Raw genomic sequence first — 72,089 nt, 5'->3', positions numbered from 1 at the left:
TTATTCGGTTGTTATTTTGGGTTATTTTGAAAGCATCAGTGGATTGTATCCTGAATTTCTAAATTTTTTTTTTTATTTTTGTGATTGCAGCATAGAAAGTTGACATTTTTTGATTAATGCCGGTGTTATGGTACCGGCTGAAAGGTTATTTGGGTTACTGGAATAGTAGTGTTGTGTTGGTTTAATTTCCGTTTTGTTTTTTTTTTTTTGTTTTTTTTGTTTGGTGTGTTCTTCATTTTTGAACTAAAATGTCGACTGCATAATTTGAGAGAAAATGCATGTGATACCTACATTTGATAAGTTTTTTTTTTATGATAGAGTGTTTTGATTTGGAAAATTTGTTCCATTGAAATTTGAATTGCGGAATGTTTAAGGGAAAAAGTTGATAGAGAATAAAAATATTAGTCAATTTGTATTGAAGGTATTCTGTATTTTTTGTGTACCAAATGTATTGGATATCTACATTTTAATATGAATACCAATACAGGGTATCCCGTAATAAAATAAGAAAAATGTTTGCAATAAAATCCATAACAAAAGCAGAAATAATAGTTGTAACTGCATTTTCAATAAAAAAAAAATAAATTTATTTTTATTTCTTTTCTGCGTTTTGAAATATGAATTTTTGAAAAAAAAACACTTACTTTTTTAGAGATATTTTAGGTGTTTTTTTTTTTTTATTTTTAGAGCTTTCAAAAAATTTCTAAATTAAAGAACATAATGCATTAGTCATGGTCAAAAAATTATAGTTTTTAAATAATTTTTGACTGAATAATGGGAAAAACAAGTTTTTTCGCCCCAAATTTTTTTGCGGTTTTTTTATTTTTATATTTTTTCGTTAACAGATAAATGAATAAAATTTACAAAATTTCAATCAATTTCATGTTCACAATTTTGAGATAAGAGTACAATAAAGTTTTATTTTTTAAAACGTTATATTTTTTGATCTAGAGCAGATAAAAATTTGATTTAACTTTATTGAGCATGCTGATAATATTATCTTTCACTTGATATATCAGACATAACGGTACATTTACTACAAACTACACAATCTTAAAATTGAGTGGAGATCTGTTGCCAAAGAACAGCCACAAATGTACTACCGTAATCTCAGTTTGAAATTTCGACATGGTTGGCGTTTCAAAATTCTTACTTTTTTTCGTAGCATCGTAAAGATATGATTGAAGCATCATATTAAAGCTGAAATAATAAGCTTTTAAATGATATAAAACTTATTACAGGTTGTCATATAAAAAAATCGACTTTAAAGTAATGGAAGAAACAAATTTTGATTTTCTTGCTTTTTTGATGAAAATTGATCGGGCTCAAAAAACTCTTGCTTTTTTTATATCTTGTACATGCTTGATACGAATATTTAGAGCTGGAATAGTAGGCTTTCAGATAGTATAAAACTTATTACATAGGTTGTGATATAAAAAATTGGATTTTTGGGTGATTGAAGTGATTTTTTCACTTTTTTTCATAAAAAATTATCGTTTTCAATAAATTATTATTTTTATACCTTTTGCGTATTGTAAGAATTTCTATGGTTTTATTCTTTTAAAAAAATATTAAGCTTTTTAATAAAAAAAAAACTACCAAACTAATTTTCATTGCATATTAAAATATGAGAGAAAATTTGTTCAATTACGAAACAAAGATGAAATTCCTTCACATGGTTGCTCTAAAACTAGATTTGGTATTAAATGGTCTGAATTCTTATTAGAAATAATAAGGCATTTAATAAAATGTTAACGTTAATATGTAAATTCACTAAATTATGAAAATAAGAAGTAATAACTCTCCACAAAATTATCCTATATTTGGTATTTCCCAACTTAATAAAGTAAAATCTTTAGATCGGCCTAAATAGTTATCCCCTCCTGTCCGATACTGATTTGTTCCAAATAAAGTTTAGTCCATTAAAATTTCCTTTTTCAAATCTTCATTCAGAGTTCATTAACTCCAAATTTCTCAATCCACTTATAAATACTTCATCACATTGTTTTATTGAAAGTTTTTATCGGAATTTAAATAATTTTACTGACTTTTCCTATTGTTTATCCTTCTTATTTCTTATCTATATATTCTTCAAGTTTAAAATATAAAGACCTCCAACCATAGATTAACAACAATTCTTGTATAATTATCTTCCTTTAAAAATTTGTAAGTAAACCGAACCTCATAATCTATATATAAAAAAAAAGTTTTTTTGTGCCAGAACAATTTTGTGAAAATATTTCCCAAAAGCCTTATATTTTTTTTTTTTTATGTAAAGCCCAAGTTCTCCTCTATAACCCCAAGACTATACATTTTAGGGATTACTCTCAGTTAAAATATTTATCGAGATTCCTTAAAAATAGAAAATGAACAAAAATTAAAACACGCCAAAAAGAAAGGACAGAAAAAAAAAACACACAAACAATCTGAAGAACGGCACAAAACTTTCTTATAACGTCGATATCTCTCTTATTTTCTAGCGATGCTCTAAATTTACTCACGACAAAGTAATTTGCATGAAAAATAACCCAAAAGAATTCGCATTCTTCCCCCCTTTTCCCAGTTTTTGTAAGTTGTAAAACAAAAAATAATCCCAAAAGAATTTCCCCACCAAAAACTATAAAACACAAAAAAAGACGCAAAACAACAGCAATCATTTTCCATCTTAAAATTAACTGCAGTTTGTCTATTGTGTGAAGTTTTAGTAACTCCCCCAAACCCCCTTTGTTTTGGGGGGGGAGGATGTTGTTGTTGAAGAGCGCCGCACACAAGAAGATAAAGATCATCATGAAACATGAGACTTTTCTTCTCTTAGTTTCCTCCATTTTTAGAAAAATGCATCAGTCAATTCGTCGTCTTGCAAAAGTTCTTCCACTACCACGGTTTTTGAGGTTTTAAGAATTGTGGGAGAAAGTGGAAGGAGGGTTTTATGCTAAATATAACAAGAGCAACTGAACCAAATGGCAAACAATATCCTTAAGGGATAAGGCGCAGGCAAAACTTACCACGCGGTTTCGTTCGGTTTCATATTTCTTGCACAAGCTTTAAGGCAAAAAAAAGGGGGAAAGTCGAAGGGGAAGGATATCTGTTTATAAATTCATACAAAAAGTTTTGAATGTTTTTTAACAATTTTCCACACCACCACAAGTGAACATAGATAAGGACTTTTTCTCCCTCTCTCTTTGCGAATATTCCCTAGCAAAGAATAGAATCTCTGCAGATGGATTCATATTTAAGGGTGGTAGAAAGAAAGGGGAGGAAGATTAAAGGGCCAGATTGGCAAAACTTTTTGGCAAAACATTGCAAATTTCCAATGTAAACTTATTGCTATGGAGTTTCATCATTTTTTCTATGCTCTCTGCTATCACAGTTATAGGATCCACACTTCCACCAGCCGCACACTGCTCCTGTTTTGCCACTTCCAAACCAACAAGTTTGAAATTAAATTGAGATGAAAACTCCTAAATTACCGTTAAGTCTACCAACTACCTCTCATCAAGTTGCCATTTATCAAAACAGCCTTTTGGCTCTGGAATATGGCTGACTTGACTGGCTATAGCTGATGGTTGACTGGTCTTTGTGTCGATCGGGGCCCATAAATCGTAAAATCGAACGGAAGTATACGGAAGTTGTGTGTGTGTAGAAGTCCACAAACACAACCCTCCTACGACGACGATGGTGAAAACCTACGTGCTTGGGTGTTGGAAAACCATCGACATTTTATGTTCGATGGGAAACAAAACTTTAATGAGCGTGGCTATGCGAGTTTTCTTATTGTGTGAATGAGTGTGTGTTTGTGTGTGTTGGGTGGTTTGATATTGGGGTTTGGAGAATATCAGGCTCGAGCGTCCGCGAGCTACAAAATGAACGATAAGAAAAGTTTTATATATTTTTGTTTTTTTTTTTTTTTGTTAAAGTTAGTCCGCGAGGTTTGAAGTTGAATGTGTATTTTTTTTTTTTTTTTTTGATTTTTCAAGATCGATTTGTTTAGTTTTTTTTTTCATTTTATTTTCGCGGGAAAGTTTTTGTTTTTATGGAAAAATCCAAAACAACCCAACAACGATTGAGTTAGTAGAGTTAGCTTTTTTGATTGGTGCAAACTTATAAGTGTAAGCTGGGGATTAGCATTTTTTTAACTTTTTTCTGTGTGTGATGAGGAGAGAGAGAGAGTGTTAAGCGATTTATGAAAATGAAATATGAAAATCATTCACATTTTCGCTTTAAGTTGAATTGATACTAAAAATTTTAAAGTTGTACTTATTTTGTGAATTACTTAGGGTTTGTACTTGAAACGAAACTCAATGTAGTTGAATTTTTACCAATCACAATTTCAAAGCAGTTTGCAAGTACCAAGCCAACAAAAAAAAAATTGTTTTTTTTAATTTTGAAACAAAAGAGCTGACAAGCAAACTTGAAACTTGGAAAAATTAAATAAAAAACGCATTCAGGTTGATTCCCTCCTAAATTTTTGAATGATTAATAACAACAATTATTTCTTATTAACTGTTCAAATACGATTAGTATTCAGTACCTGATTTCTTTATTTATTGTTCAATTCCTTGGACTCCCTTTTTTCAGTCATGTTTTTATTTTTCTTGTTTTTTTGGTTCAAATTTATTTATTGTAGGTCTCTAAGCTCACTGCTATTTTGAAGTGGAAACTTCTTTAGTATCGTAGTGATTTGAAATACGATGAAACGAAAAAGCAACAGGAAAAAATCAGTTGATTATAACTTTTTTATTTTGAAAGATAGAAAAATGAAATTTATTCTGTAGATAGGTAATAGAATAAGAAAATTTCAATTAATTTCATAATCAAAATCCTGAGATAATGGTGAAAAGATGTTCTTTTACTAAACACGTTATATCTTTTGATCTAGAGCCTTTTTTGTAGATGTTGTATAGATATCGTCGATATAAATATTTTGAATTAAAACAATAAGCTTACAGATGATATAAAACTTATTATAAATTGTCATAAAAAAAATGATTTAAATGATTTTAGAAGAAAAAAAAAATTTTTTGTTTTGAAGAAACAAATTTTATACTTTGTGAGCACTGTAAAAGGAAATTTGTAAGCTTTTTAATGGTGTAATTTTTTTTTTCAAGAAACATTTTTTAGGGTTTCACTGCTACCACGTGTCAAATGCACACATGTTTTTTTTTAACTTTTTGCAATAATGTACAATTCGTTGGTTTTGCCTACTGTAAGTATCGTGTTATTGACATTCGTCATCAAACTTTGCTACAATAATGAACTTATTTGTATTTTGAAGACAAAAAGGGATAACATTGGACCTTGAAGTCTGCCTTGTGGGTCCCCAGACATTTTCTTAATTTTTGAGTATATTTTACTATTTTGGAATTTTCTATAAAATGTGATGGCTTCAGGGGCGTATACAGGTTTTCTTCTTGGGGGGGGTCATGCCAAAATTTTTTTTTACAAAAGTTTTGGTAGTAGGCATAAACTTGAAAATGTGCTATTTAAATTAAGAATATTAAAAATATTAAAATTTGTTTGTTTTGCATTTCGAATCGAACAGTTCCGAAGAGTTCTAAGAATAACCAAACAAAAACGTTGTGTGATTCGTTTGCTTTTATTTGTTTAGCCTTAAATCTTCACCAATTAAGACCATCCTGTCCTTAAAATACAGTGTAATGTACAAGTACTTCGATCGAATAATTTGCCTTTAAACAACTCTGCATTGTTTTCCGATAGTCCAGAATTATTTTACAAGTTTAAATAAAATCTTTTTAGTTTAATAACACTGATAACTTTCGAATTAATTGTCTTCCTAACCTCAGGCAAACGAATCGCAAGGTTTTGCAAAAAAAAAAAATTGCATTTGAAAATACATTTTTTTTTTTTAAATTTTGATTTTTTTTTTCTTTTAAGACGATACAGGATTCAAGTACCTCTGTCAAAATAGTAAGGACAAAAAAATATTTTTGGCGTAACAGAAAATATTAAACAAAATTATGCTATACTCTGTCCGATAAAAATTGGCATTACAGGGAAGGTAGGGCATTTGCATCTCACTTTGCTTCACGCCTTCTGGATATGTCTATCACATAAAAAAGCTCACTTAGCGATGCCGTATTATCAAAAAAAAATGTTTCGAAAAGGTACCAGCGTTACCATTTTGTCAGTAAAATTTCACAAAAACGAAAAAAAAATAAATTTTTCGTTTAACACCAAAATAACAAATAAAAAATTCACTCATTTAAGACGCAGGCCGACCCCACGCATGGGTACAAAATTTTGCCTGTTGAAATCTTAAATTGCATGTTAAAATGTTGACATTAACTGTTTTCCTACATACACAAAATAAAAATCAAATAACCACCAACACCACGACAACACATATGCTTTTTTTCGTTCAAAAAGCTTGAAAAAAGCATTAATCCTGAAAGCTCTTTCAGAAAAATAATAGAAAAAGGAGTAGTTTATGAAGGAAGTTTACCAATGGTAACTCTTATGTATTGTGAATACTTTTAATAAACAGCTTTTATGATTGAGTTTCATTCTGCCACAGATCGTGAGGCAGATCGGTCATAGGAGGATGTACTTCGCTTAATAAAGAAATAACAACAACAATGCCATGGCACGTCTGTGGTGTTCTTGTGTGTTTCAGGGGCATATTTTTCGTAAATTGCTTTTTAGCAATCGTTAGGTCCCATTGTTTTTGAAAAAGCTCTCCCATGCCATAAGGCCAGTACTGCCAATATTTATCGGACAGAGTATAGTTTAGATATTTTTTCGAAATTTCAAACGGCATTACTAATTAAAGAAATGCTTTAGATCACTTACGAAGGATTTCATAATATTCGGCTCTGATTTAATCAGCTTTCAGGTGTTTATCAGCGGTTTAAAATATAAAACATATTCAGTTATATTTATTAGTTTTTCTTAAATCGATTTTCGAGATTATTTTAAGTGACCTAAGCTTGCTTAAATATTTAATTTGGCTTTAGAAGAGGTTGCCTATATTCTTATCTATTCTCGGTTTAGTCAAAATTAAAAAAATTATTTAGATTTTAAATCCATACAAAGCTCTACAGCACAGCTTAACTTGTAGCCTATCAATGCCTTATATTATCGAACGAATTAAAATAATCCTAATCCAGCATAGCGTTCGCTAAAAATATGACCATATCCCCAGATATGGCAAAAATATTCGGTTGAATACCAACAAATTTTTTAACTTTTCATTTTCGTTCTTGTTCTAAAACTTCGACATTTTGAAAATCATCGTACTCAAAAGAATTTAGTAGAACACAACAATTTCTTGTTTAAGTTTTGAGTTCTTGGGGGGGGTCATGACCCCGTGACCCCACCCCCCCCCCTGTATACGCCGTTGGATGGCTTCGTCTCATACTTGGTCAAAGATTATAGATACCTACACATAAAATGATGTTACAAAAAAAGTGGTATATTCAATGACATCGAAGAATAAAAATGACCTAAGCCAAATGTTTTCATATGATGACTTGCTATGTTTCTAAACTTGATAAAAACTAAACTAAATTAAATTTTGTATTCTCTAAATGTCGTAGTTATCTGCATTAATCCTCTGCAGAAAAACTACTTGTTTGAACTTAATTCAATTGAAATATAGCTTATTCTAAGTAAACTTATCCTTTAAAAACTTACCTTTATTATTTTTCTATACAGGACCAATTTTTCAAATATCCAGTGGAGCATTTAATTTCTTATCACAACAAAACAATTTTATTATTACCTTAGTTCAGTTATCTTTACTGTCAAAACATGGCTTAAAACTTCATTTTTTAAATCCCCTTTCTAAGAAAATTACCAAACAATTTGTTTAAAGCTTTATCACAAAAAAAAAAACCCAAAATAAAATTACTTCTAAATTCTAATCTGTTCTTAGAAGTATTTTCATATGAAATAAGTCTCTAATAAATCTTCTGGTTATTTTAGTTGAGAAGTTGAAAATAAATTTTGAAAAAACGAAAAAATGCAATTTTGTGATTAAACTTTCCAACTTTCTTCCATCTAAGCTTTAAATTTTCAAAAATATATTTTAAATTCTAAAATATCACAAAATGTATGTCACTTTGAAATGTTTATGTAAAAACGAACTAAAAATACAGAGACACACCAGTCGACAGGACATAAATATTTCGAAAAACAACCAAATTTGCATCGATTGGAATAACAATATAATTTTGTTCTAACTTCAACAAAAACACAAACTCCAGACTTTATAAGCACTCATCTACTACTCACTCCATTTACTCACTCGAAAACAAGCGATTTGGTGTGTCATCATTTTGTTCATTCAAAAATGCAATTGCAAGAAGAAGAAAACTCATTCCAAAAGTTGTATAGTCATAGTTTCTGTAGATAGAAAAGTCGAATAAGAAGAAACTCGCCAGAATTCCAATTTGCAGTCCTTAGGCAATTGCATTCTATCATAGATTTTAGATTTTATGATGTGTTCAAAATATTTTTCATCTGGTTCTATCATTTATACACAAAAACAACACCAAAAACAGTAGAAGTAGAGTAGCAGTTGTGAGAAAATTTTGATGTTGCCAGAAAAGCATGAAAACAACAAAACACCAAAAACCCAAAAACAGTCGTAGATTTCTCTTATATGTATATCTCCCTGGGGTCTGTTTGTCTGTTTCTACAGAAGACTAGCCCCAAGGGACAATACCACCATCAGGCAAGGCCGAAACTCAGGACCGGGACATCTATTCCACAAAGAGAGAGAGAGTGCGAAAGAGAAGGGGAAACTAACAATTTTCTTCTTGTTGCATTGTGGCCAGGGCCGTCTTTAACTATCCTGGGGCCCTTGGGCACACAAGAATTTGAGGCCCTTTTGGTAAGTAAAATAAGTACAATGGTTGGCTTAAAGGCAATGGTTATGGTTAAAAAGGGGTGCCAATATATCGTTTCATATAAAGTAAAGGGGGTGCCAATAATACGTGCATCGAGACATCAATCGTTGCCACTACCAATAATTGTACCCTGTATCCGTTAAGTTTCAGTTTGAAGAATTGGAAAAAAGAGCTCAAACGGATTGATAGATTTGCTAAAAAACTCGGTACAGACGATTTCTACGTAATTTTCAAGAGCCGTTTTTTTTATTTTTTGCCTTTTTATTTTAATGTCTCTTTTTCAACGGATATCTACAATATAAAGTTTTCGAGATATTGCAATTTTCTCAAAAACCGATAACGATTTTGCTTTGAAAAAAAAAAAAAATATGTTTTGCTGCAAATAAGGCCGCACTTTTGAAAGAAGAAAAATATTTTTTGGACGGTACCTACTTGCCATAGAACCGATTTCTTAATGAAAACGACACAACCGATTTTAATGAAAATTTTTACATAAAAAGGTTTATACTGACATTAAAACTAAGAAAACTAAAAAAAAAATTATTTTGGATATTTTTTTTTTTGTGCCGGGGATGACAGCAACATGTCGCGACAGTGCCAGCACACAAAAAAAAAAGTTGTATGTACTAAGAACCAGACCTATCTTTCTATATGTGTTTGGACCCGCTGAATCCGAATTTCAAGTCCGTTTTTCCCGGTCACCCTCCAGTTTTGAGAAAAATGCAACAATGACCCCAAAAAAGGTAAAAAACTTCCTTTTTTTGAGTTTTTTGCATTTTACTCAAAACTGGAGGGTGACAGGGCCAAACAGACTTGAAATTCCAATTCAGCGGGTCCTAAAACATATAGAAAGATAGGTCTGGTTCCTGGTACATAACAATTTTTTTTGTGTGCCGGTGTTATTTTTGGATTTAAAAAATATTTTTTTTTTTTTTGAAAAACAATTTTTTTAAAAGTTATTTAATGAATTTTATGTGTCAATCTTTAAATACGAGAGCAATTCAAATTAAAACCATTGTACCATGGCGTTTTCCATTGAACCAAAACATTGATGTACCGTCGACGAGTCGGCAATAGTTTTTTCTCAAACGTTTTCCAACGGAAAAAGTATTGATGTTTTTTGCCGATGAATTGATTCTTTTTCGTCTTTTAATACGAATTACTCATATTTTTACACTGATTTTAACACGCACTACAAATTTGACAGTTTTGCAAACTTCAAACGAAATTATTATTTAAGGAAAAAGATAATGGAAGAGAATTCGTTGTTTTTATTAATAAATAATAAATAATCTTACCTACAGTGGAAAAAAAAGGTATTTTTCTTGTTTTTTGAAAATATTATTCTTATTTTTTTTTTTGAAAATTGAATTTGGGTTTGGTGGTTTGGATTTAAAATTTTGTCCGCATACAACGCCACGTAGTTTGTTTTCTTTTTGAAAACATATATTTTCCGTATAGGTGTAGAAAAAAATTTATTTGATTGTTTGGGTGCCATATAAAAACTAAAATTTTTTGGTAGATGGTCTGACCGACAAAAATGTTTTGAGAATATAATATTCGTTCCTTCGGGGCCCCCCTAAGAATGGGGGCCCTGGGCACGGGCCCCGTGTGCCCTTATGGTTAAGACGGCATTGATTGTGGCACTGGCAGTGGCAATGGCAAAACCCAACTCAAAAATTTATACTCGCAATTGAAAATTTTCATTAAGTCTCTTGCCCTTCGCCATGTCCTTTCTGGCTATATGTGTGCTTGTACTGAGCTATGAAATATTCTTCGTCCTTTTGCGGAAATATTTAAACTCTCTGTCTCCCTCTCTGAAATGTAGAGTTGCAGTAGAAAGTACCAATAATTTTTCGAGTACTAAATGATGATAACGAGGGTGGAGAGTTGTAAGGGGTCCTGATGTATAGATGCAACTAGGATGGAAAAACAGACACCAGGACTATGTAAAAAAGGACTTCACTCTTCACCATATGGTATAATGATTATTTGGCACATTCCCTATGCTCTTCCTGTTTTTTTTTTTTTTTGTGGAATGGGAGGCCGTTGAAACCCTGGCCTGACGCGTCTGCAACTCAACTCGAACTCCATGGGTGCGGAGAATCGTCGTTTTTAGGCGATGATGGTGATGCAACCGCATATGCACATTGCAAAATATATGCATGATTCCATATAGCGAACCGACTGTGCCCATTTTTCGAATGGTAATGGTAATGGAAGCCCATATGTCCTTGCCAAAATGAGAAGAAGAATAACAGTGTTATACTATGTATCCTGGATGGTACTGGGTACCTACTCTCTGTTGCTGCCATCACTATAATACTGCAACACTGCATTTTGTTGCAAAATTGTGCAGCAGCATTATGATTGCAATTTATTTGTTGCAATATCCTGTGGACGTTCATTTTTTTTGGTATATAGCAAATAATTTCGATGAAATTTATATACAACATACTAATGTGGATTTCAAGTTGTAGTATACTCGTTGTCGTTGTTGTGTGAAGTTTTTTTTTTTGGGAAAGATTTTTATGAATCTCCTAAAGTTTGCAACTTGATGGGAGGTTAATTAAAAAAAGAGTTGTAGATTTCAATGGGTACTATTGGGATTCATTATTTGTAACTTTATGATGTAAAAGGTGTTCATCGAAATGAAAAAGAAAAAAAAATGGGCACTACAATGTAGATACATAAGTAAATACTGTACTAAATAAGGTTATTGGTAAATGGGCAACAGATCAAGTAGCATGAATCTGTTATCCTGCAATCCAGGAACGATGATTAGTTAAATCAAGTATGCTTAAATTAACACTTATTACAGTGGTCATATAACGTACATATTTGTTTGGAAATTCCTGTGGAAAATAAAAATCAAAATTCATCTACCTAGTTTAAATGATATGACATGTTCATCTATTCCATCATAACTCTTATAGTATTTATCGTAATTTAATAAACGAGGTATTATTTAAAGCATTTTGTTTGCCTACTGGATATAAGGCATGTAATACAAATTTTATTTGAAAAAGGTGTCATTTAGAACAAAAGTCCTGAACTAGCTTTTTTTTATTCCCTAATTCTCATTCTAAAAAATGTATGAAACAAACATTTTTTTGAATCTGAAATTACTAGATATGCTACTATGTTTTTTACTATTACAGGCATATGACCAATTGACCAATAGAAACGATTTGAACGTCAAAGAACCTGTAATGAAAAAACTTGTAAATTATTTTGATAATATTATCTCGAAATTTATGTTGGTAGATAGAGTTTAAGAATAAGTTCTTACGTCAAAAATTGCATTTTCGACATAAGAGTGAAATGGCACCTGTTTCGCACCAAAACTACATCAGTTACAATAGCTTCTTCAACGACTTTAAACACAATAATAGGCATAAACGTTTAATGGGGTAAACGTAGTCGTGCCCTGGGGCCCCCAGTAGATGCCAGGGCCCCACTTGAAATTAAGTAGTAAAAAACCTGTTTATATAAATAAAATATAGCTCAACAATCTTCTTGCTTCGGAATGTTAGAAAAAGAAAAAAGAAAACTATGTTTGGTTTGAAATATCTCAGGAACTAGACCTTCAATAAACTTTTGGTTTTCTATTATGAATAGAGCTTAAAGAAATCTTTGATGTCTCACTTGTTGAATTTGGAGGACATTTTCAAAAATACGCATTTTTTTTTGGAAGGGTTCTGATTCATTTTGTATCTCACTTGATTAAGAGAAAAAAAATTCATGTGTGCAATTCAAACGTAGTGGAAGTGAAACTTTTAAAAACCATTTTTCTTGCAAAAAAAATCGAAAAAATCTACCTTTTTTTTATTCCATCACCTTTAAATCCATATTTTTTATATGACAACCTATAATAAATATTATATCATCTGAAAGCTTTTTATTTCACCATTTATATGACGCTTTAATCATATTTCTACCATACCTAGAAAAAAAGTAAGCATTTTTTAAAGCCAACCATATCGAAATTTCAAACTGAGATTGTATACGATAATTCCTACACTAATCGGCAACAGTTCTCCACGGCTGTTTTGAGGTATTTTTCAAGTTTTTCAATTTAAGATTGTGTAACTTGTAGAGGACGTACCGTTATGTGTTGTATATCAAATGAAAGGTAATAGGTAATATTATCAGAATGCGTATTAACATTTTTTATTTTCATATTTTTATGAGCTCTAGTACAAAAATAGCTTATTCTATTACCTATCTACAGTATAAATTCCATTCATCCATCTATTAAAACAAAAAAGTTATAAGCAAATTATTTTTCCTGTCGCTTTTTCGTTTCATCTTGTTTCAAATCACTACGATACTAAAGAAGTTTTCACTTCAAAAATTGTTTTGCCCTAGAGACTCACCTCACTTGAATGAGAAATTGTAGAAATATGTTTCCATATATTTTACTTTTAATTTTTTACAGTTCACAGTGTGTCTTAGCCAAAAATGAAAATATAGAAAAAAATTGTGGCAAAATTTTCAATCTTGACGGTAAAATAACAGAGTCAAGGGAAACCCGAAAAAAGACATGTCGATTAGAAACAGCTATTTCATTTAAGGCGATACATAGTTAAGAGCAGGGATTTAGAAACCAAGTCAGTCAAATAACCATAGATTTTATAGTAAGGAATATAACATAGGGTTTCCATTAGCATTTCAAAGACTAATCCATCGTGTTCTTATTGAAGATGCTCGTTGGATTCCGAATCCGAAGTCAGAATTGACCTAGCACGTCACGTTTTTTTTTTTAGATATTTCCGTTAGAAAATCTCAAAAACCCACTTTTTTTGCTGTTTTCGAAGAAATATTTTGGCATAATGTAATCTTTTTCAATCAAAATTGTTACGGTTTATGAAAGAACTTATTTTTTTCTTTCAAATTCAGTTTCAATCTTCTCAATATCTCTTTTCTTCTCCGAGATATCTTAATTTAAGTAAGTTTAGTAGGTTTGGATAATCTTACCATAAAGAAACTGATCTCTAAAAATTAAAATATCATTCTTCTCACTGGAACAAAAGTATACTTTTCTAAAGGACTTTAGTGTGCTGATTTTGAATCCGAATTCAGAAAATTCGGGTCAGCTCTGGTTTTTGAGATGTAGAATTTTTTTTGAGATTTTCTAAAAAAAAACTTAAATTTGTGATACTTTAATGCGAATATCTCAAAATCCTGATTTTTTTGACCAAGGATTCTAACCCAACACATCAAAAACTATATATAACTAAAATCTGAAGCCTTACAAGGCAGTTTATCTAATGGTTTATTACAAATAAGATATTTCTTTACATATTTGACTTTTTTTAATATAATGGGCATTGAGATTTTAAATTTTCCTTAATTAAGGTGTTTTTGTTCATGTAGGATTTACTAAAAACTGAAGGATTTCGTTATTTCTGCTTATTTTGTCAATCAGTATTTGAAAATATGAGTAAACGTTAATGTAAAAGGACATATTTGATGCCAATCGATAGGTCATATTATGAGAAATTATTCCTCCAAATTTGAGCTCAATGCGACAAATAGTTTTTATCTTATACAAGTTCAAATGAATCTAAAATTGTGATTTTTTTTTTAGAAAATACCCACATTTTTCAAAAATCATTTTTACAAAAATTGTACCTGATAGAATTCTTCTGAAACCTGATTTAGATTCAGGAAAGTCCAATCTTTGATAATATCAAAAAATTATTTGAAGGAGAAAAAAAAAGTTAAATTTTGCAAACCAGTGTTATTTTAAGGTTATAATTTCGTTTAAAGTCTCAAAAATCGTATTGAATCGTTTATGGATTTTTTTTCTAGAATGTGCAATATTCAATTGAACACCATAATGCCTAAAACCTGAGAACGGACAAGACGCTATCATGGATACTCGGATTGCCAAATTACGATAAGTAGTTTAGAAGATAAAATGGAAACCTATCTTCAATAACGTTATTTGCAATAAGGAAATTAAATGATGGCCGAAAATGTTAATTGTGTACGAATATATCAAATTTTGGCACTAGCTATTTGTTTGGGTCTTTTTTATAAAATTTAATTCACAAATCTCCGGAAGCTTTATTAAAAAGTTGACGTTGTCACATTATAGATTCCTGAGCCTATTATACCTGACCTATCTTAAAAAAAACCTATCTGAAATTCATTAAATTAAATATTGCATGTGGAATGCATGTAAGCTTGTGAGATTACACTGTTTAGATTTCAAGGTTAAGGAAACCTTAGCTCTTAGTCTTTAAGCATTAACATGACAAATTTCTATTAGCATTGTAATGTAATTCAGCTATACAAAAAAAAAAAAAAAACGAAATCAAGAAGGCTATCTAACAATCAACAAGAATGGAAATCCAATTAAATTCACTTCGTCTCAAGTGATATAAAGAAAATGGCAAAATCCCATTACATAAAAGACCATATAATACCCATTACGCCATTAACATTGATCCAAATTCCAGATGGTAACTGCATTTAAATTCCACCAACCTCCTTTTGCAACCATATCAACACCAAACAAACAAACCAATCCCCCCCCCCGAACCCCTCCTCAATAAAATAGTTGAAGCTTTTGCCTGGTATACTCTTGACTCGAGTGCACATTACTCAGCCTGGTTATTATGAAAGTCAATTTATCTGTCTGTCTCTGGTCATTATCATTAAATTTTCTAAGTTGCTTGTCTGTCTGCAGGTCTGTTCTTCGGCTGTTATACGGTTTTATCCATACAACCATGTCATTAGAATACCTATCAGCCCAAACACAAAATCCATCATTCACCAGCAGCAAGCACCAAATGTCACACGTTGACGAATGCTCCTTCTCTCTCTCTCTCTTCTATACCCTATAGCCGAGTGTTATAGGAGCCAGACGAGAAAGGATGTGAAGAAAAATCACTTAAGCCGAGCTCGTTTCGTAACCTAAAACTCAAACCCTTTCTCTCTCTCTCTTTCTATGGTCATTACACAGAACTTACTCACACACAGATGCACCAAGCACACCAGTACCTATATCGCTTGACAGTCATACTTAATCACTGGTCCGGAACGAAGCAGAGCGAGCACTACCCATTGGAACGAACGAATCTACGAGAGTAGTATATCTTCGAAAGGGTGCGTAATTACCGCTCGAAGTACGACAAATGATGCCACAACCCAACCTTGATATAGGGCGAGCCTCACAAGGGAGCCCAGGCAACCCTAGAATGGAGAGTCCCCAGCAACATTTCCCGGAAGCAATGCGATGATAACGACAACAACGACGATGGTTGGTATAAGAGCTTCCAGAGAGTTTTGTGTGCAAATCCTTTACCCATTTTCAATGGCGGCGGTTGGTGATGGTGCACCCTTCTGCTGCTTTTTCGGAATGTGGACAAAATTTCTCAAAAACATTTTTGGAAAATGAAATTTTCGAATTGGATTGCAATCGCTTTGGGATGGGACAGTCCAAAAGGTTTTTCGTTTTCGTTTTTCTAATGCTTATACGAATTCATGTGAATGTGGGGAATAGGAATTTGGGTGTTAAGTCCATTTAAGACCAAAAGCATTGCACCCAAACTTCTAGCTAGCCCCCCCTCGAGACATATACAACAATCATAATATGTGGCATCAGAGCGATATAGAAGAGGAACGAGAGAGATACCAATTTCTCTCTTTTGCGAGACAATCTATAAATTTCTACTGCTCCGGGGAGAGGGTTTCCTATGCTTCAAAGCCTAAATTTATGTCCCGTTCTATAGTTTTATATTAGAGGGAATGTGTCATTCCGAGAAAAGGGATGGAATATACTATACTCAAAAACTCTGGTGGTAGTGTAAAATTGTGTTTTATGACCAAAAGATAAAGAAACACTGTAGCAGTGCAAATGTTTTGTTCTCCATTTCAAATGAACGACACAATACTACAACTTCCCAGAGAGATAGATAGATGAAGGCGATACTGAAATTTTAGAACTAAACTACTGGACATAGAGAGAAGAGCTATCTATGGTTTGTAGGTAGAAATGTATGAGAGTAGTCATTGTGGAACATCAAGATGAAGAAGGGCTTTGAGTATAGTATATCGAAATTGTATAGACTTCTGGTCATTAAGGTGCAGCAAACTGAAACCAAGAGACAGAAGTACATAAATACTTTGGCATTTCGAGATTAACAAAAAAAAAAAAAAGTAAAAAATAAGAAACAAGATTTCCGGAGAAATAAACATTTTGGGGCGAGATGAAAGTTCTATAAAGGAGTTTTTCAAGAAGAAACTTATGGAGGGGGAAGGTGAGTTTAAAAGTAATTTTGTCATTCCATTTGGAATATTGTCAAAGTGAATTATTTTGAAGGGAAATTTTATCCATTTTAGAAATATTGTCTATTGGTTTGAAAATAAGTTAGATTTTAAAATAAATATTGTGAGGAGGAGGAGGGAGTGAATCAATATGAGATATTTCTTGATATTTTATTTTAAATTGAAGACTTGAATTCGGAGAAATCAGAAACACTTGTTTCTAAGAAAAACTAAATTTTAATATCATAACTGTCCATCAGAAGAATAAGGTTACTTTTTTTTTTTTTTTTTTTTTTTTTTTGACGTGATAACGTCTTATAAATCGATGAATCATGGCAGCCACCACAAACAAGTGACTCCATTTTCTGCCGTTTAACTCTCGCTCTTTCGCAGTGCGGCAAGAATTTCAATTCAAAATTAAAAATAAACTATTAGAGATACAAAAATCTTCTATAGCTTATTTAAAAGATAATAACCTAAAGGTAAATACTTTTGAAGGATTTAAAAAAATTCCATCTTTTAATAGGGTAAATATCGGTAAGAAAAAATTTCAACAAATTGGCTATTTTCTAAACGCGACAATGTAAAGAGTTGAATTTTTTTTTAATCAGTAGATAAATTTATTTCAAGACTGACAATAGTATTGAACAAATTTTAAAAAATTTCAAAACTAAGCTATTAATGGTTTCCTAAAACTAAAACAAGAGGTAGACCTTTGACAAAATATTAACTATAGGTAGGGGAATTTTTTTTTATTGACAGTTTGAAAAACGTATTCGAAAGATAATAAAAAAAAAATAAGGGTTCTGATACGGATTTTTTTTAAGTCTCTGCGTTTCGAAATATGAATTTTTGAAAAACACCTACTTATTTTGGCTATTTTTGGGTGAGTTTTTATTTTTTTTAATTTTTTGTATCCTTCAAAAAATATCAAGCTTATACCACACATGTAGTCTATGACTGTTTTCAAAATGGTTTTTGACCGAATAACAGGAAAAACAAGTGTTTTGTCCCGAGTTTTTTGACCTTTTTTTAACCGTTTTTTTTTTATCTTTTTTTCTTCAACAGATAAATAAATGAAATTTATATTGTAGATAGAAAATATACAGGACTATATTTGTGCAAAATTTCAATCAATTTTGTAGTCACAATTTTGATATAACGGTAAAATAAAGTTTTATTATTCAACATGTTCTATCTTTTGATCTAAAGCAAATACAAATTTGATTTAACTTTATTAAGATGATGTTACCTTTTATTTGGTATATCACACATAACTGTACATTCACTACAAGCTTCACAATTTTAAATAAAAATACTTGCAAAATACCTCAAAACACCTGTGAAGATCTGTTGATCATGAACAGCCACCAGTGTGGGAAGTACCGTAATCTCAGTTTGGAATTTCGACATGGTTGGCTTTAAAAAATTTCAACTTTTTTTCTAGGCATCTAAGAAATAAGATTGAAACGTCATATGAAAGGTTAAATTATAAGCTTTTACATGATATAAAATTTTTTATAAGTTGTCTAAAAAAAATTGATTCAATAGCGTGAAAACATAAAATTATATTGCTTTTTTGATGAAAATTGATCGAGTTAAAAAAAATTCTAGCTTTTTCTTGTAAATTATGATTGTTTGAAATAAATAAACGCTTCAATTGACTCATTTTAAAATCACACAACCTGTTTTCTTACTACGTTATCACGTAAAATCATCGTCCGTAAACCGGCTTTACAGACAACCTATTTTTTTTTTCATTTGTGTGTCAATTTCCAGCGATCGATTTGAACAGTTTCAACTATTAAACCAGAATTTTACGTAACAAATAGGTAGATACAGTTGCTACGGAATAGATACTGTTGCTCCTGCTGAAGAAGTATGCAATTGATCAACTTCAATACATACTCTGCGAACGCTTTCTCAACATCCAGAAAACATGTGAAAGAAATATGGAGTGTTTTAGGCGATAGTCAAACTGCATATCTGGAATGATGTGATGGTTATCATTACAAAACTTCCTGAGCTTTTTGACTATTAGCTTTTCCTTAAGTTGCAAATCATAAGATCTTATTTAGCTAATTTAAATTTTGTGTGAAAAAAAAGCTGTTATTAATACAGTTTTCAAGAGTGAGTTATCGGTTAAAATAACCTTCTAAAATCGTAATTTTAAAATATTTAACTTAACCAAGGCGACCACGTTGATTTTAGCAACGAGAACTACGTAATTTTTAACCAAAACTACGTCATTTTCAACACATTTTTTTTTTAACCCACCGAAAAAACTTCTCGATAGGTCCATTATTTCCTATTACGAAGCATTTTTATTACCTGGGGCCTATTTCTCGTCAAGCTACATTTACTAAATCAACTAAATCAACGACTTTAAACTTCAATATCCCCATACCATCAAACCTCACGGATAAAATGTTCGTATTTTTGAATTATTTTGACCACAAATAATAATTCCCTATATTGAATGGAGCTTTACTATTGGTTTTTAGAGTCGTCGATGTAGTAAATGTAGCAAACTAAATCTCCCAGAGCAACTTTAATTTCCATCTCATCGTGCTTCTTTCATGACTGAATGGAAGCTTTGTATCAATCCAGGATCTGCCTAAGATTTTCATCTAGACGTGGCAAGCTTTCATCGAAACATGCCATTTTAAAATCGAAAATCTTTGCCGATTTTCTGAGACTTGTAGTTGGGCCATAACTCTTTCTTAGGAGGTATTTCCACCTCTGTACCAATACTGAAACTGTTTATTTTCTGCGAATACTGAAGAGAATTAATAGTTTCAACGAACATTAGAAATCCAACCATTCCAAAACTGTTATTTCCTTGCTTAGTCAAAGCCTATATTTGCATTTTTTTTTTAATGTTTCATTTATTTTCTAAAACAATTCCATTTCCCTTCGGAATGCATTTTTTCTGCGACACTATTTAGATACTTAATATTTTATTAACCAAAGCAAGTGTTATCATTATCATTTGACATACCTCTAATAACAATGCCAAAATTGCAATGCAATGTTTGCACTTAATAAAATTAATAAAATTCAAAATGTTTGTTTTTTTTTGTCCATCAGTTGTTCATTGTGTTGAACAAAAATACCAAAAAATACCACAAAATAGCATTAGATAGCCCCACTTTAACCCCCGCCATCGCACTACTGCCAATATATAATGTTGCGAAAATTTCAAATATCCGCAAAAATGAACAACAACTGCATCACCACATTCTTCAGTTTTAATTCAATTTCACTTCGTTCCACTTAATAACTATCCAGGATATCCAAAACAGACCCACTTCACTGTAAAATTTTCAAATAAAAAATAAAATCCTTTCGAACTCTCCAACACACACAATCACGATCCACACACATCTATTTGCAACAATCAATAGCAACTCATCGCGTATCGATATCGAGTGCAATTATCACAATAAAAAAGAAGCAACAACAAAAAAAAAAGGAAACAAAAAAATTCCAGCCAATAACCACATCACATTGTTCAACATCAACCACACACACACACTCATACATACAAATGCTTGTAGTAACACATAATTCGTATTTAATTGCTGTAATTTTGTTGCACTTAGCCATGCCGCACGCATCACTTTTACCATTTCAAGCATTTCACTTGCCATTGCCAAGCTCCCACCCACCCTAACCAAACTATCTCTCCCTTAGACAGATGGTCCACTCTACCCATTCCATAAAGTTCCAAGTATGATTTTGTTGCACCATACTGCGTTATCCTAGTGTAACGTAACGAGTAACTCACTTGTATTGCGCTCTCATGTGAGTCCTGTGCTATATAATTGGAAACTTTGCTTAATTACATCATTAGCAGAGTCAATAGATTCTCGCTTCGTTAAGCAATAAACAATGCCCACAAAAATACACACACACAACAGCTATAAAAGGACCTAGAGAGAAAAAGTGAAAAAGGCGCAAAAAGGAAGGAAGGAGCACACACAGAAGAGCATAAATCTGTTCGAAGCACCAAACGACCCCAAAAAAACGAGAAGAGCTCCAGAGCCATCATCTTCGTCCTTTTCACTTATTTTCGCATTTTGGCTTTTTCCTTCCATTTAAACGGAGGAGACTCTTCTATTATCCTTTTTTTATTTGGACGGTTCAGTTTTGCAGCAAAACAGTGCTTCAGCGTTATTCAGGCATGTAACGCTGGTTGTTTTCATATATGAGTACTTGCCTTTCCTTGTGGTTGCTTTTTCTCTCTTGGCCATCTTTTATTATCATTATGCGGCTGTTGCCAGAGACAGGGATAGTGTAATGTCCAAACACTGCATTTGGCTCGTTGAATTTATTGTCTTGTATATGTGGTTTGGAAACGTTTTTAGTATAGCACCAAAGTTAATATCATCATAGGAGAGATGCCTTTGACTGCTTGGAGTATGGTCTTGAAATTCATTGGCACCTAGAGCTTAGAAATTATTTATTTTTATTATGCTATTCAAGCGGTGGCGATACTATATGGCTTCCAGGATGGGAGAAGAAAGTTTTTTTTTTATGATTCCTCTTAGTTTTTTTGGTTTGGTTTTGGCATTGAGGCAAATGGAGGTTGTAAGTTGATTTGAATTGACTGTAGATTGATTTGGTTCAATGTTGCCAGGCAGTATGAAATGTTTATTGGTGGGTTTTACCTACGATCCACATGGGTTCCACAGGCGCATTTCAGTTTATTGTTGATTTAACTTGATTGCTGATTGATTTGGCAAAAGAATTGGAAATGTTTTAAAGAGTATGTGATAATAACCTAATGTTGAATACTAATGAAGGATTTTTAAAAATTCCATCAATAGGGTAAATAGGGGTAAAACAAAATTATAAAAAAGTGGCTATTTTCTATACGTAACGCTGTAGAAAGTTGAATCTTTTTTTAGTCGAAAGATAAATATGTTGTTAGGCTAAAAATGGTAATGAAAAAATTTTATAAATTTTCAAAACTTAGTCATAAATGGTTTTTTAAAACTAAAACATGAAATAGACCTTTGACAAAGTAGTGATTAAAGTTAGGGGAATTTTTTTTTACAATTTGAAAAATACCATTCAAAAGATAATAATAAAAAAATACTAAGGGTCTATAACCGATTTTTTTAAGTGAATTAATATGAATTTTTGAAAAACACCTACTTTTTTAGGTGTATTTTTGGGTGGGTTTTTATCTTAAGCCATTTTTCGTAGCGTTCCAAAAATCTCAAACTTGGGCATGAATGTGCAAACTATAATTCTTAAATGATTTTTGACCGAATAACGGGAAGAACAAGTTTTTGTGTCCCAAGTTTTTTGACCGTTTTTAACCGTTTTTTTTTTTATTTTTATCTAATTTTCTTCAACAAATAAATAAATGAAATTTTATATTTACTATATTTGTGCAAAATTTCAATTAATTTCGTAGTAACAATTTTGAGATAACGGTAAAATAAAGTTCACGTTCTTTCTTTTGATCTAGAGCAGATAAATATTTTATTTAACTTTATTGAGCATGCTGATATTTTTCATTTGATATATCACACATAACAGTACATTAACTACAAACTATACAATGTTACATTAAAAAACTTCAGAAATACCTCCAAAACACCTGTGGAGATGTGTTGCCCATGACCAGCCACCCACCAGTCTGGGAAGTACTGTATTTACTGTACTCAATTTAAAATTTCGACATGGTTGGCTTTAAAAAAAATCTTACTTTTTTTTTAGGCATCGTAGAAATATGATTGAAACGTCATATGAAAGGTGAAATAATAAGCTTTCAGATGATTAAAAATTTATTATAGGTTGTTATAGAAAACATTGATTTAATGGAGTGAGAAGGTAAAAATAAATGATTTTTTTTTTGCTTTTTTGATGAAAAATGATTGTTTTCAATAAATTATTTGTATATATAGAAGCAGCTTAGAGAGTGTCTATGAATAGAATAATTAATATTTTTTTGTATTTTGCATGATATTTTGGACTCAAAATTTTAGAACACATATTTCAAATCTATCCTCGATGCATAATTCTTTTAAAATTTAATTTCACTTCAATTTCACATACCTAACAAAAGACAGCCATTAATACAAAATCAAAAAACTCCCTTCTGGCAATGCCTATCCACACTATAACTCACTTCAACACAATATTCGTTGCCATATCCTTTAGGCAACAAACTCGGTAAAATCAAGTAAACATCGCCCATTCGATTGCCTAAATGTTATTTTTGTGTGGAATAGCTTCAAGCTCTATAGCCTTCGTATGCATTCATGGCGGTTTACCGTTTATACCCTCTGTCGATTGGAATTCATTGATTCAAACAACAATATGAATAACCTTAAGCACATACACATGCTCCCGCATAAAATTCACACACACACACACATGAGGAGTAAAAAGTTAGTATGGCAACAATATCAAATACAATGAAAAACTCCAATATAAACGGTGAATAAAAAACAAAAACAAAAAAAAAAAAACTAGAATAAAATAGTTTTTTATTAACGCAATTTGCATAAATTTTGTTGCCTTAACTGCCAATAAACCAAACAATCTGGCATTTCCTTGTCCAAGGATGAGCAGCACAAAATACAAACAATAACAACAAAAGCCAGCGAACTAAAAAAAAAAAAAAAAACAAGAAGTTTAATTCAAATGGAAAAGTAGGACAATGCTCGCGCTAACGGTAAATAGGATAATCTGCAACTCTCGCTAAAAAAGGATCTTCGCGCGTCGTCGTTGTGTCGGTCGGGAAATATAATAAACTCCTAGGAGTAAAAAAAAAAAAAAATATATCTCCCCACTAACCTATAAAAAGCTTTTTGGGTGGCAAAGTAGAGAAGCAGAGGTGCGGTATTATATTGTCGTAGTCGTATTCTTTCTATATATTGCCACTGGGTTCGCTATCATCGTTCGTCGTAGCCATGCTATAGTCGTTTCGTCAATTTAAAGTTCGTTAACTATTAATGACTTCCGTGGAAAAAAACTCTTATTATCCTCTCTCTCCCTCTCTGTTTTCTCTGTATATTTGGTGCACGAAGACAAAAAATGGTGCAGATGGGGTACCCGTATACATCGCGCAGTAAAAATGTCCTGGAAGGTGCCGAGGGACCGAAGCCACGCTCTCACACACTAAAAAAGATGGCTCAGTGAATCAAAGTTGGGGTAAAAGTTTTTATTACCCACCAATTCGTGGTGCAACAGCAGCAGCAGGAGCACCACAGTGAAAAAGGACCTTCGAACCGATGGCGCTATGACTTTAACGGTAACAGTTGGATAAGTTGTATGGAGAGACAGCTCCCCAGTGCCCTAGTGCAGCCGCATACACTCACGATCCATATGAATAGTTGATAGCGAATGGGGATTGTTGTTGCGGGTACCGGCAGCACACGAAAAAAGATTCGGGACTCAAACAAAAAAAAATGGAAGAACGAAATGGCGGAATTGCACAGTGCCGCATGTGGTGCATTGAAGGCTCACAAAAAAAAAAAAAGACCCACACTCTATTCCCGTTATCCCGTTGTGGGGAAGGATAAAGTTTTTCCAACGAATTGGCCTCTCATCCTCGGGAGAATTTTCAATTGTCTTTCCCTCCTTGTGTGTGTGGAACTTGCACCATGCATGCATATATTCGTTATATGTTCTTTGCTGCAGCAAGTGGCAAGCACACAGCAGAAAAGTGTGGCATAATTTCCGGAAAAAGCGAAGAACCATGTTTACAGTGTGTCGATACCCTTTCTATAGTATAAATGTGGAGCCACAACTCTGTTTATTTTGTTGAATGTTTTAGTATTGTGCTCCTGCAGTGCAATAGAGTTTTTTGATCAGAAGAGTGAGAGGGAGGAGAGCCTCTAGTCCCATCTCCCATCGTTTTGCGGTAAGGTAACTATTGCATTTTCAAGGAATTATTTATGTTTTGGTGTCTGTTTGTGGAAGGAGGCAATCATTTCTTTTTCGTATGATTTGTTTATACTGACAAAAAAAAAAAAAACAACAATATTGTTGTTCTTTTTTAGTTTTGTTTTGTGTCTGTTTATTTCAGCAATTTTGGTTGGTTTCCGTTGAATTTTTCAATGCACCAGCGCCATCTGTTGGAATATGTGAATATTTTTATTTCGGTATTCGATTATTGAGTAGAATTTATGTCCTTATGTTTTGTTGCAATAAAAACTGGAAAATATGCTGATAGCATTGAACAGGAACACTGTATGAAAAATAGTCACCTATTGATGTTTGTAATGTATTTTTATGACCTGATACTATGGAACAAAATGCAACTTAAGTATGTTGATAACAATGGGAGTTATTCTAGTACAGAAATACCAGTAAATGGTTGCAGTTACTGTAGTTTCCGTAGTGTGTCGGAAAAATAAAATGATATGGGCTGTCTTGAGTTGAGTTGAGAGTTGGGATGAGTTGTCTGAAATGAGTTATCTATGCAGCGTTCATAAAATATTAATTTTCTCAGTAAAGATAATGGTTCCCGGAAAAGATTTTCCCTGTTGTGCACTAATAGAACCACAAAATAATAGATGAAGACTCAGTTCTGCAAATAGTTAGTATAGATACCAAAAAGGAGTGGAATTATCGAAACAATTTTATATCACAACAAAAACATTACTTTTAAAAAAAGAGCCAAGTTCTCTTATATTGAAATTATGCTGGCACAAAAAGTACTGAGATGTAAAAGTGTACCTTAATTATCGATTTTTAAAGTTATTTCAAAAATTGCCAAGTAAACAATCAAAATTTTATTGATACGAATTTGAACCCAAACTACCAGCTCTACCATTCTACCAAATTTCAAGATTCTACGACAATCAGAAGTGCTCTATAATAATTTATGAAAATTCAGCGGAAATGGGCGGTTGCCACGCCCCCTGGCTGAAATTCTCAAGTTTTAAATTTTTTCCTTTGTATAAACTACCAGCTCTACCATTCTACCAAATTTCAAGATTCTACGACAATCAGAAGTGCTCTATAATAATTTATGAAAATTCAGCGGAAATGGGCGGTTGCCACGTCCCCTGGCTGAAATTCTCAAATTTTAAATTTTTTCCTTTGTATAAACTACCAGCTCTACCATTCTACCAAATTTCAAGATTCTACGACAATCAGAAGTGCTCTATAATAATTTATGAAAATTCAGCGGAAATGGGCGGTTGCCACGTCCCCTGGCTGAAATTCTCAAATTTTAAATTTTTTCCTTTGTATAAACTACCAGCTCTACCATTCTACCAAATTTCAAGATTCTACGACAATCGGAAGTGCTCTATAATAATTTATGAAAATTCAGTGAAAATGGGTGGTTGCCACGCCCCCTGCCTGAAATTCTCAAACTTTAAATTTTTTCCTTTGTGTAAACTACCAGCTCCACCATTCTACCAAATTTCAAGATTCTACGACAGTCAGAAGTGCTCTATAATATTTGATGAAAATTCAGCGGGAATGCCGGTTGCCACGCCCCCTGGCTTAAATTCTCAAATTTAAAATTTTTTACTTTGTATTAACTACCAGCTCTACCATTCTACCAAATTTCAAGATTCTACGACAATCAGAAGTGCTCTATAATAATTTATGAAAACTCAGCGGAAATGGGCGGTTGCCACGCCCCCTGGCTGAAATTCTCAAGTTTTAAATTTTTTCCTTTGTATAAACTACCAGCTCTACCATTCTACCAAATTTCAAGATTCTACGACAATCAGAAGTGCTCTATAATAATTTATGAAAATTCAGCGGAAATGGGCGGTTGCCACGTCCCCTGGCTGAAATTCTCAAATTTTAAATTTTTTCCTTTGTATAAACTACCAGCTCTACCATTCTACCAAATTTCAAGATTCTACGACAATCAGAAGTGCTCTATAATAATTTATGAAAATTCAGCGGAAATGGGCGGTTGCCACGCCCCCTGGCTGAAATTCTCAAGTTTTAAATTTTTTCCTTTGTATAAACTACCAGCTCTACCATTCTACCAAATTTCAAGATTCTACGACAATCAGAAGTGCTCTATAATAATTTATGAAAATTCAGCGGAAATGGGCGGTTGCCACGTCCCCTGGCTGAAATTCTCAAATTTTAAATTTTTTCCTTTGTATAAACTACCAGCTCTACCATTCTACCAAATTTCAAGATTCTACGACAATCAGAAGTGCTCTATAATAATTTATGAAAATTCAGTGAAAATGGGTGGTTGCCACGCCCCCTGCCTGAAATTCTCAAACTTTAAATTTTTTCCTTTGTGTAAACTACCAGCTCCACCATTCTACCAAATTTCAAGATTCTACGACAGTCAGAAGTGCTCTATAATATTTGATGAAAATTCAGCGGGAATGCCGGTTGCCACGCCCCCTGGCTTAAATTCTCAAATTTAAAATTTTTTACTTTGTATTAACTACCAGCTCTACCATTCTACCAAATTTCAAGATTCTACGACAATCAGAAGTGCTCTATAATAATTTATGAAAACTCAGCGGAAATGGGCGGTTGCCACGCCCCCTGGCTGAAATTCTCAAGTTTTAAATTTTTTCCTTTGTATAAACTACCAGCTCTACCATTCTACCAAATTTCAAGATTCTACGACAATCAGAAGTGCTCTATAATAATTTATGAAAATTCAGCGGAAATGGGCGGTTGCCACGTCCCCTGGCTGAAATTCTCAAATTTTAAATTTTTTCCTTTGTATAAACTACCAGCTCTACCATTCTACCAAATTTCAAGATTCTACGACAATCAGAAGTGCTCTATAATAATTTATGAAAATTCAGCGGAAATGGGCGGTTGCCACGCCCCCTGGCTGAAATTCTCAAGTTTTAAATTTTTTCCTTTGTATAAACTACCAGCTCTACCATTCTACCAAATTTCAAGATTCTACGACAATCAGAAGTGCTCTATAATAATTTATGAAAATTCAGCGGAAATGGGCGGTTGCCACGTCCCCTGGCTGAAATTCTCAAATTTTAAATTTTTTTCTTTGTATAAACTACCAGCTCTACCATTCTACCAAATTTCAAGATTCTACGACAATCAGAAGTGCTCTATAATAATTTATGAAAATTCAGCGGAAATGGGCGGTTGCCACGCCCCCTGGCTGAAATTCTCAAGTTTTAAATTTTTTCCTTTGTATAAACTACCAGCTCTACCATTCTACCAAATTTCAAGATTCTACGACAATCAGAAGTGCTCTATAATAATTTATGAAAATTCAGCGGAAATGGGCGGTTGCCACGTCCCCTGGCTGAAATTCTCAAATTTTAAATTTTTTCCTTTGTATAAACTACCAGCTCTACCATTCTACCAAATTTCAAGATTCTACGACAATCAGAAGTGCTCTATAATAATTTATGAAAATTCAGCGGAAATGGGCGGTTGCCACGTCCCCTGGCTGAAATTCTCAAATTTTAAATTTTTTCCTTTGTATAAACTACCAGCTCTACCATTCTACCAAATTTCAAGATTCTACGACAATCAGAAGTGCTCTATAATAATTTATGAAAATTCAGCGGAAATGGGCGGTTGCCACGCCCCCTGGCTGAAATTCTCAAGTTTTAAATTTTTTCCTTTGTATAAACTACCAGCTCTACCATTCTACCAAATTTCAAGATTCTACGACAATCAGAAGTGCTCTATAATAATTTATGAAAATTCAGCGGAAATGGGCGGTTGCCACGTCCCCTGGCTGAAATTCTCAAGTTTTAAATTTTTTCCTTTGTATAAACTACCAGCTCTACCATTCTACCAAATTTCAAGATTCTACGACAATCAGAAGTGCTCTATAATAATTTATGAAAATTCAGCGGAAATGGGCGGTTGCCACGCCCCCTGGCTGAAATTCTCAAGTTTTAAATTTTTTCCTTTGTATAAACTACCAGCTCTACCATTCTACCAAATTTCAAGATTCTACGACAATCAGAAGTGCTCTATAATAATTTATGAAAATTCAGCGGAAATGGGCGGTTGCCACGTCCCCTGGCTGAAATTCTCAAATTTTAAATTTTTTCCTTTGTATAAACTACCAGCTCTACCATTCTACCAAATTTCAAGATTCTACGACAATCAGAAGTGCTCTATAATAATTTATGAAAATTCAGCGGAAATGGGCGGTTGCCACGCCCCCTGGCTGAAATTCTCAAGTTTTAAATTTTTTCCTTTGTATAAACTACCAGCTCTACCATTCTACCAAATTTCAAGATTCTACGACAATCAGAAGTGCTCTATAATAATTTATGAAAATTCAGCGGAAATGGGCGGTTGCCACGTCCCCTGGCTGAAATTCTCAAATTTTAAATTTTTTCCTTTGTATAAACTACCAGCTCTACCATTCTACCAAATTTCAAGATTCTACGACAATCAGAAGTGCTCTATAATAATTTATGAAAATTCAGCGGAAATGGGCGGTTGCCACGCCCCCTGGCTGAAATTCTCAAGTTTTAAATTTTTTCCTTTGTATAAACTACCAGCTCTACCATTCTACCAAATTTCAAGATTCTACGACAATCAGAAGTGCTCTATAATAATTTATGAAAATTCAGCGGAAATGGGCGGTTGCCACGTCCCCTGGCTGAAATTCTCAAATTTTAAATTTTTTCCTTTGTATAAACTACCAGCTCTACCATTCTACCAAATTTCAAGATTCTACGACAATCAGAAGTGCTCTATAATAATTTATGAAAATTCAGCGGAAATGGGCGGTTGCCACGCCCCCTGGCTGAAATTCTCAAGTTTTAAATTTTTTCCTTTGTATAAACTACCAGCTCTACCATTCTACCAAATTTCAAGATTCTACGACAATCAGAAGTGCTCTATAATAATTTATGAAAATTCAGCGGAAATGGGCGGTTGCCACGTCCCCTGGCTGAAATTCTCAAATTTTAAATTTTTTCCTTTGTATAAACTACCAGCTCTACCATTCTACCAAATTTCAAGATTCTACGACAATCAGAAGTGCTCTATAATAATTTATGAAAATTCAGCGGAAATGGGCGGTTGCCACGTCCCCTGGCTGAAATTCTCAAATTTTAAATTTTTTCCTTTGTATAAACTACCAGCTCTACCATTCTACCAAATTTCAAGATTCTACGACAATCAGAAGTGCTCTATAATAATTTATGAAAATTCAGCGGAAATGGGCGGTTGCCACGTCCCCTGGCTGAAATTCTCAAATTTTAAATTTTTTCCTTTGTATAAACTACCAGCTCTACCATTCTACCAAATTTCAAGATTCTACGACAATCAGAAGTGCTCTATAATAATTTATGAAAATTCAGCGGAAATGGGCGGATGCCACGCCCCCTGAATCGAAAATCTCAAATTTTCGATTTTTTCCTTTGTATACACCACAAGTCCTATCACCGTGTAAAATTTCAAGTTTCTACGATATCGGGAAGTTCTCCATAATTTTGATGATCTGTCAGTGAGTCAGTGAGTCAGTTACGGTTTTTGCGATTTTTGAAGCCCTATATCTCAGAAACTACTCATCGTAGGAGGCTGAAATTTTGTGAAGAGTTTGGTTTTTACGAGCTCAACAAATGTAGTGAGTTTGAAATTTCTAGCATCTTTGGTGTGGAAGTTAGAGGGGGGTCGAAAATGGCCTGAGTTGTTTCCTGTAAATAAGGGTGTAGTGCCAAAGTTGCTAGAGAACTTGGCTGGGCACTACCGTGCCCCTTGATTACCCCAAAAGTGTGTTTTCTACAACGAATATATGAGAATGAGATATAGGAAAGTTAAAATAGTACTGATATCATTCTGGCGGATACATTCCACATTTATTTTATTTTTTAGCAAAATGTGGATTGTAAGTTTCTTTTCCTTAATATTGATCGGTATGAATAATATAGCTGAAATTCTGTTTTAACTTCCTAACATACTTTTTGTTAAATGAAAAATTTATTATGTTCCACAATCTTTCTTCTTTGTTTTAGCCAAGTGTGGATCATAGCTTGATTTTTTAAATTCTTGCTGACTGTAATAATGCAAAAAGTTTAAATTTGTGGTAAGTATTAATTTTTTCTTGCAACGAAAGGTAAACGTTGATAAAAAATTTAATACGTTCCACAATATTTTGCACATTTTTGTAAAACTCTTATTATTCTCACACACCCTTTCCGAATCATAAAACTTATACTGACATCAATATCTTACTTACTTTCACAACTTTAATCAAACTTATGATTGTGGAACGCATGCTATTGCCATTTAATGTTTTTTTTTTCAGATACTTCGAAGCTTAAAGAACACAAGACTTCTATTGGTAAGATAGTGTGAAATGATTGTGGATGGCATTTATCTGTTATTTCATTCAATTTAATGTGCTTAACAATCTAAAAACTTTGTGGAATCCATTCATATTTCATTTATTATCTATTTAAACCTAAAAATAATTGTCAAAATGGTGTGGAAAGTATAAAGTTTACATCTTATAACCTGAAATTGATCTTACAACCCCGTAAAATAATGTGGATGGCCTTGCTAACAAACGAACAAACTATAGAAAGTATTTGTTTTATTTGTGGAACGTATTTGATTTTCTCCTTTTTCTGAGCAAGAATCAGGCTTGAATTTAAGAATTTGATTTAATGATTCGTGTAATTTTATGCTTGTCATTCTTGAGTTCAAGAGTTAAATTGACAAAAACTATGTTGTCAGTTGTCACTCTATGAAATTTAGACTAAAATCTATGAAAAATAACCTAAACCACATTGATTTTTCAAATCAAATTCTTATATGTATAATGTTAAATTTTTTGTCAAAAAGTGTGGAACGTATTTGATAACCCAAAATTTGATTTCATTGTTGGGAGACCTACATTCCACAACTTGCATTTTAAGCTTAAATTCCTTGGTCCAGGATTTACATGTTGTGGAATGTATTCATTTTATATGAATATTGAGTTTTGGCCCTACATTCCACAGTTTACATTTTAAGCTTACATTTATTGAACCAAGATTTTCATGTTGTGGAATGTATTGAGTTCTAGGTTTCAAATTCAAAAGATTAATTTCATATTATATGGAACGAGTTCTTTTTTCTTTAATTTGGATGGTTTGTATTAAATTTCCCTTTGTCTAGAATTCAACAAAAGATAAGCTTCCTCTTGCTTCCAGTCTTTCTTTCCAATTCCACTAAGTGTCAGTTTAAAAAAAAATTCAATTAAATCATCCCCTCAAAAAACCCTCTTTTGCTGTCTACAACACTTCTGCGGCCATTTACATGATTTCTCCAAACAATTTAAAGTTAAAATTAAACCTCAAGTATTTTGTCCATATAATATATCAACATCATCAACACTCCCCGACCTCCAAATAGAGAAGCTATTCTATTTTCAAATATAAACTGCAACAAAATACTTGCTCCCTTCACAAAAGAGAGGCCTGAAATTTAATCGATTTGATACTTTACTCGTTTTGTTTGCATGTTTCCCAATTTAATTCATGAGAATATGCCAAAAACACACAATAGTCGTCTCTGTGAAGAGAGTGAGAAAGTATCAAAGCGAATTTCTTTAATAGCGGATTGCATGACAAGAAAAAACAAAATATCATCCCGCGCCATCAACCAACACAGTTATCAGAGAAAACATGAACCAACAACAACGACGACCAAAAACGAAGTATATGGTACGCATTAACCGCACAACACAAAACCATTGAGAGTCTCCCACCGCCGCCGCCTGTGATGCCTTTTGTTTCCGCTGCCGCACAGTTGGATGCCTAGGATACATTTAATATCAGGCATTTACACACTGCCATTTGCTATCACCACCACCGCCTCCGTCAGGATATGATGACAGAACAGCAATAGCGACGCGGCAACAGCCAAACCCACCATTCACACTAAGCCCATGTTCTAGGGGTTCTTTTCACAAAGAGGACGCCATTAATTCAATTACATTCATTTCAGAAATTAAACAATTTTCATTTAATTTACTCAAGTGCCTATTTCGGTGGGTTATCTTTTTCCCTCTATACCTACCTATTACAAAAAGTCTCCAATAAAAACTTCCGCCAAAGGAGTTTATAAAAATTTTTCGTCAATTTTATTTGCTGAAATACGAATATTGAACTTAGGACCTGTGAGGAGATGAATTTGATTTTCAAAAGGTGAATTTGATTTGCACAGTTGTGGAACGTATGCAGTTTAATTCGAGGGAAGGCACAACTAAGCTACAAAATAAAGCTTAAGATCCATTTCAGATAAACGATTAGCTAAAACTGAAAATAACTACAGTCCACACGATTTTAATATTGTTCAATTATACAAGGTTTGTGGAACGTATTCATTATAGCTCTAAAAAAGAAAATTTTAGCTTTAAAATAGAATTTCAACACAATTTTGGATTGTCCACAGCCACACAACTATCACCAAACAATATTGTGGATCGTATTCCATATTTTTCCACCATTTAAAAGAAACAAAATTGGAATCCACATTCCTCATATTCACTGTGGAATGTATTCAGTTTTTATTTTCATTCACGGGCGGTAGAGACAAAACTTAAAAATTTCTGGTCCATTTCTATTCTACGATCTACAAACATATCACCAGGAAAAGTTTGTGGAACCTATCAGATTTCTTCTCCACAAGACGTGTACATTACGAGTTCAAATTAACAACATAACGATCCACATATCTATCAAAAGTAAAAACAGAATTTAAATTTACCTACTTCCAGATTCATTTCTGTTTGTGGAACGTATTCAAAAAAGCATTCAGAAACAAATTTGGGTATAAAAAGATTTACGATCAACACTCATATTATCAAAAAAAAAAAAAAAAACCTGTGGGATGTATTCTTTTTTTCAACATAAATCTTAAACAAAATTATATTGAAGCTCCATTTAACTTATGTATATTTATGTATATATAAAAAAAGCACAACCCAAGAAATAGTTGTGGAATGTATTTATTTCAATTCGAATTAAGGTCAAAGTAAAGTTTTGTATAAAGTTGCAGATTTGTCTCATATAAACTTTAAAATCATGTTCCACATCCATCAAATATATTGTGGAACGTATTTTTTTTTTTTATTATGTACCTGCAGGAGGCATATGTAAGTAAAGGGATCATATTAACAACTTTACCATAGTTGTTATTTCATTCAAAAATATAAAATATATTTTCTACGATGCACACATGTCATATCACCAGTCACCTGTTGTGGAACGTATTAATTTCTTTATTATATAAAAAGCCATTACAAGATTAAGACCAGAATTCAATCATGATCTGAACAATCAGATTTTGATCAGAAAAAGTTACGATCCACAAATCTCCAATGAGCCCTCCGACACAAAAAACATTTTTCCAATTTGTAGAATCCAATCCCCCGAGAAAATCCAAGACCTCTTGTAACGAATTTTTGATCCTCTCCTCGTGATTCATTCGAATTCATAAATTCATTCACATTAGGTATTTGTTGTGTTTGTCTGATTTTTACAATCCTTTTTCCCAAAAATTTCCTCCATGTTCACAGAGGTTATCCTTGGTGTAAAAATTGAAAACCCTCCATTCTTTTCTTTATTTTTCTTTCAACAATGCATTCATTTTTCCACTGTGCAACATTTATCTTTCAATTTTCTTATATCCTACATCCAATTCCACAGTAGCTTTCTTTTCGCATCCTTTATCTTTTGACTCCTTTAAAGGATATGTTCAGAGGAAAAATAATCAAACGACATCCGATTCGTCTTCAGGTTTTTTTTTTCAAAATCATCAACTAACAGCCGGCAGAATGGAATATCTTCATCTTGTTGCCATCCGAATCCTGCTGCTCTCTGCCTTATAGATGGCGATGATTCACAGGACGAATCTATTATGCTAGTAGGACAATGCAACAAGGCATCATCGTATTGCTCTTCCAAACATATCCCAAGGAGTCAGCAGCATCTTCCATCTTCAATCCATCTCTTGATCTCATCAATTTTCGAGACTCTAATGTGAGCAAAAAGGCAAAAAGGGGGCCCCCAAAGTTCGTTTTTCCTCCTCCAAGCATATCAAATGGAATCAATATAAAGGACGAAGGAGTGTCGGTGAATTGACATTAGATGATCGGGGACGGGGTTGAATGTTGATTTATTGAAAACACTACCCCCCCTCATTTTCAATGTCTTCTTTTTCGAAGAGATACAATTTTTTTTCTATATTAAAAAAAAAAAAAAACATATCTGTGTTTCGAAACAGGAAATTGCAAGTGCGATAAGTTCCACAAGCCTTGTTTCCCATTTTTATACATTTTTATACCCCCAAAGGACATAAAAATGTATATCTGCTCTGCAATTCAATGTGAGGATAAATAATTGACAAGGGTGATGGTTGGAATGGGATTGAGCTCTACACCGCATCACACTGCTATACACCACATTCATTGCTATTGCAACCGGAAACGTATTTATTTTGTTCGACCCCATTTTAAGGCTTGTAGAACATGCCTTTCGACATTCTGGTTAGGTGTAATAAAAATCAACAAATCACCCCCTTCTCCGTGGAAATAAGTAATAGGATATGTCAAGATCTCGCCCTTGGTCAGATTTTTTGATGAGGGGGGTTCCAACACTCTAACAGACATCAGAGGGGGATGGGGTATATATTTTTCTTATCTTGTTCCGAGCAGGAACCCCAACTCATAAACGCCATTACTTGCCCCGTCTATCCCCGTCTAGTCGTCGACGGACGGAACGATTGCAATCTTTTTATGGACCTGGGCCGAACTCATTTGTGGAAGCTAATTTAAAATGCGGCACTCGTTACTCGCCGTGATGTGGCTCGTCGGCTACTTTACCCCCATTACAACATTTCTACCATGTCCGTCGTCGTCTTTTCTGACAATTGGGGTCCCGGTTTTGTTGGTTGCCTTTATCTGCAATTATGAAGACATGCTATGGCTATAGGGAGTCGGACTATGACGTAAGTTTCCAAGGAAAATTGAATCACAGTTTTGGAAGAAATAAATTTCTACACCACAATGATGGTGGATAGAAGTTATTTTATAACCTCTAGGGAGTTGAAATGAAAAGAGTATAGCTAGCTTCTTGGAGGTTTGAATCGGCAATTAGTGGAAGATAGAAGAAGCTGAATTTTCTTCTTTTACCTTTTGGGCAAAAATTCACCCTCTTCCTTCTTCATTCTTCTAATACAAGAAGTAATTTTGGGTAAGAAAAACTAATTCCCATTAGATGGACGGGAAGAGAGGGGGAAAAACTGAGAGACGACACTGTTTTTGGGTGTGTAATTAAAGTTCGCATTCAAGGATGCGTGCTTGGAAATGCTTATTCTAGAGAAAAGGTAACTCTACTAACTACTCGGTGTCTTGCTTCTTGTGGTTTTTTTTCGTGTTGCACAATCTTGTGATTATCTCATTTTAAATTTGATTCTGTTGCACGTAAGTAAAGTATATAGAGTTAGGCAATGGGTGTGTTGTGGTTAGTTGCAAAAACAGTTTCTTCTTTTTTTGTAATTTTGCCTTCAAAGCTTATATTTAGTTAAAGGTCCTAGGGAATGTCGTGTCGTACAATTATAGGTTAATTGCAATGCTACTTCTGGGTGGCAACTTTACCTCCAGGAAGAAAGGGAATATTTTTGCTTAGTTCATAAGGTTTTTGGCTTGGTTTGGTTTGTTATCAGGTATCTTGCAGCTGGAAGGTAGTTAAAAACAACAAGAGATCCTGATTGTTGGTTGAGGAAGAACAAAACAAAATTACTTATAGAGGAAAGTAGATATGACTAATTGGGTCTATTTTTAAGATTGGTTTGGTTTTTGATCTGCCTTGCGGAAATGTGGAATTTCTATGATTTTGTTTCATTGTATAGTATTTTTCTTTCGAGTACCTACTTAATATTGAAAGTCTGGACTGGAAACTTGGTTTTTAACTCAGTATATAATAGTCATGACAGAAGACTCAATGATTCAAAACATTTTCACATTAACTGTCGCTAGTAAGGTCCTACTATTGAAATAGAATACTTAGGTCCATTTTCTTCACTCGAAGTTGAACATAACTTGAGAATTTTTAATATAAAAATTCTCAAGTTTTGTTCAACTCCGAGTGAAGAAAATGGACCTTAGGGTACCTGTTATAGAAATGTGTTGAAGAAAATTGGTTCAAAAAGACCAAAAACAGTAGATTTTGAAAGCCCATATTCTATCCAATTTAAGCCGTATTCAATTTTTGTGACCATTATGTTGAAAGATTCTTCATTTTTCCTTTACATGTTTAATATCTATAAATGGTCAAATGATAAAAATAGACTATTTAGTAAAAAAACATAAAAAATTTCGTTTTTTTCTTTTTTATGAATAGTTTTTCTTAAGTTTTTTTTTTACAATTTTTCAATTTTATTTTATTTTTTAAAGAATACGCATCGATAGAAAATTTTATAATCTACAAAAAATTACTTAATACAAATTTTCAAATTCGGCTTGCTTTTCAAGTTATAGACAAAAACTTAAAAAATAACAGAAATAGTCGAAAATACTGATCGTTACAAAAATGGTCATATTTTTATAATTCATTGATAGATTTTGAAGAAAATTATCTTTTTATCTTTGCCAGAAAGTGTACTATACACAAAAAATTTATAACTATGAGGATTTGAAAGATTTTGATTTTTTTTTTTTGCAGAAATTTTCTTTAAAAGCTCGTTTTTTTTTAAATGTTTCGCAATGTATTAAAACATTTTAAACATCTAGAGTGACCCAAAAAAGTTGTTTTAGCGTTTGTTGCTTATTTACTCAGCTTTCTGCCACCTTAATCAAGTCAAAGCTTAGTGATGTGTTCGGCAACGAAAAAGCGGATGAGCTTGCAAGGGAGGGCTCAGTTCTTGATCCCTCTCTCATAGACCATAACATCAGAATCCCACAATGTGAAATAAAACGAAATATTGTCAACAATATTTCACAAAAAATAAATGAAAGATGGAACCTCCTAGAAACCTGCGGTCACACCAGGAAACTATGGCCGAACTTCAACGAGAAAAAATCAAATAAGATCTTACTACTTAGTAAACCTTCCTTAAGATCCCTAATAGGCGTCTTAACGGGACATAACCTACTAGGATACCACAAAAAGAAAATGGGGCTTAGTACGGATGATCTATGCAGAGGCTGCGGCAATGAGGACGAACAGGAAAACACTGAGGTGCGTTCTTTTTCTAACAATAGTTAACTATTGTTAACTATCGTTAACTTTTGTCGTTCCTAAACTACAAAATAGTTACGATTTGTAACTATTTGACAGATGAACATCGTTCCTAAACTCGTTTTGAAGTGTCAAATAGTTACAAATCGTAACTATTTCCAACTCACCTCCATGATGTGAGTTGAACCCTCATGAGATTGTTGATGCGTCAAAGTATATGTTTTGTTTACAAAACAAACTCAAATATTTTTTTCTTTTGGAAATAAGCGGATAAAATGAAAATAAAAAGAAAGTTTTGTAATTTTTTGATGAAAGATAATTTATTTTGAATAAAAAACAAAATTTTTTGTTATAATAATGGAAATAAAAGTATTCTCAAAAGAAATGTAGCTGGTGGTTTGACAGTCTAACAATCTCTAACAATAAATCGTTCCTAAATGATTTGTAAAAAATCCAACGATTTCTAACAATGACACTTCAACAATAATTTTTGACATAACAACGATCGTTGACTATTGTTAGAAAAAGAACGCACCTCTGTTCACTTCCTCTGTCACTGCCCAGCACTCTGTCGCACTAGGAAAAAATTCTTAGGAAACTACTTCTTTAATGAATTAGAAGAACTTTCGGAACTTTCAGGCAATAGCCTACTGAACTTTATAAAGTCCTCCAAATGGCTCAAACAACCATAGCATTCATAGGTTATCACTTTTTCATGAAGTTACAATACTTCAGGGTATCACAAGGGATCTACATTGATCTAAGTGTGACGGTAACAAGATCAACTGTCAGCCCATTTAACCTAACCTAACCTACTCAGCTTTCAGTCGCCAGCTTTCCTGTTCAGATTAGTCGTTTAATAGTTTAATACTCAAGATATAGCCCGAATACTAAGTAGGCTGGAAAAAACAACAACAAAAAACTTTGAAAAATCATTTCTCGAGAACCTATGCATAAATATTTTTTTTAGATAAGATGTTCGAGTTTTCTGGGCTCAAATCTATACGAAAAGTATAACGGCACTTAGTTTCCAAAAAATTTTTGTTAAAAAAAGTAAACTAGTGTTATTTTTAGAAAATCGTAGATTATCGACCTTATTAAGATATCTTGATGGTAGCGAAGTATTCCAAGTGCAAATTCTTTCAGTGGAGAAATTTACTAGAAATGTTTTATTGATGGCTTGTACCACAAAAAAATCATTTATTTCAGAAATGACATATATGTAAATCCATGAGCATAAACTTTTTAGGAACAACAAAAAACTGTTTTTTACTTAAAATTCCACCATACTTCAAATTTAGAGTATGCTGAGTTATAATCTAGCCTAAGATGCATTTAGAAACCTTTAAAATAAAAACTTTTTTTAGGTCTTAGCGGGTTTTTAAGCCTTTAAAGTCTCTGGACTTGTGTCATTTCTGATCAAAACGAAGTTTTTTTGGTAAAACTTTTGTTTTTATTTAGCTATAGCTTTCGAACCCTCCTTTCGATTTTAATGAATAAAATAACAGTAGATAGAGTAATTCTTTACCTTTTTATAAATGTATCACTTAAAAGCTTGCGTGTCATGATGTTTGCCAAAATAATTTAAAACAGGTAAAATGTCATATAATTCAAGAGTTAAAAATGCTGCCACCGCGAGAAATCTGGCAATAACTTTTGAACCCTGAGTTCAATTTTAATGAATTTAATACATAGAGAAATTCTTTACCTTTTTATAGACGTATAACAAAATGGCGTGAGTGTCAAGACTGCTGCCAAAATAATTTAAAACTGGTAAAAAGTCATGTATTTAACAGTCAAAAATGTTGCCACCGCGTGAAATCTTTCCATATATTTTGAACCCTTTACTTTCAGTTTCCGTATTTTGGGGGCTTAGACATACCCATTTTTTTTTCAGAAGATGAATAACTTATACATAAATGAGAAATTTTCAAAAAAAAAATTTTTGGAAAAATTTTACTTATGTTGTTTATGAAATAAACGATTCAAAAGGTCTACATGGGCATAAAAGTGTTAAAGAATTGGCCAGAAAATAGTCATCATTCATCGATAGATACTGTTACATCGGAGACAAATTCGTAAAATTATTTTTTTGCAATGACTTTGAGTTAATTTTAAGTAAACACCTTTAAAATAAGCAAAGAAAATCTGAACCGAAAAATTCCTTGCACCGATAGATTTCTTAAAAAATAGCAATTTTTCTGTAAATAAGGATTCCTTAAAACTCATTATCAGAAATGTTTAAAAGATTTTTATAAGAATGTAAATAATTAAGCTGGAAATACTTAAAATAATTAAATATTAAATTTTTTTAAGAACTGGTTTAGTTAACTTTTTAACTAAATGGCATTTTTTTCCTAGAAAATAATAATATCAAATCCAAGGACTTTTATTTTTTCCTTGAATTTCCTCCATCATCAACTTCCATAGCACTGCAATGAAAATTTCTAGCTAAAAACTACAAATTGGCTAAGAAATCTCTTTTTTACTCTGACATTATTCTTCGATACAGTTTCCATATTGAATAAGTAGCTTCGACTATATGGTTCGCTGTTTTTTTTTTTTACTCCATTTGACACATTGATTGATCCGTTTTCTTACATGCAATCTGTTATACATTTTATAAACACTTTTTTTTACATCTCTCTTTCTCTCTCACAATTTCCTTCAATCTCTCTGAGTTATATAGTTTTTATTTGGAATGGGGAGAAAACCCTTTTGTTCTGATATCGAAGCACCAAGAAATCGTGTGGAAATAATCGACGAAGGACGATTTTCTTTTTCAAGACCAAAGACGACAGAGTATATGTGTCTCTTCCCCAGGAACAACAAGAGTGCTAAAAATAAATTTCACAAAAAAAAAAATAAAGAAATTTTTTTCGCGCGAAAAGGACACAGGAAAAAGAAAAAAAAAAATGAGAAAAAATTTATAAACGAAGTATTGTGTACGCTGTCAAATTAACTGTGAAAAATATTTAGACAGACGGATTAGTCCTTTTTCGCTTCTCGTTTTAAAGCTATTTAGTTTATACAACAAAAAAAAAGGACCTTTTCTCGCGTTGAGCCACCCCCAAAAACTAAACGATTAAACTAAGACGACGAAGATCGAAGAGTTTTGTATATTCTTTTGGACCAGCATGAATAGAGTACAGCAGCACCACCATCACAGCCATCAGCAGAAAAGGTAGAAGCAACAAGGACTTTTTTATATCGAGTCAAGGAAAATTCACCAAGCAGAAGGAGTTTAGTAGGTGGAAGGGGGAAAAAGGGGGGGGGGGATGAATGCAAGTGCATATAACGAAAAAAATTACTCTTAAATTCTCGCAAAGACGCCCAGCAGCCAACAGCTTAAGCTTTGGGTTTTATTTTCAATTTTGTTGCTTAGGGGCTTTGGGGAACTTACTATATAGGAAGGTGGGTTTAAAGGAAACACGCTTCATGGAGGAGATAATGGAGCGCGATTCATCATTCTTGGTGGATTTTGGAATTTAATTTGTCATGGTTTTGAAAAACGGATGAGCACAAAACCATCTCCCAGAAGTTGGGGATAGCAAAATGAAAGGTGCTCAAGGTAGAGGGCGCTACGATATATAAGTTCATTAAATAACGGAAATGTGTATTTTATTTTATTTTTTTTTTTTTTGTACAAAAAAGTGGAAAGAAATGAAGTGATTTTTTCGCGTGACTTGAGTTGAATTTCACTAAAGGTAAAACGAAAAAAAGATTAAGAGGTTTTTCAAGGGAAGAATGGGAATACTTTTTGTTTGTTTTTTTTTTTTTTAGAGAAAATTATTTTGGTCCTTGATCATTTTTCTGTCAAATTTTATTCTTCAGTCAAAAAAAAAAACTGAAAGATTAAATCTTTTTCCACAGAGCTTACCGCCTCCAATTCCTAGACATTTAGTGACATTTTTTCTGAAACCAAAACAAAACAAAAAAGACAAAATCAATTAAAATATACGGGCATTGAGATAAAAGTCACATGTCACTTTCCCATTACATCGCAATACGTCGCACAGAATACCTACTCTTCTTTACCGTATCGTAATATCGAAGTGAAAAGGTGGGTAGGTATGTATTGTATATTAAAATCGTTTTAAAGGTTAAAAAAGAATTCCAATCCCAACAGCTGTTTTTGTGACCCACGCCTCGTCTGTATACAATGTCACAGAGAGGGTGCATGTAATATGTAACATCACTTCGATAAAAAATACCAAACAAAAACCAAGAATGTCCTTCAACCAAAAAAAAAAACCAAAACCATCACCATCAGAGAAAAAGAGAGAGGGGGGTCCAAACGAGTGTAAACATTGCCACCCACAGAAATTAATTTAATTCTCGTATCGAATAGGGGTTGGTTTTGGCGCATCCATCGTATATAGATTCAACTTACACAATCTCCAGAATCTGAATCAGGGACCACTCTCTCTGTCCGTATTCTATAGAACGCACATGTTGGGCTTTTTATATGTCCTTGTTTCATAGATTTTACCTTTTTTTGTTGTTGTTGTTTTTGTTTTGTTTTAAAATAAATTAATTTCTGTTTATTTTTTTTTTTGTTGTTGTTGTTTTTGTAAATGTTTCGTGTATGTATAGTATATTGACTGTGTTTCCCTTTATGTTGTACAATTTAAATTCACTGGATTAAGATTTTTGAAAGGTGCATTAAGGACATGCACTCAACGAACAGGGGTGTTAGAATAGGGTTCGCAAAGTGTTTAATGGTTTTGGGAGACAATTTAAGAAGATGCCAGAAAATACCACACAACATCACACAATACCACACAAAACTTCACAGCACTACACTAAAAAACACGGCACAAAACGATAAAATACCACACAATACGACAAAAACTTCACAACACCACACAACACTATACAACACCATACAACTCGATGAAATACCACACAACACCAAACTGTACCACATAACATCACAAAACAAAACAAAACATCGAACAACAGTACACAACACTTCACAAAACACAACAAAAAACTACACAACACTTCACAACATTACAAAGCGCAACACAACACTTTACAACAATACAAAACACTACAAAACACTACCAAACCCTACACAACACTTCACAACACTACACACCACTACAAAACACTACAAAACACAACACAACACGACAAAATACTACACAAGATGACACAACACCATATAAACATGACACAAAACTTCACAACACAAAATATTTCTATCCGTAATTTTGTGTAATTGGCGATCCGAGTAGCTATTTTTCGTGCCTTAAGAAAACTTGAACTTGCAGATTAAAAAAAGCAAATGGCAAAATTACAAAGGCTCTACAATCAGTCAGCGACACCCCTGCATTTTTTGAACTGAATATAAAAAATGCAACCAAGTGAGAGATGCTGGCCTGTGCTTCAATGGATTCCATTCATGGCCAATGCATGGTCCACTCTAGCTGCTAAAAATTCGTTGCAGGCCTGACCCCAACCTCGTGATGCGAGTGAGTCTCGTAAAATATTAATTTGCTTTTAAGGCTCACGTCGTCATCAATTTCTTATTAATTCAGGATATAACTGATGTTATTCACTATAAAGGAAAATGCAAAACCAATGAAGGCCAAAATAAAATGGAAAGAGACCCTGGTTAAAATCTGTCTTTTTTTTTTTCTCTGGAGGCCATCTTGAACCACCTCTCTTCTTTTGTATTATTCCAATCGTTAATCTACAACAAATTAAAGATACGAAAAATTATGCCTATGTTTGTTTGTTTTTTTCTTTGTTTTATTATTTTTAACAGATGTTACCCATACCAAGCGCCATCTCGTGAGAATATAAATTATTAAACAATAAAGCTCATTAATTTTATGCGGGTCAACTGATTGCTTTCTTTTTTTTTATTCTCTATAAAATAATGTAGATTTTTTTGTGAAGTCCTTTTAGCATCGGATCTCAATTCTATCAGATCTCGGACATGGTATGGATAAAATGAGAAGAATTCATTTCTCGTTCGTCCTTCGTCCATCCATCCTATTGAGTTCAACAGAGTTCTGCAGTTGAACCATGCGGATGGCAGAAGCAAAGCAAAACGACATCCAAGCAGGAAGATTGACATCCAACTCTCCTCGACTTGAACTAAAAGCACACGCCAGGATACAAAAAGGGAATTTTTGAGTGGTTGTTGTATTAAAATAAAATACAAAAAAAAAAAAAAGAAAAATCGAAAAAAATAAAAAAGAATGAGAAGAAAATAACGCGAAATGAAACAGGACATGAGATAAAAATCCTTTTAATTCATCTGAGGACGATTTTGTATTTTACTTTATTTCTTCTTCTTTTTTTTGTATTATTTTTGTATGTTCGTTGTTGCTGCTCGCTGTCTTTATTTCTCTGGTTTAATGAGGTTATAATTTGAGTGTCAGGGATTATAACGGAATTAATTTACTTATTTTTTTTTTTATGTGAAGTGAAATTGTATTCGTCCTTTTTATTTTTTAATGCTCACATATACTTGTTTTGTTTCGTTGTTCCAATTTAAGGATAAGTTACATTTTTACAAAAAAAAAAACATCTTAACTCAAGATTTCATTCGAAAATACTCGTTATTTCGTTACTGGATCAGGTAAAGAGGTCCTTAAAGTCAAGTTGTGAGTTGATGTAGGTTAGTTTCTACTTGAATTTTTTAAATGACAGTAATATTCCAGCACAACACGAAGCTTCTCCAACTCTATACCTTTGTTATTTTTTTTTTTTTAATTCAGAGAAAAGGGTTTTTGAAGTCCTAATAATATCCTTTTAATATCATTCATACTTGAATACCAAGAGCAAGTGCGTACAACTTAGTATGACGTTTTAATTTTCTTTTCAAATCGCTTTCATGTCATCAAATGATGGTATAACGAAACGGACACTTCGCTTATCACTTGAATTTCTTTGAAAAGATATACTCCTCTTTCGAAAGAAATGTCATTGTTTTGTCTTTGAGGTAATTTTTAAGAGTTCTATTCCGGCAGGAGGTTGTCTTTTGGTGTGAATTTTTTCCTTTTTTAGAAATTAACATTGGAATACTAAATTTAATGAATAATTGCTACAAGTTTTTTTTTGTGAGAGATAATTTTTAACGTGGTCTCGAGCACAGGTAATTTATGTTTTTATTTCGTTTGTGTTTTCTTTTTATGATTTGTAACAAAAATCAGTCATATTTTTAAAGTAATTTCAATAAAAAATTTTTCCAAAAATATGCTTTTCTAACGAAATTATTTTATTCCTCTAAGCCCTGATTTTGATTTCTCAATCATCAGTTAGACTATCAATATAAAAAAACTTGTATTCCTAGGAATAAGTCCAACTGGGGTTTATCTGACTATAGAAAAATTGACCCTAAAACAAAATTTTAAAAAATCATTACTCAAAAAATTAATTACAAAAAAAATAATTAAATAGGTACACATTTTTTAAAAAACCCAAATATTGTTTTTTTTTTAAATTGTTCAAAATCTTAAAATAACAATATCCGTTTTTGTGTAAATTTTTTTGTTAAAATCGGTTTTTATGAAAAAGTCAGATATCCTGAAATCGGTTCTAACACATAATGGTTCAAAAATATTTTTTTTTATTTCTCTTTACCAAAGGCCTAAAAATTCTTCAAGTCATTTAAAAAAAAAGCATTTCTAAATTCTTTGATCCCGGGTACAAAGGGGTTAAGTCACAGAATTTCACTTTTCGGGTTTTAATGAAATAAGAATAAGCTCTTTTTTCTCTTTTATTTGGTATCAAAAACATAAATTTAGAATAGGTCTTTCCTATAAAATTAAGAGGATCAATGCTCAAAAATGGATCTATTTTCAAACATTACCTTAATTTTAATCGCATTTTCTGGCAAACTATCATTTATGACTTAACCCCTTTGTACCCGGCGGCAAAGAATTGGTCCTATGGCTGGAACCCTTAATTTTGAAAACCATACACAGATTGGCCTCTAAAATGTGAGGCAATACGGTTCTGAAATCGAGTTAAGTGCCCGAATAGATTATTAGAATGGTAGACATGTTTATCCAAGATTACTAAAAAACTCAGTTTTTGGCGATCATATTTTAATAACTCTCAAAGTTAAGCATGTTCAACTTTTGTCAGCAAACAGCGATTTCAACCACTGGCTTCACATAGGTGTGATGTGGGCTTTAAATCTGATGATTAAGTTTATGGACTTACAATAAATTTCCAAATCAAAATATTGGACAACTTTTTTTCTGGCAAAAATTTGAAAACATTAAGGAATTAAAATTTTTCTGCTGAAAATCTCGTTGCAGGGATTTTTGATCAAAGTTTTGAGTAATTTTTTGAATGATACTTTTCACAACACAAGAAAACAGTGAACAAAATAGGTAACTGCAACAACTGTCCAGCCCTATTCTAGACATCAAGCTTTTAGTTCTCAGAAGACCTAAGTGATATTTTTAGTAAAAGAATTTAAGACCTTATAATTTTCCTAAACAAAACTTAATGGCTCTTTCAAAAACTAACAGACCAGCACATTTGGTTTTAGGTTGGACTGAATGGGCACATTTCAAGCAAGAGGCTTGCTCACTGGATCTTCTGGTGGACTAAATCGGCTTTAAATTCTGCGTGCTTAATGGAGGTTTGAAACTAGTATAGTGGCTGTCAGCGTTACAAGCGTTACAGCACTATGCAAGGGCTATCAACCTCATGCAGGTTCATGACCAGCTGAATTTTTGGATTAACCCAACTCATCACAACACATATCATCATTAGACAGCTCATCATGGGTATCCATTCATAATACTATGTTATTTTTAAGAAATATAACAAAAAACGGGTAAAATCGACAAGATATTGGAGGCTTATTTCCTTCGAAATATTTTTCAGTCAAATTTTAAGAAATATTTTTGTTGGCGGGACTTTAATCTTGTTGATCGAAACAAAAAATGGTCCAGAAATTAAAAATTTCAACTCTGGTTTTCTGACTGCTAGTCAGCTTTAAACCTTGTCCTTTGGAATCTATTATATATATTAAAGTTTGGTTTTGTGTACGTTCGCTAACCGGCCACACCGACTGACTTATTTTCTTAATTTTTTTTTTAATCAAAGAGGCATAAGAGGAGAAGGTTTAAGGCCAAAAAAATCTAAGATTTTATAGGGTAAATAGGGGTAACAAGACATTGAAATAAGAGGCTATTTTCTAAACGGTAAGTCGTAAAGAGTTGACTTTTTTTTAAATGATAGACAAATTTATTCAATAGTTAAAAAAGGTATTGAAAAAATTCAAAAAATTTCAAAACCAAGTTGTGAAGGTTTTTTTGCAGTCATAGATCTTCGACAAAAGACTAATTAGAGGTACACAAAATTTTGCACAGAAATTTGAGTTACACCATGAGAAAGATATTAAAAAAAAAAATTAGGGATCTAAAACCGATTTTTTTCATAGGCCCTGTATTTTTTGAAAAACAACCTAATTTTTAGGGACATTTTTGAGTAGTCTTTAATTTTTTTTTTTTCGAATTTTAAAAGTCTGCAAAAAATCTCAAACTTATAGGAAATATAGGTTTTAATCATGCGCATGCAAGAGTATTTTGCATAGGCCACTTTTGCTAAAAGTTCAAAAGTTAACATTTTTAAACTCATTTTATGAACTTTTCAAGTTTTGATCCTTTTTCTCATTTTAAAATTAATTAATTACAGAGTCGAAAATTAGAAACAAATACAAGAAATGGTGGAACGAAGTCCGCCGGGTCAGCTAGTATAATTATAATATAAAGACATAAAAAGATTTTGTTTATTCTTCTATTAGGTACCTACTCTTACTTTGTAAGTGGTCAATAAGCCAATTGTCCTTTATAAAGCCGCTAAGAATTAAGCTCAATTTCGCATTTAACATAAATAAGCTTTAAAAATTCATTGAAAGTAGACGATTTCTATGACAAAGTGGAATAGATCAATAATGTCTGACTTCTTGATGAATAGCTACTTTTGATGTTTCATCATAAATTTCATTTCAGTTTACCTGAGATAATGCGTGGGCTAAAGCTATTTATGTTGACCGGAACAATAAGCTTTGTACCTACCTAACTTTCACACACACCTTAATCTTAACAAACTTACGTATATGACTGATTTCAATCATATTGCCAAACTCAATTCTTTTCGATAAAGTCCCATTTGTCATCTCGAGTGATGACACAAAATATTGTCCAACATTTCCCACCCATGAAGACACAAAATAGCTAGAAGTGTGTTTTCCTTGACCGTAATAATTCTTATTTCATAGAGAAGAAACATATTTGCTAAGTTCACTTTTGTAATCGCCTTATCCCCTATAACCAAAAGACTTAGGTTTATATTCCAAAAATATCACAAAACCAAAAAAAAAAAACCACATCCATTTTCTTGAACATGACCTTTACCTTAAAGCAAAAACAAAAACTAGGAACCTACCTTAATCTAAAAACAACCAAAAAAATAGAAAAGATGGACCTAAACTAAAACTTCCTACGTTCGTATATGCGGGCACCCAGAAACACTATACAAAACACATATAAACACTCAAATCGAATTAAATAGCAACAAGAAAATAAATAAACAAAAATGGAAGAAAAACGGGACTAACGCAATACACACAAAAAAAAACTGTACACAAAGAAAAAAAAAAAAAAACTATCCGCACGAAGGAAAAGTTAATAAGGAAAGCAAACCGTAACGTGCTTTTTTGGGTTGGGTATTCGTGATTTTTTCCTTTTATAGTCCTGTCTCCTTTCTGGTTATATCCCCTTGCTCTTATCCAATTTATCCTAGTAGGATTCTACACATGAAATAGAAGCAAAGAATAAGAAAAAAAAAACGAAAACTTGATATACACCGTTAGCAGCAAGCTTATTTGCTCAAAGGTGGTAATTGCTTTTTTACCCATCGCCATCGCAACAAAATGAAACAAAAAATATAGAAAAAAGATGGCGAAAAGTCCTTTGAAAAATCTTTTCCTCGTTTCCCCGAAAAAAAGATAGAAATATAGTTTTTCTTTTAGAATCCACCTACACCTTTCCGCCAATTTTTCATAGAGGAGTAACTTACTGCAATTTTAAGCACCGAATAACGTTACCCACAAAATATACTCAGTCTATCTCACTCTTGAGTCCTTCCTTTTTACTGTCTGTAGAGTAGACAAGTTGAAAGAAGGTGTACCTCTATCTACTTCTTTCTTAAAAAGACGATGGACGACGACGAGAAAATGTGATTAGACGATGGGAAAAGTTTGTTAGCGGAATTAATTACTTACACTCGACCGAACTGATTGTTCGAAGAAGATTAGATAACCGTTATAAGTAATTTATATAATTTGTCTTTGTTTGTGTTCTGTCAGAGAGATTCGATGGGTTTGAAGCACAATGACTATGACTGACTGACGTCTTCAATGTGTGGTGTGGTAATGGTGGAATGGAGGTGGATTGTTTAAGTAAATAGCCATTGTAGGTAGGTTATTTTGGAGCGCTTTAGGGAGACGATTAACTTTGTTTGACAGTTGACATTTGTAATGTAATGTTTAACTTTTGTACACTACTGGCTTGAGAGATGATTTACAATAATTAAGAGGTAGATTCGAGGACACGATTGTCCTGTGGAATAAAATATAAATTATTCAAATCTATCTAATGTCAATTTTGAGTGACAATAAAGTAACGCTGGCAGAAGAAGTGACGTATTTATGGAGAAAATGGTTTAGTACAGTTGAGTTTGGTTCAACTTTTCGTTATTAGACTCCAGAATATAACTAAGTATATGACTGATATTTATAATGTCCACAATGTTCTGCGTTATAAAAAGGGCTTAAGGTCGATAGAATCCTTTGCATATTATAAATTTACTCTATATCTTTATTACCAGTACCAGAAACTTTTAGGAGTGGAGAATTTTTCATGCAGAAGGTACCGAGAAAACGGAAGTTAGACCCGGTGCACACATGTGTAACGCATAACGCAGCCATTTTATTCTACAGGAATCATACTCAAATGCGGTAACGCTGCGTCAATCTACTTATAAATGCTACCTCTCATTCAGTGACACTGCTGAGTTATAGAGATCTGTGAAATTTTTTTCCTGCAGCGTTACCATAGCGTCATAGCACGATTGGTTACATTTATCAGTAGATTGATACAGCGTCACCGCACTTGTGTCACTTATAAGTTGTAGACTGCGACTAACCACTTATCACTTATGTGAGCGTTTATAAAAAGAAGATCATCCTTGGATTCTTTAATACAAATATCATAAAGAAGAAGATATTTGGTTCAGTAGTCAGAAGACGCAACCTTAATGACATCACCTCCACATTCCACAATCGTACTCAGGTTGATTTCGCCATATTGTTCATCAGCAGATATAAAACTGACAAATATCTAGTTCTTAAAATTTTATGTAGACTGGAATCTATTCTTAGGACATTTAAGACTTAGAGGGTCAGAAAAAAAAAACTGGTATTTATTCAGAATATATTACTCTCTAAAAGAGCTGTAGCAAATCGTTTGTATCCGTTTATAAGATGTGGGTTTTAACATCAGTAACGGGTAACGTAGCGTTACTTCCTATATAATGTCGTTACTCGTATGTAACCAAATTTATGGAATATACGAAATATAGCTTTCGTAACGGAGATAACGAATAACGGTATCATTGTTCGTCAGCAGATATTGAATTGCCAAATATTTTGCTCTTAAATTTTAATGGCTTTTGGCAGATATTTTTTGTAAAAGAAATTATACAAAATCTTAAAGGTCAAAAAAAGTTAAGAAATCAGTAGTGATAGGGTCAGAAGAATGATTGGTATCGGTTCAGAATGCATTCTCTATTAGAAAGTCGTATATATTCGGTACTAAGATGCGGATATTAATTCCCTTCAGTAACCCATAAGGAGACGTTACTCCTTTAACAATGTCATTACTCGTATGTTTTTTCACTGATACTAAAAAAGGTAACGACATTTACGGAATATACGCAAAATTCCAAATATTTCTATCGAAACGGAAGTAAACGATATCCTTATTGTGGGTTCTAGAACCCAAAGTAACGCATTTATGCGGGTTTTTATGTTTTCGATACTTAAGAAGAATACTTATTTAAAGGGTAGTAACGACACGAGTAACGCCATTATTCAAATTGCCTTTACTTCAATAGCATTTATCACTTCACTTCAGTAACGCGTAACGAAACGTTTCTGTTAAACATTCTCTTTACTCATATGTTTTGCCCCCTAGTACTTACGAAATACGCCTACCATAACGGAAGTAACGATATCATCTTTGCGGGATCTAGATTCTAAGGTAACGCTTACATGAGGCTATTAATTTTGAAGTGGCTTTTTCATCCCAAGCTCATTCCCAGTAAATATTAATATGCATTCTTCCAAGAGCTAAATATTTAAAAATTATTAATTTGGTAACTCAACTTCTGGGTAATAAAAGTGAACTACTTTTAAAATCCTTTAATTTTGCTTTAATTTTAAATACAAAAATTAAATAAAAAAATAAACAATTCGCATCCGTTTTCAAAGAAAAATGTGTTAAGCTATCATCAGGACTTGTTGAATAAAGTTTATAAAAAAAAAAAAAAAATAAATTCAATTAAGATCCTCTCGCACTCTCGACAGAGAAATGATGCACTACTGATATCATAGAGAGACTCTACCCATATTGTATTATAAACACCAACACATACTGATACATTATTCTGGCCTCGATTCAGTTCACTGAATTCGATGAACTTTGCCGCAACTATAATATAATCCTTTTTAAGCCCAACGCATGACTACATCTCGAAGTTACTGTGTCAGCATGGCGGTAGGTAGTTGTACCGTCAAGCGAAGCGAACTTCCTTTTTCCCCAACATCATCATCACCAGTTTTCAGCTCCCAGTATCAACATTATCATCATCATCAACACAACATAAACAAACTCACTTACTTAACTGAAACCAAATCAAATTCACAGCTCAATAGTCCTTTCGTAAAACAAAAAGGATGAAAAAAGTGAAAAAAAAAATGAAACTTTAGCGAAAATTTAAAATATCAAGTTAATTAGAACTTTTGGGAAGAATCGATGCAGATATACAAGAAACACGCGCTGAGCTCACACTTATGCTTGTTTTCAGATGAAACCAGGAACCACACATTGCTCCTTCATCCTGCTACCGGCTGGGGTTGGTGGGACCTGGGATTCCTATACCAGCCACTATACCACTTTGGGTTGCTCAACTCACGTGATGTGAGCGCTTTTTTGCTTGTGTTCAAGTGGTGGAAATATTTATACGAGTGACTCGCATTGCATTGGTATACTTTCGAGTGTAATTGAAGGATGTTAAAGGATTCAGCAGAATAATTCACTGGGTGTGGTGTGGGTTTGCACTTTTTCTTTTTCTCTCTCGCAAAATGAAAAGGGAAAATTTATATAAAAATTCCACACTTACTATACGACTCACACATTCATATAATACACCTGCAGCAGGACCTGGTTGAGGCTGGTGGAGAGTATACAACATAAATACCTTTTAATCCTGCTAATTGATGATTGGATCACGAAGGGAAAGTGGAATGGTTTTTTCAGAAAAACAAAGATAAAAAGCGAAAATACGTTAACTGTTGTGAGTCGAGTCCTTTGGCAATGTCCGTCCGTCCGTCGCGTCGTCGTCGCATCCGGCGCACTGTTCTTGATGCTGGTGGTGGCTGCTTTTGCTGCTACTCAAAGTCGTTAAATGAAGCGCTGGATCAGAATCAAGTGGGCGGTTGACGGCGGCGGCCAACAGCAGCGTTGGCGATGTCTGCGATGATGGTGAATACGGTGGTGAATGGTGGACGATGAAAGTAACAGCCAGCATCATCATCATCAACACAGGTGGTAACGGTGAGTGTGGCAAATGTCGAGTGGATGAGAATGGTTTTTAATTAGAAAAGGTTAAGGATTCGCTTTTTTTTGTATATTTTGTTTCTGTTTCTTGTTTTCGCTTTTTACTTTTATTTTTTTTTTCTGTTGATGGACCGGTGTGGTTGCATGATGCTGGTAGGAATATCAATAAATGGGCTTTTAAGTGATGATGAGCATTGGCCGTTTGTTTGGCTTGTCTGGAGATGAAAGGGATTTTTTTTCTGGATTTAAATTTTGGTGATCTTTAATTAAAAGCACTAAAAATTTAGTTTTGAAAAAAAAATCACACAAAAAAGTAGAAATACAAGGGTTCTACACTGAGGGAAAAGTTACAACGTAAAACAACATAAAATCAATGAAAACCACATTGATTTAACTATTATTCGAAATGATTTTGCGTTGAAGATGAACATTTTAAAATCAACGTGGAAAAAAGGTTAATTTTTGATGATTTCGTATTTTAAAGTCACATAAATCAAAGTAGTTCATCTTTGAAACAACGACGTTTCAACTTCAATTTATTTTTTTCCCTCAGTGTAAAAGACAATTTTGCTTCTATAAAACTTAAAACAAGTTGCAGTATCATCTGTAAAGCTCTATAAAAGCAAATTGACTGCCTCGGTTTTCTAATTGACAACCGAAGCAATAGTCTTGACTACCGAAATTTTCATATTGATAACTGAATTTTTAATGCTGTCATTTTTTTCACCGAAGTTGTCATATTTACACTTGAAGTTGTAGTATTAACCATTGACATTGTCATATTGATTACTGAAGTAGTAGTTTTGACTATAGAAGTTGTTAAATTGACTAAAAAAGTTTTAATATTAACCACCGAAATTGTCAAATTAACTATGGAAATTGTCAAATTGTTTACAAAAGTTGCAATATTGTCGAAGTTATCATACCAACGCATTAAAAAGTAAGAAGGACACATACAAATATTGAATGGAAGATCCATCTCGTTGTCAGCCATTTTTGGAACTATGTATTATTCTTTAAGAAACTGTATCATTTATGCAAAAGCATAAATAAATTTAACAAAAGCCCTAAAAAATGCACACAAAAAAAAAACAAATAATCTAAAAAGTGTGCTTTTGTTGGGAAATGTACAATAATATTGTGGATTTTTTTTTTCTTTCCTAAATTGAATTAGGAAATGTATTGTTTTTTACTTGCGATTTAGGTACTTATATCAAGTTAAAGTTATGCATTCGTACAGAAAAAAAGTTGAGATAACAATTTTCCATGATAGCTATTACGATCACAGTGAAAGCGAAAAAAGAGGCTCCCGGAAGTCCGCCTTTCTGTCTGTCTGTTAAAGGAGCTACAGCCTAAACGGATGGGCCGATTGACTTCAAACTTCGTATATAGGATTTTTTGGAGACTCTCCAGGGGGATTTTTGGAATTAATTTTGTTGGACCAAAAATACCGGTACCTTCCTGTCATACCTATACTTATTTCGGAATAGTTTAATTTTCTCGAAAACGGCTCCAACGATTTTGTTAAAAAAAATTCAGATGTTAATTTTTAAACAAGGTCTATCTTCTGATGAATTTTTTTTTTTTTTTTAATTATTATTAACGGTACCTTTCATAAAACCGCTTTTTTCAAATCTGATTTGCTGCCAAACTGCTTATTCTATTTCAACAAAGTTTTTTAATACAAAAGCATTTATTTAATTTAAATACTAATCAATAGACCTCGGATTTTGCATATTTGCATATTTTTAAAGGATTAAGATAGGTAAATTCTGATGAAACCAAAAGTCGTTTTATCGAAATAAAGTTGAAAGCGATATGCATATTTAAATTTTTTTTTCATATTTTCATGAAATGCATATGCATAATATATGCAAAATATATGGAAAAAATATGCAAAATATGCAAAAATTTTCTATTTTAAAAAATCAACAAATTATATTAAAGTGATTTATTCAAAATAATTTGTATGCCAAAACACAACCATAATTTTCGTAAATTATTATTTATTAAGAGGCGGTGACGATTCTCTCCAAAACCATCTGAATATAAATCTCTAAAACCAGCTGAATATAAATTTTATTAGTACATCCTTTAGCGCTAATTAAGTGCTGATTTAAGTGCCCAAAAATCTACCATAAAAAAATAGTTTTATTTGAAAATTATGTTGAATTATTAAATCAATTCCCTGCGAATTTTCCAATAAAAAGAAGCTCATTTTTCTCAATCTTTTTTTTTCAAAATCTCAGAAAATGGTGTAGGTGCTTTATTTAAATTATTCGATCACTTAATTATTCAAGACTATATTTTTTTTTTTGAAAATTTTGATATTTTTGAGAAAAAAAAAATTCAAGTCAGAAGAACATTTTTGTTCTGTAAGGAAATTTAGGATAAATCTTTTTTTTTAGAAAATTCGTCATTATTATTATAATTATAATCATTTATTAAGTTAAAAAAGAGAGAAAGAGCACTAGCTGCAGGAGGGGTACTTAATTAAAATTAATGCAATAATGTAGTAGGTATTCAAAAAAATTTCCAAAAAATGTTTTTTGTTCGAAAATGACGAAAAAAGTTTTTTTTTTTTTAATTAGTAATTGAAAACTATTATTCGAAAACCTATTTTTATATTAACATTAAAAGACATTTTCTTGTTATTGTTAAGTGGTTGAGCATCTAATTCAACTTTGGGATACTTAACTACCAGTTACATAATTTGACTAAAAGATGGAATAACAAAACTTATTTTCTGCTCACTTTGGCTCTATTTATAGAAAAAAAATTCAGCTTTTAAAATGGGAACTCCTAGGTATGTGGCAGCCTTATTTTAAAAGAAATATTGTCGCATGATCAATTTTATCAAAATCTTTGTATAGTTTGATATTTGTGACATTTTCAGCCCAGACGCAAATACTTCAGCATTGAGATTTAGCTCTTTATATCTCAACAGTGTATTTTCTATAAACAACGTGTTAGCATTTGCCTTAAATAAGCACTTATTTTATAAAAATCAATTAAATTTTTTGCATATACATATTTTGTATATTTTGCATATATGTATTTTACATATTTTTGTGCATATTTTTTGCATATATTTTGCATATTTTTGATATGCATTAAAATGTGTAATATTTGAGTGATAAAACGTCTAAATACAAAGTTTGGTATTAATATGATGTAAAATAAGAATGTATGCAAAATCGAAGGTCTATTAATCATAATCAGGAATAAAATTTTGAATAAAATAATTTTTGCATTTTTTTAAAAATTTTGAAAATTTTGTTTTATTAAATAAAATTTTCGAAAACGAGACATTGAATTTTTTTGAAATTTTGGTTTTACATGTTGATTAGTGATTCCTATAAAAAAGCATACCAATTTTATTTTAAAACATTTTTTTCAAAAAATTATTTATAAAAAATTAGTTTTTTAAAAACGGCCCTAAGGATTTTGATTTTTTTTTTTTAATGCAACTTAATATATCGTATGGAGGGCAATTTGATTTCAGATTTTGTTTAATTTCTTTGAAAAACGAAGTTTATGTTTTTCTTATATTATATAGGTACGTAGGGAAGTACATTTCCCAAATTTCTATATAAAAAGTCTTACACATTTAAGCAACTTGAACTGTAAGAGCAAGTTCGTGCGACCCAGTCGTGCATTTTATTTTCGTTTACTATTGATGAAATAAATTAATTTAATATTATATTTAATCTTTTAAAAAGCCAATTGACTTCCTAATTGACAGTTACTTCTAAAATTTCAAAAAAAATAAAACTACATTACACCTTTTCATAATTCACATGACCTCTTGACTGGTCTTTTCAAGTTGCCATTTAATTTGTGCACCCAATTAACACCACAACGGAATAACGACCACCCACCAACAAAAGCCGCAATTATTATTGCTCAAATCATACAGTTTGCATCAGAATGTTGAAATTTTGTCCATCATTGATGACACTCAATTGATGCAAGTTACACATTTACAAACCGTCTGCTCTGTCTCACAGACACACCCTTCAAAAAAAAAAAAAAAACCATACCAAATTGAAGCCAATTTTATAAAAGTAATTTGGAATAATCATCACACGCAGTAGCTAAAAGTGAATACAACAAACCATCAGGATACTAACAAGGATATGTACATATTTTGTATATGCATCAAATTCAATTTGGCACCGAGTGATGCACCACAGAGCAAAATGTCCAGCCATATCCACCGAACGAATACTTTTTCGCCAATTAAGGGTGCACTGCTACTTTGCGGTAATTCGAACAAAATGTAAAAGGCCATGATCATTGTCTGTCCCGCAAGCTACTTTTTTTTGTTCACTGTTGTTTTGGTTTTTGTTTAAATTCATACTGTAAAATTTTTGTTTTGTTGGAGTTTTCAGATTCAGAGAGACTCTCTAGAGTCCTGAGTTTGGTTTGGAGTTACCAGCCAGGACCTGCTCTCTCTCTCTCTCTCCACTAATTGGTCAAGTGCATGTGGTTAACGCTTTGCCCGTTCGCCAAATATAATGTGGTAGGCGATTTGTAATTAATTTCACATTCCATCGAACTAAAGGGCACTCAGACGAATCACACACAAACACAATCAACGTTCGTTCGAAAATTAACGAAACGCACTTATATATAGAGACGTAGTAGGCTCATATAAAATTTGCATTTCGTTGCACATAAGTGTTCGATGACGGTGGTATTTGAATATTCTAGTGAAAATTTCCAAAAATATGTATTTTTCGAAATTATTAATAAAACCAACAACACTAATGTCACTACCATCAACATCGTCATCATTTGGACGAGTAGTGTTGAAAAGGACTTTTAACTTCTAGGCAAACAATGAGTGCAATAACCACTGCGTATATAGATTCATGAAACGGAACAGAACTAGTGGGTGACTATGGCATTCGAATTTAAACTCGGAACGCATTTAAACCGCAAATTTTCGTTTTTGCTCTCGAAAAACTATCAACCAATAAACGATTGACTCTGTTGCTGTTGCACTGCATGGCACACTAAGCTGTTATTAAAATAGAAGAATAAATGCAATAATGCATACGTTTAGGAAATTTCAAATATTTTGATGTGCACAAAATTTTGCATTTTTGAATTCGAACAGATTTAATATTTTTTTTTTTTAATTTTTAAAACAAATGAATAATTTGTTCTGGAATTTCGAAAATTCGAAAACAAATCAAAATTGAATGATAAATACATTTTTTGAGGAATTTTTCATAGATTTTTTGGGTTCGGTTTGAATTTTGAATGTGAAATTCATTTTCAGTTTTAAGTTTTTTATTTGAATGCATATAACAAAGTTATAAACAATGATGGATTAATACAAAACGAACTGTAATTTTATTGAAAATAAAAAAAATTATTCACTTGAAATGAATAATCTCCAAATAACAGCTGTATTCAAGTTTTCCATTCTCTTCTTTTGTTGATTTTCCCGTGTTTCCTTTGGATAACCTTAAAAATTTTCAAAATTGGGATAGTTTTGTCAACTAAAAAAAAAAAAAATAATTTCGAAGGATTTGCTTTTTTAATGAAATTCACATGGAGCTGCATACCCAAAAAAAAAAAAAAGGTTACGTATACACCATAGTGACCTTCCGTGTAATTGTATTCTACTGTATACTTGTTAGTTTTTTACTTAGTCAATGATATAACCAATCTTTTGAGCACAGAATTTAAACAGCTCTTATTCCAGTGGTGCCTTGGTTCTTCTCAAAAGACAGGTTAGAGTGAATAAAGGGTACCACTATCGGAAAACACCATACTTTTTAAATGTGAATTTTCTTTGTGCCTAAAAATGTATCCAATACGAAGGTTTGTAAGGTTATATCCTAAACGTCAAGATTAAGAAAGGATTTTTTTTAAATTAAATCAAAAAATAAGGTAAATAGGGGTAAAATGACATGGTAAGAATTTTTCATAAGTAGTAGAAAATTGATTTTTTTTAGTCGATATATAAATTTGTAAGAAAAATGAAAACAGTGTTGAAAAAATTGTAAAAAAATTAAAGTCATAGTGAACGTGCAACGTGGGTATATCTTTTATAAAGTGAAAATTATTGGTAGGTGAAATTTTGTACAGAAACTTTAAAATGAAAAAACAAAAAAAAAAATTAAGAGTTTGATATGGATTTTTTTAGGGCCTTAGTTTTCAAAGTATGAATTTTTGAAAAACACTTAGTTTTTTTAAGGTATTTTTGAGTGGTTTTATATTTTTTATGAATTTTTAAAACCTTGCGAAAAATCTCAAAATAATAGGACTTATATTAAGGTGAGATTGATTTACATACATGTGTATGAAGTTGGATTTATCAAATTGTTTTTTTTTTACGAGAAACGGGAAAAACAATTTTGTTGCCTCAATTTTTTTTTACCGTTTTCAACCGTTTTTATTTATTTATTTTTTATTTTAGTTAATAAATAAATCAAATTGATAAAAAAGATTGATAATAACAAGGACTATATTTCTGCAAAATTTTATTAATTTTCATTGTAACATTTCTAAGACAACAGTAAAAAGATCGTCTTTTTTTTAAAACCTAATATCTTTTAACATAGAGCACTTACAAATTTCTAAACTAAACTTTATTTTGCTAATCTATATTTTGGGTATATTAACAATCACACCATCTTAAATTCAAAAAGTATAAAATTTTCACAAAATACCTGTGGGGATCGTTTATCACTACCATTTACGAAAGACCATAATCTCAGTTTCAAATTTCAACATTGTCAGCTTTAAACAATTATATCTTTTTTTGTAAACGTCTTTCATATAAAGTTGAGGTATATAATTGAAGCTTAAATAATAAGCTTTCCAGCGATATAAAATTTATAGTAGATTGTCATAATAAAAAGAAGGACAAAAGGTTAATGGAAAAAAGTTTTTTTCTTGTGATTTTGCACTCAAAAATTTCTAGCTCCTTTTAAACACGATGTAAATAAATAATTGTAGTAAATTTTTTTTATGTGACATTTATTGGAGAATGTCCTGTAAGAAAATTAACAAAATGTTGTGCAAAGAAAACAAAAATTAATTTTAGAAAAAATAGCATAGGAAATTCTTACTTTTTTTTCGTTTAGATTGCGACAAATATAATGTTTCAACTAAATTCTTAACATTAATTTAGACCTACAGATTCCTCGCAAAAGAACAACAGCAAATTCAAATTTTTTTTTTGTGGTTTTGATAAAGTGAACTTTAATTATAATTCCTTTTTCCCAAATTTCAAATATGTCACACCTTTGAGGTGAATTTTTGCATGAAATCGAATTAAAATTCTCCCCTTGGCTGTTTTCCTAGAAACACAAAAAAAAAAAAACCAAGAAAAATGGCTTTTGTTTAATTGTTGTATAAAATCTATAAATCTTTCACCACTGTCTTGTCTTAAACACAAAAGCATACAAAGCCTCTCTCTCTCCCCCTTCCACCCCCAAAATCCCCATCAAATACAAAACTTGTCTCACAAATTAATCCCAACATTCTTCCATCCGCGTCTTCATCGTCCTATAAACCATCCCTTGCAGCAAAACACATATAATACCTCTAACTGACTTGACATTAACGCCATAATTCAATCACCCTCCTTTATTGTGTATATATTCTCCACAAAAAGAATAATGTTTTTTGAACGTCCCCCCTTTTTGTTTTTCTAAGAGATGGCAGCAGATTACTTATTACCCAAACTCCTCTTTTTTGTTGCCACTCTTGAATTCACTCTGTGATTCCACCTTTTTTTGGTAAAAATTCAAAAGTCATGCCGACACATGAAAAAATCACCCTCGTGAAATTGTGTCTGTCTGTCTCTGGGATATGCCACAACCGATTCCATGACGATTCACTGACGTGGAAAGAAACATGTCCTTTTGCTTGTTTGATTTTGCCGAGACTTTAATATAACACTCCCCAAGGACACCCTAACAAATCGAGGGTTGCTCGGTGTCAGGCCCAGGACACACCTGCAACAAAAGTTATCTTTTATCCAACAGAATTTTTGTTTTCTCTCAAAAACCAAAAAAAAAAAAAAAAGTAATTTTATGCCAATAAAACAAATTAAGGACGAATAATCTGCTCTTTAAAAGAAAAACGAATCTTCAAGGACGAAGAATATATTTTTTAGAAAAAAGAAACAAAAAATAATTATCTTTCCAGCACAACGAGAGAACTGCAACAAAAGAGATTTACAAATTTTCCCATCCTCTCGTTTCTCGACATAAAAAGAAAATTATAAAAGACCAAAAGAAAAAAATATCCTTGCTGCTGTCGTTTCGAATCCCACCAAACAAGCTCTGAACTTTATTTTGTGTCGGCAGCGGCGGCGGCGGCATTGCGGCTTCCTTATGTTTTCTACTTTCATTGAATCAAGATGCCGCACATGTAAGGAATTACGCGCCACAGAAGGATAACAGAAAAAAATAAATAAAAAAAAAGCACTGGGGCACTAGGAAGCGCAAGGAGTTTTAGTTAGACTACTGCTTTAAGGATTCAAGGAGAAAATGTATGTCCCAGTTAACAAGATGTGATAGGAAACAGTGTTGCGCTCTTTCCCAAAATTAATGGCAACCAGTTAGGCAGTATTCCAGGAAAATATACGAGCTGAAGGAAAGAAAAACCCACCAAAAAAAAGGATATTCTGCAGGATATGTTTCTGTATATATTGAAGGAAACTGCTGCACATGAAAAAGAAGAAGAAGAAGAAGCCTTTTTGGCTTTTGTTTCCTTTCTTGGCATTTCTTGGTTCATTTTCTTATTGTGTGTGTCACATGGGTCCGCATGCGGTGGTTTCGGTTGTAATATCTTTCTGAAGAAATGGCGAAGGATAACAGCGGGCGCAGTAGTCAGCCAGTAGGAACAAGGACAAACTCACTACACAACAGCAATCTGCATCTTAAATTGGAACAAAGTTGATTCAGCAGTGTCGTTAGAAGATTTTAATAGCTTCTAACTTATTGTGAGTTAGATGATGATGAAAAAGAGGCGGTAGAAGCATGTGATTGCTTTTGCAAACGCATCCTTTTAATGCCTCAACATCATGTTAAACTTGGGTGTTGCTAAAGCTGGAGCTTGTGTTGTATATACCTATTGTTTGAATTTCCATTTGTAGACAATTATTGTGACAGATGGGAATTGGATTTGATTCGAAGGCAGATGTGACTCCATCTAGTGGCTTCACAGTGTTCTACTTTTCGTCCTTTTTAGATAGAGCGAAAGAGAGAGAAGAAGTGTTGTCGTGTGTTAGATTGGTGAAGTGATTAGTGTCTATGGAAATTAATTGGTCTAAGTAATAGGCTCATCTGTGTGTTGTTAAAGATGAAGGAGAACAACACGAAGAAGAGGCAGAAATCTAATTTCATGTTGGTGAAGATAACTGTGTAACATTGAAGCTCTTAAGAAGAAAGATATGATAATTGGATAGGAAAGGTATAAAAGGCAATAATATTATGTTTGTAAAGGCGTGTGTGTGTGGTGGTAAGAAGTAGGCTAGGAGAAATCAAAGGACAAATTAAGTTTATCCCTTTGATGGTCACCATGTGGAAGATAAAGACGAAAACGAAGAAGTGTTAACATAAAGTAATACATATGGAAAAGGTATTATTGTCAAGGATCTTACTGTTGTGTACGAAAGAAAATAGATATGAATTACAATATGTCTAGGATTTGCAATTATATTTTCAGAAAATTAAATGAATTTTCTTGATTATTTTGGGCATATATTGTATACAAATGTAATGAAAAAACGTTTGATCTTTATGTGAAATTTATTTGCAAATTTATCTTATCTGAGAGTTAATTATAATGAAATTTTGTGTTTAACGTGATAATATAAGTCAGTCATTAACAACATATAACTTGATTAATGTATTTTTTTGGTCTTGAGAGAAATAGGAACAAAAATGTTACGTATACACCGTGGTGTACTTTTATTTGAAGTTGGTGTGAGGGACACGAATTGACTTTGTGTGTTCAATGTATGCATTTGTTTAAATTTAAAATGTAAACAACAAACAAGCAATTTTAGTATATAATTCCTTGGGCTTTTTGTAACTTTTCTTTAAAACAAGCCTTAATTTAGAACTCATTCAGTAGCTTTTGTTTCCAGAATTGCTCTACTCAACAAACGAACATTCGCAAAATATAGTTGTGTTACTATATCTTTTAATAAATTGGCATTTAGGATTTATGGAAATACTGTAAAAAAAAAGTTACGTATACGCCACAGTGACCTTGTTTTAAATATTATTTTTGTATTTTAATTGAACGTAACAACTTGATTTGTCTATTCGCTAAAATTTTTCAGTGAAGCATAGAGGCTCTTTGTCTACATACTTGTGGTTTTTCGTGTTGCAGATCTTAAAGAAAAAATCAGACTAAGAAAAGAAAAGTATACTTTTTTTGCTTTGTCTGTTGAAGTCCACATTTGTCTCTCAAATTTTGTGGTAATGTCAATTATAAGAAATAAAATACTCTTACAAGTGTCAAAAATTTAATAAATATCAAAAATTGTAATCTCATGAAACTTAATAAAAAGTTTCTTTTGCAGTACACAAGAATCAAAAAATTTGGATGAAGAAGTATTTTTTTTCGTTGAGGAAAGGGAGGGATAAAAAAAAGTTGTCTGTTAATGAGAAATATGATCATATGACACATGTTTTGGAGATATTTTCGGATGATGACTCAGATGACATCAAAATAAAGTCAATACGGTTGCTGTATGAAAAGTTATTGCTTATTAAACGGGAGGTTGCTCTGTTTTTGACGACAACAGGTAAAATTTAACAGAGCTTAGTATGTGGAAAATGTGATACAATGATGAAATTCGGTAGGTATGGATCTTTTATCAAGGAATCCATTAAGTTCTCAAAAATATTTTTGGCAAAGCTAGTTTTTTGAGTAGATGAGTTTTATGTGAGAAAGATTTCATAACAGCTGACATGATTTTTTTTTTTATTTCTTAAACTTGGTGAAAAAGTTTCGACGGTTATAAGAACTAAGAGTCTAAAAAGTCAACAAAATTATTTTGAGTCAAAAGGTGTCATTTTAAAAGAAAAGATTAATTTTAGAATTAGTTCCATAAAAACTGTGCGACAAAAATGATGAAAAATTAGTACAAATGTTTCATTTAAAATAGACCTAAGCAGTCTATACATACATATGTAAGGTGGAAGGGTGTTTTTTGTTGGAAATTAAGGAAAATCCGTAATAAATCCGTAAAATCAATGGCATGAATTGATTTTTTTTACCATTTATTAAAAATGTTTTGCTATGGAAACAACTTTTTTCATTTTGAAATTTTTTTTTGTTGAGAAAATGTGGGATTATTAGAAAAACTAAGCTACAATAATTTATTATCAAGGGGCACGGTAGTGCCCAGCCAAGTTCTCTAGCAACTTTGGCACTACACCCTTATTTACAGGAAACAACTCAGGCCATTTTCGACCCCCCTCTAACTTCCACACCAAAGATGCTAGAAATTTCAAACTCGCTACATTTGTTGAGCTGGTCAAAACAAAACTCCTCACAAAATTTCAGCCTCTTACGATGAGTAGTTCCTGAGATATAGGGCTTCAAAAATCGCAAAAACCGTAACTGACTGACTGACTGACTGACTGACTGACTGACTGATTCACTCACTCACTGACAGATCATCAAAATTATGGAGAACTTCCCGTTAACGTAGAAACTTGAAATTTTACACGGTGATAGGACTTGTGGTGTATACAAAGGAAAAAATCGAAAATTTGAGATTTTCAATTCAGGGGGCGTGGCATCCGCCCATTTCCGCTGAATTTTCATCAAATATTATAGAGCACTTCTGATTATCGTAGAATCTTGAAATTTGGTTGAATGGTAGAGCTAGTAGTTTATACAAATGAAAAAATTTAAAATTTGAGAATTTTAGACAGGGGGCGTGGCAACCGCCCATTTTCACTGAATTTTCATCAAATATTATAGAGCACTTCTGATTATCGTAGAATCTTGAAATTTGGTTGAATGGTAGAGCTGGTAGTTTATACAAAGGAAAAAATTTAAAATTTGAGAATTTTAGACAGGGGGCGTGGCAACCACCCATTTTCACTGAATTTTCATCAAATATTATAGAGCACTTCTGATTATCGTAGAATCTTGAAATTTGGTAGAATGGTAGAGCTGGTAGTTTATACAAAGGAAAAAATTTAAAATTTGAGAATTTTAGCCAGGGGGCGTGGCAACCGCCCATTTTCACTGAATTTTCATCAATTATTATAGAGCACTTCTGATTATCGTAGAATCTTGAAATTTGGTAGAATGGTAGAGCTGGTAGTTTATACAAAGGAAAAAATTTAAAATTTGAGAATTTTAGCCAGGGGGCGTGGCAACCGCCCATTTTCACTGAATTTTCATCAATTATTATAGAGCCCTTCTGATTATCGTAGAATCTTGAAATTTGGTAGAATGGTAGAGCTGGTAGTTTATACAAAGGAAAAAATTTAAAATTTGAGAATTTTAGCCAGGGGGCGTGGCAACCGCCCATTTTCACTGAATTTTCATCAATTATTATAGAGCACTTCTGATTATCGTAGAATCTTGAAATTTGGTAGAATGGTAGAGCTGGTAGTTTATACAAAGGAAAAAATTTAAAATTTGAGAATTTTAGCCAGGGGGCGTGGCAACCGCCCATTTTCACTGAATTTTCATCAATTATTATAGAGCCCTTCTGATTATCGTAGAATCTTGAAATTTGGTAGAATGTTACAGCTGGTAGTTTATACAAAGGACACAATTTAAAATCTGAGAATTTCAACCAGGGGGCGTGGCAACTGCCCATTTTCATCAAATATAGAGGTTTTCAATTCTACAGCCATACCTTGCAAAAAGTAGTGAAATCACAACAAAAACATTACTGTTAAAAAAAGAGCCAAGTTCTCCTATGTTGAAATTATGCTGGCACAAAAAGTATTGAGATATAAAAGTGTACCAAGTTCTAAAGTTTGGGTTCAAATTCGTATCAATAAAATTTTGATTGTTTACTTGGCAAATTTTTGAAATAACTTTAAAAATCGGTATTTAAAAGAAAAATTGTCAAGTAAACAATCAAAATTTTATTAATACGAATTTGAACCCAAACTTTAGAACTTGGTACACTTTTATATCTCAATACTTTTTGTGCCAGCATAATTTCAACATAGGAGAACTTGGCTCTTTTTTTAACAGTAATGTTTTTGTTGTGATTACTATTACAATAATACCCTATTGAAATTCAGTAACTGTGTTATATTTGGGATTGAAAGCCAGAACCTAAAGAGTGTTTTCAAGAATATTATGCTAATAAGGGAGATTTTTTTGTTGAAAAAAAAAAAATAATAAATGATTAGCCACCCTAATTAAATTTGGTAGAACAATAACATTAAAATGGGATAGAAATTAAGAATAAAAACACTTCAAAAATTAATTTTGGGTGAAATTCTGTAATGAATCCCAAAAACCCAATGATTTGTGTTGTATACGTTTAAGAAGTTTAGTATAGACGTTTAATTTGACATCAGAACCAAAAATGAAAAATATAGTGCAGTGCCTGATTTCTGTAGCCGTGATACGTAATACAACACGCGGATTATCAGCTTCCTAACTTTTCCGAAACCTTAATCGACATTTCATATAGAAGACTACATCAAAAACTGAGTTGCTTACTTTATCTCCTATTACAGCCCTTTGTCATGAATAACATCCTCGTAACGCACAATGGGACCAAACGACCAAAACCATCTCAAAATTGGTTTGAACAAATGTGATCATTTCAAAAAAGTAATGATTGTTTAACATAAAAGAAATGTGCGCAATTATGATAGCATACATCGTTTTTAATATATTTTGGATAAAAGTACTAAAAATGAGTCTCGAACCTTACATTTCAATTTTTATTGTTTTTCGTCCTATTTTATATAACAGTTTAAACTTAGTTTTCTCAGAAGTTTTTGAAGAAACCTTATAAGTGTTGTATATCAATAAAAAGGTAAGAATCTACTTTATTAATCCGTTATTTGTTTTTGAATGTACTTTAAATTGATTGCTTAGAAAAAATAACAATTAATGGGAAGTAATTTGGACAACTTTAATTTTCAATTTTAGATTTCTCCTTTGCCGACGACTGCCGATGTCGAGTTATGAATGAATTTAGAATCTCATTCTACTCAAAATTAAGGAATAAAAATAAAATTTTGCGCATATTTGCGCCATTTTGGTTTACGGTCAAAAATGTATAAAATAAAAATTTTCCAAAAATGTTTGCAAATCTTTTTTTACTGTCATCTACAGGGTGTCTCAAAATTAATGATTCAAATGAAATATTCTGATATTCAGTATTTTGCTTCCGCTGTTCATAATTTATTTTTGTTTTTTTTACAAATAGGTATATCCCTAAAACAATAATTGACAATTAAGAACAATTGTGTGGATCAGAATCAAAACCCATTTTATCCACTTTTTTTGATTTCGAGTAAATCGAGAAAAACTTGTATCTCGTAAACGAAACATTTTTTAGTACTTTTTTAAATGCAGGATTGATTCAATTAGGATTCCCTACAGTTTAAGTCCAGAAATCGTGATCTGAGGGTTTTAGTTTTAGAGTTATACCCAAAACAAATATGGATAGAATGGATTTTGAAAATCACCTCTGAATTTCAGACCAAAATAAGAAAATATGGCATTCAAAAAAACTCAATTAAAAACGAGAAAACTTTGTTTCCTTTATTTTAACTACGCCTACTTTCTTGAACAAATAAATTCAAACCTAAATGCCGAAATTTTTTTTTCAAAAATCCGTATAAATTTTCGGATATTCCCATCTAATCTCATCCCATGGATAAAATGGTTTTTGAATTTCAAATTTATTTTAGAAATAATATTTTGAATGGATATAATGGATTTTGATGCGAATAAAATTGTTTGGATATAATGGGTTTTGAAACAAAAACTCAAGTGGATAAAATGGGTTTTGAAATTAACCTCTAACTTTGTGGTCTGATTTCTACGCCAAAAAATGTAGTTAGAGACTCAAAATTGGGCGCAACCTATGTATTTGAATAATAGAAACAAAACCTCATACCCAAGTCATTTTTTTTGAAAAGTGGATATAATGGGTTTTGATTCTGATCCACACAATTGACAAATAAAAAAAAAATTATTTCGCTACAAATTAGTTTAAACAAAAGCCTATTTTTTTTTGTTTTTTTTTTTTTTACTCTGAAAAACCGTGTTTTGTTGAATTCAAATTATAGTATCTTTCATCCTAACTTCAATTTCCGAATTTTTTATTCTTTTTTTTGAAAACTTTGATAACTAGGCAAGTTATAAAAATGATAAACCAGTTTCAAAATGTACAATTTATTTCTTAGGGTGTTGCTCTTAAATAAAAGTAAGAAATTGAGTTTCATTAAAACTGCTAACTAATTTGTAGCGATATGGCGAACAAAATAAATAATCTTTTGATTAAATAATTGGTTCTTATTTACCAATGTTTCAGTGAACGTTTGTAAAAACAAAAATCAATTATGAACAGGGGAGTGCATTTAATCGAAAATGGTAAGAATTTGAGATATGTATTTCAAATTATTCCTTTTGAGATCCCCTATAAAGGGAATTCAAAACAAGCTTGACCATTTTAAAGGAGTTCAAGTCCCATTTTCTGCCGCAAATCAAAATCTGCAGATTTTATTTTATTTAATTTCATCCCATTTTTTCAAACTATTATTTTTTTACGCTATTTTAATTCTTATCTCAAGCTTTTGTTTTATTAAAAAAGCCTTCTCTATATAAAATATAAATTATTTTCATATTCTATTTCGTTTTAATACTTTTTTCCTCTTCATCCCTTTTATTTTTGTTTGAGTTTTATAAAATACACAATAATTTTGATTTTATTAAGAAAGTGGTTAATTTAGTCTCTACGTTTTTGGATACTTATCCCTTTCACATTTTTTCTTTCTTTTCTTACTTATAAAATAAATTCTACGTACAATGAATTTTATATTATCTTTCATTCGTATGCTTTTTTTGAATTAATAACACTGGTTAACAAGGGTTCTGTTTCCAGAACAAAAATATACTTTTCTGAAGGTTTTTGGTGTGCTGAACTCGAATCCGAAGTCAAAAAAATTCTAGCAGCTCCCGTTTTTGAGATAATAGCGTTAAAAAATGCAAAAAACGTTTTTTTGAGTTTTTCGGACCTTATTCTATTGAATAAGGAAAATTGTTTGAGCATATTTAGTAACGGTTTCTATAAGAACTATTTCCCATCTTTCAATACCTGTTTAAGGTCCATTTTCTTCACTCGGAGTTGAACAAAACTTGAGAATTTTTATATTAAAAATTCTCAAGTTATGTTCAACTCCGAGTGAAGAAAATGGACCTAAATCTTTTCAATATCTTATGTATTGCTGAAGTCAGTGGGTGTGGCTTTATATATCATAAAGAAGATAATGACGTTATAAAATGTATAAAAATACCAAACAACTGAGGATATCTCGGGAAGTAAAAAAGATATCGGAGAGATTTAAACAGATTTAAAAAGGTGGTAAATAGTTCTTATAAAAACTGTTACTAAATATGCTCAAACAATTTTCCTTATATAAAAGAATAAGGTCCGAAGTGCTGCATTTTCTAACGGTAATATCTTAAAAACGGGAGCTGCTAGAATTTTTTTGACTTCGGATTCAAGTTCAGCACACCGAAAACCTTTAGAAAAGTATATTTTTGTTCCGGCAACAAAAAAAAAGTTTGATTTTGTTGACCAGTATAATCTTTTAATTTTTGCTTTCTTATTAATATATTATATATACACTGAAGAAAAAGCCACCATAAAACAACGTGAAATCAATGAAAACCACATTGATTTAACTATTATTCGGAATGATTTTGAGTTGAAGATGAACATTTTAAATTCAACGTGGAAAAAAGGTTAATTTTTGATGGTTTCGTATCTTAAAGTCACATAAAACAAAGTAGTTCGTCTTTGAAACAACGACGTTTCAACTTCAATTTATTTTTTCCCTCAGTGTAGGATAACTTCACTTATATTTAACACAAATTACAACGACTTAAAATATAATTTTGTATATGAATTAAGCCATTAATTGATGAATTTGAGCTTTTTTTCATAATTTCTGTTTTTGATAATGTTATAATAAATACATACATAATTTTGTTAGTTCTGATTTTTATTCCATGTTGAAGAATATACATTGTAGTATATTTGTGCCAAATTTCAAAAAAAAAAATATTAAGAAACAAAAAAGTTATGGAATTTTGAGATGATTTACATCGTTTGGTCCCATAGTGTAGCGCTTGGAAGAAAAATATTGAAGGCAGTAGCATATTTGATATCACATTCATCGCTTTGTGCAAACTTCGTAACTTCCCAACATCAGGCAAATGGTCGAAGCCTGCAAGATTGTCCTAAAATTTTTACTTTACTTAAAGTGCGATAAAATTACTTTAGTTACTGTAGATTTGTTGACCTGTTTTGAATTCTGCGCCTAATTTTGGTCAGAAGAAAATGAAACCTTCAAAAAGTAACTTCATCATAGTTTGTCATTTATTCTTAAGAACGAAGATCAACTAAACTTGGATAACAAGCGCAATCTGCCCCTCTCAACCATTTCGAGATATAGCCATGAGTATAACTAAGTGTTCCTTCCATCCCTTCTTGATGACCTCATAAACTTGCTCTTGCCCCGATTGAGACTTTTGTGCAGACCTAGATTCACCATAATTCTTTTTTTCATTACTCTTAAAAGCTCTTTGTCCTTCTTATCCATTTGACTATAGTAAAAAATTTGAAATAATAAGAAATTTAAATTAATTCCAAAAAAATGCCAACATTTTTACTTCCAAGAAGTCTCTTCCACTTATCAAGCCCTCATTTCCTGTATAATTTATATTATATATAGGTATTTTTTTTTTTTGTTCTATTTATCTGCCTAAGAATGTAGATCTAGTTCCAATTTTTTTATATGACCTGGGAGTTTGCTTATGCATTTATTCATGGTTTTGCTTAAGGATATCATCTTTTGTATGGAAATTAAACTCCTTCTTTTTTTACTTCTTCTCATGCACATATTCATCATCATCATCATCAAACCCTACCTTTCTCTTGACGAGAGGACGAAAAAAAACCTTCAAATTATAAACCTACTCGCTCTGCAATGCGACTTAAAAATTAAGCTACTTCACATAGCCCTAAGGGACTTCTTTTTCTTCTTCTACTACATCCAGAGAGTTGCCACTGCTACACACCACTTTGGAAGGTAAATTGAAATTCGGGATCAAAAAAGGCAAAAAAGAAAAATATTCGTGTCCTAGCACCGGGCTATGATGATGACGAGGACGACACACAGCTTGCACACATGTGCTCGCGTTCAGCCCCTTCTTTTTACCAAGCGACTAGGTCGCTGCAATCCAACATTTCAACGAAATAAGGACGATCTGCAATTTTTTTTTTTTTGTGCTGGCTTCTTCCTTAAAACCCTTGTGAAGGTTCGCTGGAACTGCAACCACGTAATTCTTCCATTTAGAGTACCGTAATTGAATTACATATGCAAACAATTTCCTGAAGACCGGAGGATTTTTATCTTGCAACGGTTCTTTTTTTTTTTTGCAAGGGAATAAAGTCCTCGCGAGAGAGATTCTAGTATTTAGGACTCAAATGGATGTGTTGTGTAGTTCTTTTGAAAAGAACCAAGTTTTTGAAAACTACACAATCATATTCTATGGAAGTATTATAGAAGCTCGTCAGGAGCGCAAGGACTTTTATTCGGAACTAACTTTTTTTGCATGAATCATTGTGATGAGCAATGATTACTAACACACTCACACAGTTGCTTTCAACCCTTTATTGTCGGCTTACATAAAAGTTCTGCTAA

The sequence above is a fragment of the Episyrphus balteatus genome, chromosome 4 (assembly GCF_945859705.1).
Source record: "Episyrphus balteatus chromosome 4, idEpiBalt1.1, whole genome shotgun sequence".
NCBI lineage: Eukaryota > Metazoa > Arthropoda > Insecta > Diptera > Syrphidae > Episyrphus > Episyrphus balteatus.
Note: the sequence above shows the minus strand (reverse complement) of the source record.